Genomic DNA, 68731 nt, shown 5'->3' with positions numbered 1-68731 from the left:
TTCTTTCCACATATAGTACGCTTTGATACCTAGTTGAGTAAGTACTCCCTTAGTTGTTTTATCTTTCAGTTGTTTTATTGACAGCTTTCAGGCATTTCTTTTTCCAGACAAATTTTAGAATCAACTTGTTAAGTTCTTTTAAAGATCCTATTTGTTTTGATTGGGATTTCCTTGAGTTTGTAGATTAATTTGGTGAATTTGTAGATTAATTTTAGTTTGTTACTGACTATACTTTGAATAATGAGTTGGAGAAAGGTAAGACTATGGAGACCTTTAGTCCAGGGGCTGGCATACTGTGTTGGTAAAGGAGCAGATAGTAAATATTTTCACTTTGTGTGTGGCACAATCTCTTTCACAACTAGTTAGCTCTGTTATTGCAGCGTGAAAGCATCTACAGACAGTATATGAACAAATGGACCAGGCTGTGTGCCAGTAAAATTCACTTGCAGAAACAGCTGAAACTGTGGGCATGGCTGAGCTGTCCTTAGAAGTAGAGAGCGAACACAGAAGTGACTGAGGTGCATTCCGGAGGAACCAGTCATGTATATAGAACACGTGATAGGAAAAGATCTGACAAGGAGAGAGCAGAGAGGAGAAAAGAAAAGCGAGAGAGAGAGAGAGAGAGAGAGAGAGAGAGAGAGAGAGAGAGTATGATATCAGAAGAGCCAAGGGAAAAGAGGAATGAAGAATGAGGGATGTTTTTGTGGTGTCATGCTGAGAGGTGAGGTAAGATTAGAACTGAGATGTATTCATTGAGTTTCACAACAAGAATGTGCTGATGGCCTTAATGAGCTGGTTCATGGGGTGCTGAGGACAGAACTGATTGGAGTGGCTAGCACAGCTTAGGAAAGTGGGAAGGTAAAGACAATGAGTGTAGAATGCTCATGTTTATGAAGAGCAGGAGGGAGAGGGTGATGGTTAAATGGAAATGTGAGGTTCTGTGGGAAGTTTTTTAAAAACAGAAGAATCCTGAGATATATAGTTGTCAATGGGAAAAGCATGTGGTGGTGGGGGCGGGGGGAAGAGACTGAACAGACAGAGAAATAAATGCATAGGTGTATGTGAAAGAACTGGGTGACCTGTAGTGTCATGAAAAATTAGTAACTTCTTCTTCCTCCAGAGTCAAGAGGCTCTTTGGTCCAGTGTTATGCACACAGAGGGCACTCAGAGAGTTGTTGAATAGGAAGAAGAGTAGAGCGGATTAGAGGACAGCTACAGCTGCATTCTGTCACTGTCCCTGGGTCTGGGCATGGCACGTGTGCCTCGGGCCACACAAAAGGCCTTATCTCTGGGGGCTTGTGCTTTAGCACTTGTATGTTGATAGAATTATTAACACTGGGATAGGGTATTTCTGCTGTGAAAAACAGCTCACCATGTGAAAAGTATTTTATTGATGTGGTTAATACAAATTTACTTAACCGAATTTTGAATGTGAAGACCAGAAAGTCATTTGGAAATATGTCTCCAGGGAATCCCTCAGAACACACAAAATTTTGAGTTTCTGTGTAATAGTTTGGGGTCAGCTTCTAGTGGGAGCGTATGTTGCAGTGGTTAAAGCACTCAAACCCATCAGCCACTCTGCGGGAGACAGCCGTGGCAGTCTGCTTCTATAAAAATTACAGCTTTGGGAGCCTATGGGGCAGTTCTGCTGTCCTATAGGGTCACTTTGAGTTGGAATTGACTCCGTGGCCTTGGGTTTGGATTTTTTTTCGAGGGAGGAAGGTTTCTAGTCCTTCAAACCCTATACAGGTTCGCTCTGAGTTAGAACTGACTTCACAGCACACAACAACAAGAAGTTAGGAACACCCAGCTCCCCCTGCAGGTTGGTATCTAACAAGGTTCAGTTCTTTGCCAAGCTCTTGCTATGGGGACATAGTTATAAATAAACAAACGCTTCTCTGGAACGTTACGGTCATCCTGCACAGGCAGTCTCCCAACTCTCTGATGACTGTCAGACACTAGCTACAGCTTCACACTATGTCTGCTGATAGTGGGGCTAAACTCTCATTGTGTATTTAGGACTTTTTTTCTCCTGTTCATCCAAGTTAACGATGTCTGAACCAAGAGCTTGATGAAGAAATTGTACATGGAAGGAATTATTATGCAAGTAAAATTTGCCGTGTTAAGGTCACTGGGGCTGGCTTAGCTTTCTGAAAGCTTTAGGGATTGCAAGTTCAGTGGTTCAAGCTCACCAGCCGCTCCTTGGAAACCCTATACAGGGTCGGTGTGTGTTGGAACCGACTGAGTGGCACTTAACAACAACAGCTCTTCTAGCTGAGGCGACCCAGGAGGGAGGTGATAATCCTGACAATTTCTGCATTGTCTTCTGCTTTCCTATTTTGGGTATTTTGCCTGTTGATTTTCAGCACACCATTGTAACTTTTTGACATATTATTTTCAGCTTACTATAATAATTTTTTTTAATATGACAACTTAAAAGATTTCTTCAAGGTTAAATTTCATTCAATGCAAATTATTTTTTTCTTGTGAAATGGATCTCTAATCTTATGATGGTGATGAATAGGTTTTATTAACAGAAATTTTCTACAACTAGTATTTTTCAGAATTCCTCTAGTTAATAGACTTCATCGATTCAAAGCAGTAGAAACTTACTGTGAACCTATTGTGTGCCAGGCCTTGGGTTAGGTGCTGCGTTTATTGTTGTTAAGTGCAGTCAAGTCGATTCCTACTCAGTACCACCCTATATTGGGGTGTATAAGGAGCAACTGATGGGTTTGAACCACTGACCTTGAAGTTAGCAGTCCACAGTGTATATCTTAGAGAAACATGTGAATTCAATACTATCTTTGTCTCCAGGGAGCTAGCTCACCATTCAGGTGGTTGTTAAGTGCTGTCGAGTCGGTTCTGATCCATGGTGACCCTGTATAAGGTTTCCAAGGAGCAACTGGTGAGCTTGAACTGCCAACCTTGCAGTTCAAACCGATTCTGCAGTCCAGCACATTAACCCACAGCGCCGCACCATTCAGGTAGAATCTCCTAAAACTTATTTTGGAAATATTGGTGAGTTACTCAGATGAAGTTGAGATTTTCATCATGTACAAGCATATTGTAGCTCTTAAGAAGTCCTCTGATAAAGAAGGTGCTATAAGGAGCTCTGGTAGCGTAGTGGTTACGAATCGGGCTGCGAACCTTAAGGTCAGCGGTTCGAAACTACCAGCTGCTCCGCGGGAGAAAGATGAGGCTTTCTACTCCCGTAAAGATTTACACCCTCGGAAGCCCTATACAGGGTCGCTATGGGTCGGAACCGACTCGATGGCACATAACAACAACAACAACATAGGAGTCCTGGTGTGGCGCTGTGGGCTAATGCGCCAGACTGCAAAGCCGTTTGAACTGCAAGGTTGGCAGTTCAAGCTCACCAGTTGCCCCTTGGAAACCCTGTACAAGGTCACTATGGGTCAGAACCGAACTCGAGGGCACTTCACAACAAAAACAATGGGGCGAATGGTTAACATGCTTGGCTACCAACCAAAAAGTTGGCAGGTCCAGGTTCATCTAGAGGCAATTGAAAGAAAGGTCTGGTGAACTCATTCTAAAACTCAGCCAGTGAAATTCCTCTGGAGTACAGTTCTACTCTGACACACGTGGAATCTCCATGAGTTGGAATCGGCTTGATGGCAAATGATTTTGGTCTATATAATTAGTCCAGTGTTTCTCATGTTCATTTCCCACAGAAGTTTGGTGTGTGTGTAAAATCTTTTGATATCCTAAGGAAACTTGGAATTTAGAATTTTATGCAGTGATAGAAATGTTCTGAATCTGTGTCGTCCACTTCAGTAGCCATTAGCCACATATGGCCATTTGGGCACTTGAAATGTGGCTAGTATGACTGAGCAAATGGATTTTTTATTTTCTTTCATTTTAATTAAATTAAAGCCATCCACATGTGGTTAATGACTTCCCCATGAGACAGTGTGGCTTTGGAAGATACTTTGGGAAATGTTGATCCAAGGGCATGTTTTATGTATTCTACAAACATTAAGGCGTTTCTGGTGGTCACTGTGCAAGACTCCCTATGGTCAAGAAGCTCCAAATTTAGTGGGGGTGACAGGTCCTATTATAGTGGGGAATGTGATGTGGGTATAAGGGAATTACTTGGAGCAATGACGAAGGATTTCAGCTTTGGCAGGGAGACTGGGGTACAAATTGATCAGGGAAGGTGTCCTGAGAAGGTATACTAAGCCCTAGGGAATGAGTAAGAATTTGTATAAACACATTTGCTGCCTTGAAATATTAGTGCAGGAAATGTTTCTGTCTAGTTCTTACCTAAATACAAATGGGTCGTCTGGAGACTTTGATAGAAGAAGGACTGGGGAGTGATGCCTAGCTAGTGCTCCTGGATCTCCTGCTGAGTGGAGGAAACCCCTTGGGGGGCTTGAGGATACAGAAGAGCTGCAGCAACACTAAGCCTCAGTGTTGGTTCCTTTCTACTATGGGCACTGATTGTCTGAACATGAAGTAAGCCAGTGCTTTTATCTCTTTTCCTTCCCTCCAGATGGTGTCCTACTCCTCTGTCCTCACAGCTATCAGTAAGGTATGACCATAGCCACTCCTGGGCTAGGTGTGGGGAACAGGACAGAAGTGGCAGTGAGGGACAGGACCCTCCTGGACCGCTCTCCTTCTGTTGGAGGGAGGGGGATCCTGGGAAGAGGGGACTGGCAATTAGGAGTCAATTTCTAATGTCTAAAGGATGCTGAATCTGAAACTTGCAGGAAAGATGAGCAGGAATTCTGAACTTTACCATCTGCTTCATGTGTGAGACTTGTGGCTGGTCTGGGACATTCCATAGCATCTCCATTGTTTCTTCTGCAGTTTGATGACTTTTCCCGGGACCTGTGTGTCCAGGCACTGCTGGACATCATGGACATGTTTTGTGACCGTCTGAGGTAAGGGCAGGGGTGAAGAGGCTTACTTGGCATTGTCTTAGCGTAGAGAAGAAGCTTCTAGCACATAGAGAGACCAGTTCTGTGAGTTCCCACAGTCCCACCTACCCAACCCCATCTTTTCTGCTGATTCCTTTAGCATAAAATGCCTCCTTTCTGTTTGAAGTAGAAATCTTGTCCAGTGGAAGCACACTGGACTGGGCTTCCCAACTCTGTCCCCTAGCAGGAGATTGCCAGGGACTCAAGGGGATCTAGGTGTGGCTCAGATTTCAGCCCCTGAGGCAAAGATGGGTTTTGCATCCTTTTCCTGTAGTTGTCATGGCAAAGCGGAAGAGTGCATTGGGCTGTGTCGAGCCCTTCTCAGCGCCCTCCACTGGCTGCTGCGCTGTACTGCAGCTTCTGCAGAACGGGTCCGGGAGGGGCTGGAGGCGGGCACCCCAGCAGCCGGGGAGAAGCAGCTGGGGATGTGTCTGCAGCGGCTGGAGAAGACTCTGAGCAGCACCAAGAACCGGGCGCTGCTCCACATCGCCAAACTCGAGGAGGCCTGTATGTCCCCTGAGCCCCACCTGCCACTGTTCCGTAGCCAGTCCTTTAATTGAGAGGGGAGAGGCACGATGCCATCCCACTTCTTTCCAGGAGGATCTGAAATCATCCCACTTCCTTTTTTTTCTCCCCATAAGCATTGCATACATCCCAGGGACTTGGGCAGGGTGGCACCCGAGCCAATCAACCAACAGGTATTTACTGAGCATTGTTATATGCCCAGCACTGTGCCAGGTGCTGGGGATGGGGGGAGGGGGGTACCAAAGAAGCATGTGGCAGGGTCCCTGCCCTCAACAAGCATACCTGCTAGTTGGGGAGCAAGACTAGCCCATATATATATATATGGAAAAAAATGAGAGGACAGGGCAAGCACATAGGCCCTTCCTATTACTCATCCTTTGAAAGCACATGCCTCTTATTTGTTACCTCAGACATCCCTTTAAACACCATAATGTCTGCTATCAGGCCTGGTGTGCCATACACCTCCTGACTAAAGATCAGAGATTAAATATTGGAACTTTCCAGAGCCTGAGAGTAGACACAATGACTGGTGGGAGGGAAGACTGATACTTCTGGATGGAGGACCATAAGGTCACAATCTTGCCATGGCTTGGGACCACCTAAGAGTCTCTTGCTCTCCAGTTACTAGAATGCCGGAACATACTCAGGCCTTCAGGACCTGGTTGGAGAACTTGTTAACAAGGTTATTGTGTTTATTCCCAAAACACATTTGATTGCTCATGATTTCCAGAAAGATGGTCACTATATAAAAAGGCTGGCAGTTTCTTGCTAAATGTTTATTGGCTGAAAAGAATTTTAATGGCTCTCAGGTCTTGTCTTTTTGTTTTTGTTTTGTTTTTTTCCTGTGCTACATGAAGGTTAGTGGCTTGTTGGTGCCAGTAGTCACCATTTGACTCTCTGGAGTTGTAACTAGGGCCAGTGCCTTATCATTGATAGTTGTGCCACAATGCAAAATACAAGTACAGGCATTTAGAGAGAGGTCAGAGGTCTAGATGAAGTGGGTAAATTGTTAAAGAGCTGAGGCTCCAACAAAGATGGAAAGGATGGTGGCATTTTGAGAACTGAACATGAGTGGGCAAGGCATTTCAAAGAGAAAAGCAGCAAGCAGCAAGGCGCAGATGAGGGTGTGGTCGAGCCCGGGCAGGCCACTCAGGAACACAGCCTGACTAGAGTGGAAAGTGAGGGCTGCTTGCAAGGTTGGCGTTTTGGACTGGTCTGTTTCTGGAGTGGTTTGTGGATATCTGATATCCTCCCTGCTCTAGCCACTGGCTCCTCTTCTCTCCCTCTGCCTCTCCCACTGTTTTGTGTCAGGCCAGGGTCAGTCTCTGACGGGACATGTGGCTGAGTGTGTCCCCTTGCAGTCAGGCCTTTAGAAATCATTTCTCGGGACTTTAGCCATGTATGTTCACCACCCCCTCTAGAAAAAGTGCATGCTGCCCCTTAGGTCCCTGGCCTCCAAGTCATTCTCAGGTGACACCTCCCTGTGTGGTTTCATGGGTCCAGAGGGTGCCAAAGTGGAGGAGTTTGGGGCCAGTCTCTAGCTCTCCTCTGTTTGCCATCATGTTTCTGCATTTCCTTTTCCCACCAGCTTCATGGACTACCATCGAACATTCACTCTTGAAGCTTGGGGAGATCCTGGCCAATCTCAGTAATGCCCAGCTACGGAGCCAGGCTGAGCAGTGTGGCACACTCATTAGGAGGTACCCGCTGAAGGGAGAGGGAGGGGTGTGCTTGCCAAGGTGTGGCTCCAGGTCCCATTGTCCCTTCTGCTCTCACCTTCCCTCCACCTCTCTCAGCTCCCAAACATGTCACTTGTTTTGTTCCCCTCAGCATTCCCACAATGCTGTCTGTACACTCAGAGCAGCTGCACAAGACTGGCTTCCCCACGGTCCATGCGGTGGTCTTGCTTGAGGGAACCATGAACTTGACAGGCGAGACACAGCCCCTGGTGGAGCAGCTGATGATGGTGAAACGCATGCAGGTGGGAGGGGACAGCATCACATGCTGCTTCTTAAGATGGGCTGGTCATTTGCGGGCAAAAGGGGGCATTGTTTTGATCCTTCTTGGGGACAGGGTTTCTTTGATTCCTGTGGAAGGGGCCCTAGTCCTGCATGGTATTGTCCTCCACTGTATATGCCTCATTCTCAGCTGTGCCATATGGGACCCTGATTCTGGGAGCCTTCAGAAGGGTGAAAGAGTTGTGGGCCACCCTCTTATCCTCACCCCTGGGTCTTTCCACAGCACATTCCCACCCCCCTCTTTGTCCTGGAGATCTGGAAAGCTTGCTTTGTGGGGCTCATTGAGTCCCCTGAGGGTACGGAGGAGCTCAAGTGGACGGCCTTCACCTTCCTCAAGGTACCTAGGGGTGAGGGAGCAGAGAGCCAATCCAGGAATGGTTCTCGGGAAAAGCAATGACACGAGGGACCTCTGCCCATGGTTCTCCCTGCTGGCATCATGCCCAGCCTGCCAGGTCCCCCAGCATGAGTTCCTATCCACTCTCCTCTGAGAGACTCGAGCTATGTTTAACCCACTTGACAGGACTCTGTTGTTTCTGACTGTGGAGGTGCTGTTTAGCTCAGTCATCAGCAGCCCTGGTGCAGAGCAGGAAAATGAAGGGAATTGGGGACAGTGGGCCCTGGACCTTCTTGAGCCCAGGGCTCACTTTTAAAGCAACAGAAATGACTGAGTCTGTGACTTGTAGGCTGAGGGGTGTCAGGCACGTGCGTACCTCTCCCCTTCGTGATTCCACTCTAAGAGTGGTTTCCCTTTGAGAAGGAGCGTTCCTGTGTTTCTGCCTAGAACGGGGAGAAAGAGGGGTTGCTTCAATTCTAGGTGAAAGAGAGAAGAAATTGGTCTTCTGTTTGTCCCCCTTCCTCATCCCCCAGATTCCACAGGTTTTGGTGAAGCTGAAGAAATACTCTCACGGGGACAAGGTGAGTTGAAGAAATGAGATGGGCTGCTATGGAGTTTGAGGAGGAACAAAGCCAAGGGAAGGGTTGTTTAGACCCCAAGCCAGGCAGTAGTGTGTGCATTTGCTTAGGGCAAGTCTGGAAGTATGTGTATCCCTGAGCATCTGCATGCGTCCCTGCACTTGCCCCTAATCTCCTAATGCAAGGAGTTGGACCTCTCAGACCATTTCTCCAGGGGCTAAGGTCAAGCCTGAGATGACCTGGGTCAGGGTAGCCACGTAGGCGGTAGTGCTGCCTCGATGTGTCTCCCCACCCAGCTACTCGCCAGTGGTGGCCATGGCCCCCTTGTGGGCCTATATACCCACAAAGCTATGCTTGGGAGTCTGCAGGGCAGGATGTCCTTAAGAGTCGAGGAGCTAGAAGCCAGATGGAAATTTCTGACTCTTTGTAGGACTTCACTGAGGACGTTAATTGTGCGTTTGAGTTCCTGCTGAAGCTCACACCGTTACTCGACAAAGCGGATCAGCGCTGCAAGTATGAACTCCCCTGCTTACCCTGACTCTACTGGCAGGTGTTCTGGGCTCTTCCTCTGTGCCAGATGAAGGCTCAGGAGACTGTGTTTCTTTGTTCACTCTCCTTGGCAGTGGCAGGAGGCAGCAAAGCCCCTCTACCTTCCCTCAGGCACTCAAGGGTTCCCTCATCCTGAAGGGGGTGGATACTAGCAGGACTCATTACACCCATTCCTCAGACTCCCAGCTGTGTACCTTGTTCCCTGATTTTTACCTTCACAGCTGTGATTGTACAAAGTTCCTACTTCAAGAATGCAGCAAGCAGGGGCTTCTGTCAGAAGCCAGTGAGACCAACCTGGTGTCTAAGCGGTAAGTGTGAACTCATGTGGACAGTGGTCCCAGAGACCCCTGGGCTTTCCTCTCGAGTAGCCAGACTTCACTGCTGGGTACCCCTTCCTGCCTGTCTAGAGTTTAGGTTGCAATAACTGGGACCATGCCTAGGGTTACAGGGAACAAGAGGGAAAAGACAGACAACAGTCTTTTCATACCATAGTTTTATACTTTTATTTTTTAATTCATGCCCTCCTTTGTGATCAAAACAAAAACCCTAATCCTCCCTTAAATCTTCAGTGAACTTTCAAAATAGATACAATGACTAATGATGAATTGATGGAAATGCTTCCCACCTTTTCTGTGCCTTTGCTTCTCGGCTTGAACTTGGGAGTGTGTTAAGAATTTATCCCTCTTCGTTTTCCTTCTCTTCACCAACTGGTTATGGCCACAGCACAGCAGACCGGGAGCATGCGCCCCAGTTAAAATCAGCAGAAAATGCCAACATCCAGCCCAATCCTGGGCTGATCCTCCGGGCAGAGCCCACAGTTACCAACATCCTCAAGGTGAGTGTGCCCGTCCCTTACCACCAGGGTCATCTCTCTCCTCTTCCCACATCCAGAGAAAAAAAAAGACCTAGGCTTCTCTCAGCTGCCTTTTATACTTAGTTGCTTAAAAGTGGAAGTAGAGAAAGGGGGAAGGAGGGAGAAGCTACCATTGAAAACTAGCATTGTTGGGCACTCCTCGTATACCAAGCATTGTGATAGGTATATCATCTCTTGTGGAAACGATAAAGAATCTCATAGCAGTGACTTCTGCCCCAGTGTTGTTGACAGAGATGCATCAGAGAGCAAAGTCGATTTTAGGAATGATTTTCTAGATTTGAGTCAGAAAGATGTGGATGAACAGGTCATAATATCTTATTGACTAGAGACCTACAGAGAGAGAAAATGTAGCTGGGTTGTGTCTCGGGGGGAGGGGATCTTCAGTGTGTTCTTCAGGACTTGATTTCCTGTCCTGTTCCCAGACGATGGATGCTGACCACTCCAAGTCCCCAGAGGGGCTATTGGGAGTCCTGGGCCATATGCTGTCTGGGAAGAGTCTGGACTTGTTGCTGGCTGCTGCTGCCGCTACTGGGAAGCTGAAATCCTTTGCCCGGAAATTCATCAAGTAAGGAAGACATGCCCCTGGCCAGAGTGGGGAGGATATCTGAAGGGAAGAGGTAGCAGGATAGGATGAGACACTTGAGTCTGGTTCTGCCTGAGCATCCCAGCTGAGGCCATTGGAGGAAGTCCTCATTTCTCTTCAACTGAGGGTAAAGTAGAGGTGGTTGATAAGGTGACAAGGTATTAAACAGTGGTATGGAGGAGCTCCGCGTATGCCCAGTGTTAATAAAGGGTTCTTAAACGCTGGACTTTTTTTTGGTTGGCCTAAAATTGATGTATAGTACATTGTTTTATTCAGCAAGCCATGTCTAGGTCTTGGAAATCTTTTAAAAAAAGAAGTCTTTTTTTTTTTTTTTTTTTTTCTTTTCTGTTGGCCTGGTGTTCATTTCATGTTGAGCCTCTACCGCAGACTCGTGACCACCTTCAGCCCCTAGCTGTTGCTCATCTCTTGCCCTGGTTGATGTGACTTGTCTTCTTTCCTTCCCCAGCTTGAATGAATTCACGACCCATGGCAGCGAAGAAAGCAGTAAGTTCACTTTGCACATCTCCAGCCCAGTTGGTGTGGACGCTGGGGCCTGGAGGGAGGCACAGTTGTTGTTAGCGGGGAAGTCATGCTGTATCCTCCCCTGAGCGATGACTAAAGGAAGCTTTTGAGGAACCTTAAAGAGGGTGCTATTGGGAAAGTCTTCACCTAAAACCATCCATGTGTCCCTGTCCCCCTACTTTATGATTTGGTTGGGTACTGGAGAAAGGAGGTACTAAGAGTCTTCACTTCAAGGAAGGAATGATGTTCCAATTGAGTCTCAAGAAAAGGATCCTGAGCCTCAGAGCTTTGAAAGAGCCACTTGGTCCCTGACCTTTCTTGAGGCAAACTCTGATACCTTCTCAATCCAGATAAGGCTCTGGAACCTGCTCTAGACCAAGGGGTCAGCTTTTTATCCTTCCCACAGCCAAAGCAGCTTCAGTTCGTGCCTTGCTCTTTGACATCTCCTTCCTCATGCTGTGCCACGTGGCCCAGACTTACGGCTCAGAGGTGAGTGCCAGAAGAGCAGTCAGCTTATTGTGGTGCTGCTGGTTGTTAGGTGCCTCACAGCGGTCCTATATAGAGTTTCTGAGGAGCGCCTGGTGGGTTGGAACTTCAGAGCTGCTGGTTAGTTGCCCAGTGCTTAGCCTACAGCACCACACCAGGACTCCTGTCAGCTCATTAGGGGGGACCCAGTGGGTGGAAGTAAAGGGGAAGGAAGCAACCAGTAACTCTCCCTAGCCTCATTGCCTTCCCCTATACTAGTTACCAAGGCGATTGATTTTGCTGAGTTCAGAAATAGAGGCCCACCTTGGGCAAAGTAAATGGATGCCCCTGGGTCCCACCCAGATTCTTTGAGTGCACATTCAAACTAACCACTAGATGGCAGCATAGCCTCTGTCGTCTTGTAAACCCATCTGTCCCCATTTCTTCAGTCTGGGGAAGGAGAAGCAGCGTGGCAGAAAACTGAGGTACCAGTTGGTAGGTGCTGAGTTCTCCCGACTCGGCTGGTGCCTCTTTGTGTCCCCTTTCCCAGGTGATTCTGTCAGAGTCAAGCACAAGAGCAGAGGTGCCCTTCTTTGAGACCTGGATGCAGACCTGCATGCCTGAGGAAGGCAAAATCCTGAACCCTGACCACCCTTGCTTCCGGCCAGACTCCACCAAAGTGGAATCCTTGGTGGCCCTGCTCAATAACTCCTCAGAGATGAAGCTGGTGTCAGTGACCTGGGCACCCCACTCCAAGGGTGGTTCTGGGAGCAGGGACCCAGACCCTTTCTTCTTAGCTCATCCCCTACTTCCCTGTGGTGATTTTTCTCCCACCCCTCCTTAACTTGTAGGCAGATGAAGTGGCATGAAGCCTGTCTCAGCATCTCAGCGGCCATCTTGGAAATCCTCAATGCTTGGGAGAATGGGGTACTGGCCTTCGAGTCAATCCAGGTAGTCCATTCTCTCAGCACCACCTGTCCAGCTCTTTTGCTCTTGTCTGAGACACAGAGATAATTTTGTAAATAACAGGAAGAGCGAGAGTTCATGTTTTATTATTGATCCTCTCAGGAATCCTAGTCTTAGCCATTCCCTTTGGAAAACCAAAGTCGTGGTGAGAAAGGTGTGGAATGTGGTCTAAGATTCCCCCTGCTACACTTAGCTGCCCACAGAGGTCAGAGAGAATGAAGGCCAGAGAAGGGGAGAGAGTGACAGGGCTACTGTCTCCCTTTCTCTTTCCCCTTCCCCTAGAAAATCACAGATAATATCAAGGGAAAGGTATGCAGCCTGGCAGTGTGTGCGGTGGCTTGGCTTGTGGCCCACGTCCGGATGCTGGGACTGGACGAGCGTGAGAAATCGCTGCAGATGATCCGGCAGCTGGCAGGGCCGCTGTATAGTGAGAACACCCTACAGTTCTACAATGAGAGGTCAGTCCTCTCCCTCTTCGAACCCCGGAGGTCTGCCATGAAAAGTCAGTCAGGCTTGTAACCAGTATCCCTCTCTTCTCTGACCTTCTCAAACACGCTGCTTAATTGCCTCCTTGCTCCCTAGCTCCCTTCCTCTCTCCTTGTTTTATTCACATATTCAGTCTCTGACTCCACAAACATTTAGCATGTGTCATGGTGCCAGAAATGTGGACCTCAGAGAGCTGTGGTTCCTGCTCTCCAAGAGCTCAGGTTCTGGAGAACCAGCTCTCTAGAAGAGCAAAGCAATTCTCTTAGTTGTATCGCTATCTAGGAGCTGTGAACCCAGCTGTAGATTTTATGGGCCTTGGGCCTCTCCCTCCTTCCTAGCTGTCTGAGTGACCTTTTCCTGCCTTGGCTCTGTAGGGGCTTGGAGGACCTCCCTTAGTGAACTCAGCTGTGTTGAGTTCATTGGTGTTGGTTCATTTACCCACCAATAAGTTTTGATTAACTTTTCATAAGGATCTGTGGAAGATGTCTTAAAAAGAAGAAGTTGAAATGTTTAGGTTAAGTGAGATTTGAAGAGGGTCAGTAAAATCATGTTTCCTGTTTTCCGCTTGCCTCCTCCTTTTCTGTTCTCCCTCCATGCAAAAGAATGCTTGGAACGACATCATCCACTGTAGGTACCCTAAGTCCTAACTGAGTGAGGAATAGCGGAAAATCCTCGGCTCTATCATGCAGGTGGAAAAAGTAGCTCTGAAAGTCATAGCAGTTTCCCCAGGGCCTCCCAGCCTACAGCAGGCGTGGTTAGCACGCAGACCCAGGTCTCTATTCATAGTGGGAGGCTTTTCCCTATAAAATTCCTGGACATACACTGAGATTTACCCAGCTACCAAGGAGCGGGAAGAGTCCTGTGGGGCAGCCCTCAGGCCCTTCGCCTGGAAGTTACTGTTTACTTTGGGTAGAGGCCAGGTCTGGGTGGGGACCCCCAGCACTCCGCCCAGGGGGAAGTGATTGGATTTATATGTGTGTCAGAGAGTTGGCAGGGCCCCAGGAAAAGGAGAGTGTCAAGACAATAGAAAGTGTTGGTGTGCTGCTGGCATGACCTGGGGAGGAAGTCCCCCAGCCTCTCTGATGGCAGGTGAGAGTCTTGCCAGGAGCAGGAGGTGGGGTCACGTCGGCTAGGGCTTTGCAACTTCCTCTTGTCCCCTCCCTGGCACAGACCAGGGTAAATTCCTCAGGACTACTTCCGTATGCCAAGCCGAGGGGAAGTCTGGCCTGGTTCTGTACCCTTCCCATGCTGGCATGGTGCTCTCTGCCCCCAGGGTGGTGATCATGAGCTCCATCCTGGAGCATATGTGTGCTGACGTGCTGCAGCAGACGGCCACACAGGTCAAGTTCCCATCCACGGGTGTGGACACCATGCCCTACTGGAACTTGCTGCCCCCCAAGCGACCCATCAAGGAGGTGCTGACAGATATCTTTGCCAAGGTGCTGGAGAAGGGGTGGGTGGACAGCCGTTCTATTCACATCTTTGACACCCTGCTGCACATGGGCGGCGGCTACTGGTTCTGCAACAACCTGATTAAGGTACGTTGATGTGGGTCAGGTAGGCTGGGGGAGCAGGTATCCTCAGTCCCAGGGAGACATCTGAGAAAATACTTGATGGACCAAACCTGGGCTTATCCTCTTCCTTCTTAGCCAGGCTTCTCCTGAGAGGTTGCTGTTAATTAGCCCCTGCTAAAAGCTGTGAGAAGTAACCATGACAGATAGGCTGGGGGAGCTGCTTGCTCCGAGAGAGGTGCCGAAGGGCTGGAGTGACAGGCATCCCCTGCCCTGCCCGTCCAGGAGCTGTTGAAGGAGACCCGGAAGGAGCACACGCTGCGGGCAGTGGAGCTTCTCTACTCCATCTTCTGTCTGGACATGCAGCAGGTGACCCTGGTCCTGCTGGGCCACATCCTGCCAGGCCTGCTCACCGACTCCTCCAAGTGGCACAGCCTCATGGATCCCCCAGGCACTGCTCTTGCCAAGTAGGGGCTGCTTCAGAGCCTGCTCTGCTTCCACCCCCTGGGACCTCCTATCCCTGTCCCATAGACCCAGGCTGCCCTTGCCTGGTATCACCCCAAGAAGCTGGGCTTGATCAGTACAGGCACAGTCGTCCCTGCTAACCTTTTCCCTGGGAACCCTTCTCCAGGCTAGCTGTATGGTGTGCCCTGAGTTCCTACTCATCCCACAAGGGACAGGCATCCTCCCGCCAAAAGAAGAGACACCGTGAAGACATCGAGGTAAGGGACTCTGCTGCTTAGGTGGTCAGGGGTCATATCAGAAGAAGGGGCTGCAGACTGCCATTTCTGGGGTGGGGGGGTCCTGCCATACTTATAGAGGGGCAAAGAGAAGGGAATGAGACAAGAGAGAAGGGGACCCCCGGGTTTGCTGACTAATGGTGTGTGTGTGTGTGTGTGGTGGGGAGGGGGTTGGGTGGCTCTTCCCCATTGGCTCAGGCTGGGTCTGAGTGAGTGCTGCCCTCCAGGATTATATCAGCCTCTTCCCACTGGATGACATGCAGCCGTCTAAGCTGATGCGCCTGCTGAGCTCCAATGAGGAGGATACCAACATCCTCTCCAGCCCCAGTGAGTCTGACAGGGCCTGGCCTGCCTCCTACTGCAGGGCTGCTCCATGACTCCCCAGTCACTGTTGTCTTTGATGACTGGTCAGGGTGGGTGTGGCAGGGGTTAGCCCATTCTTAAGGGGGTGTTCCGTTTCCTACCCCTGGAAAAATGGTTGGTCTTTCCCTAAGGGTTGAAGTTCTTCTCAGACCCCAGAAAAGGAGCCCTCCCCCCCCCCCCAATATGTTACTCCTCCATATTTACTCTGTCACATGGTGGAGAGAAGGACAAGCTACCCAGACGAGCACCTTCCTTCCTCCACACAATCCTGAGCACCTGAAGCAGGCCCAGACCAGCCTTGGGGCTACTCCCGACTCTTCCTGCCTGAAGAACACTCCTCCGGGCCCTGGACTTCCCTAGAAGTCATTGTGTTGTCTTCGTTGTCTTCGCACTTTCCGCCCCCCACACCAGCCCCAGCCCAGACTTCCTGCTGTACTCGTCTCTCTGCCAAGGGCTCTTTCTGTGGCGGTTACTTTTTTTTTTCCCAGAGATTTTTTCTGAGCCTAGAAGTTTCTTTAGTGACTAGAGGACTAACTGTGTGCTTGAGCAGAGGAAAGATGCAGGACTTGCCACTGACAAACTCTGTGATGTTTAGCTAGTTGTTTTGTATTTCTGAGTCTTAATGTCTTCGTTTGTAGAATGTTAAGGATAAGTGATTTAATCCAGTATTGTGCGACCATCTCCACTGTCTGAAGGCACAATTTCCATCACCCTGAACAGAACCCTCTGACTCACAACGTAAGGGTTTTCTCAGGGATCTGCACACACTGTTGACCTCCACCCTCCAGCCCCCAATGGTAGAAGGCTGTCCGGTTTGGTTTTGAGTGTTAGGCTGTTTCCTCAGTGCCCTCTCCACTGTTTCCGCAGCTGACCGATCCATGTGCAGCTCCTTCTCGGCCTCCCAGCTTCACACTGTCAACATGCGAGACCCTCTAAACCGAGTCCTGGGTGAGTCCCTCTTACCCCTCCCCCAAACCCGGGGGCCAAGCTGGGAAGAGCCCCACCCCCTGCTTAGTGGGAAGCATGAGACATCCTCTAGAAGGGGATCCATCTGGTGCCCCTCTGCCTTCATCTACCCATTTCACTGTCTCTTTCTCCCATCTCCCCTAATTGCTAGTGCTCTGCCTCCCTAAGACTTCCCACTTAGGGCCTCTTGCTCTGCCCCAGTTGTCTCATTCGGCTGCCTCTGATACCTCCTTCTTGTGTGTTCGGGGCATTGTTTCTTTCCCCATTTCAGCTCCGCCTTCTCTCAGTGGAACCCTTCTCATGGAATTCTCTTCTTTTCTCCTCCTGCTGCACAGCCAACCTGTTCCTGCTCATTTCCTCCGTGTTGGGATCACGGACGGCGGGCCCCCACACCCAGTTTGTGCAGTGGTTCATGGAGGAGTGTGTGGACTGCTTGGAGCAGGGTGGCCGGGGCAGCATCCTGCAGTTCATGCCCTTTACCACGGTGAGCACCTCTGGATGCTCCTGGATGGGCCTGCCTCTAGCTCAGATGGGCCAGCACCTTAAGCTGGTTGTGGGGTTCAGTGCCAACCTTCAGAGTTGGGAGGGGTCCTCCTTCCCTTCTGGGAGATCACAACTGTCATGAGGTAGCCCCAGTGAGCAGCTTAGTATTTCTGTTTGTGGCAGGTATCGGAACTGGTGAAAGTGTCAGCCATGTCCAGCCCCAAAGTTGTTCTGGCCATCACAGATCTCAGCCTGCCCCTGGGCCGCCAAGTGGCTGCCAAGGCCATTGCAGCCCTCTGAGGACCTTGGAGCAGCCACAGGAGTTGGCTGGGGAGAGTCCCTAGCTCCTGACGCCTCTGAAGGGAACAGTGAGGAAAGATGAGACATCATTGCTCAGATCTCCATGATACAAGAGCCTTCCGTTGGTTTCTAGATCTTTTTCCTGCTTCTCTGCTGCTGACCTCTAGGACATCTCCTGGTGTCTTTGGCATCTTCCTCTCTCCTCTCCTAGTGCCTGGAGTATGAGAGGTTGGGCTTCTTAGCCTCAGGGCAGCCCCCCTCTTGGCTTCTCGCATCCCAAGAGTATGTTTGGAGGAGCTTTATAGATGCTTTGTGTGTACATACATATTTTTATACATGAGGGGATGTTCCCAGCCATCCCTCACTTGTCAATAAAGATCCTTCTGGGCCCCTTTGTAACTGTGAGTGTTGTCAGGGCCTGAGCCTGCCTGGGCTGCTGATCAGTATCCCCCATACTGCTTGCTGCCTGTGGAGGAAGAGGAGGTGCACAGAAGGACTGGGCTCAAGTTTTCATGCTTGTTCCCTCAGCTCAGGGTGGGGCCAGGGGGACTTATCCCTAGAAGGGAGAGGCTTTGGCTAAAGGCCCCTCTGGTGCTGGTTTAGGGTGTCCTGTTCTTCGGTTGTTCCTAACCCAGCCCCACCCTACCCCACCCCACCCCACCCAGAGTCTGACTTGCCCAGAGTCTGTTCTGTCCCCTCTGGAGAAGGTCTGGGGAGATGAGGGGCAGGAACTCTACTTAACCCTACCTTGCCTGCTCCATGCAGGTCCCTGAACAGACAGAGATGGAAGACCCTGAACTGTGCAGCTGGGGGTTCTAGCCTTGCTCTCGGGAACTATGTGGGGAAGGGCAGTGAGAGGTGGCTGAGGATTGAAGGATGGAGAAGGCTTGGGAGGATGGTGAAACCAAGAACTGGCCCTCTTGACCTCCCTGTGTCTCGTGTCGGTGACAAGGACCCCAGTGGGTATGAAGAGCTTGGCCTGGCACCAGTGGTGGGCATGTGTCTCTTCCATGTCTCCCCTCCCTCCTCAGGTTGGACCTTCAGCCATGAGCATAGGACCAATAGGAGAGACAGCTGGGAATGAGCTTGGTCCTCCAGGTCAGAGACAGAATTTGCTAAGGGAGAAGAGTACAGAGCCTAGAAGTCTTACCTTGAACCCTAATCTGTAAAATACTCCCTTTGTGGGTAACTGTGAAGTAGATAGACTCGTGTTTTGTAGAAGACAGTCAGTAAATGAGTCCTGTGTCAGCCCAACCTGTAGGCTGTGGGATGGAGCCCAGCTGTCTCTCCTTCCCCAGTAGCTTCTGTCTTCCCTGCTAGGCTTTGGTGTCATGAGGGCAGGGACCATGTCCATCTTGGCCATTACTGAGTCCCTACACTTAACCTAGTATTTGCATACAGTAAAGACTCAAATAAATACATGGGAAAGGATTGAATGTTCTTGGACCGCCTTTCCCCTCCCTCCAGCCCCTCCCACCACTCACTACCACCGTTAGCCCCTGGCCAGGCACCAGCTGGACTAAGAAGGAGAAAGACGTTTACTAGAAACAAACACTTTATTATCCTGAAGTTTGGCTACACTGGGGAAGTGGGAACAGAGGTGGAGGTGCAGTTGAGATTCCCTTTCAGCCTCTCTTGCATTGTGCCCCTGTCGCCATTTCCCTCCCCCACCTCCCAGCCCCAGCCCAGGAAGGTGGACACGTGACCATTTGTCCTGCCGTAGCAGGAGTTTGAGACCTGATCCTGGTGGGGCAGGGACCAGTGTGGTCAGTCTCTCTAGTCTTTACACGGCATCCGGAAAATGTGAGAAACATCAGTGGTCCTTGAGCTTGTGGGTGTCAAAACATGCCCCAAAACTTGTTAAGAGCAAAGCTCACGTCCCCAGCTGAGTTTCCGAACTCTGCACCTTTGCAGGATTTGGTGCCCACGGGAAGAGGAATGGAGGGTAAGCACAACTGGCAGACCTGGGTGCACAAGGCAAGTGGAGGCCCAAGTGTGGCTGATGGGGACCCCGTTGGGGAACACTGCTGTTTAAATATTAAACAGGGATGTTTTGTCTCCCACGTGGGAGACCTCCTGGTGCTCCCGAGGGCTCCCAGGTGGGGGCCCTCAGGGCAGGGCGTCACAGCGGCTTTTCCCAGCACCCACCACAGCGCGCGCTGGGCACGAAAGCCGTCATGGGAATCAATACTTGGTATTTACCTACATCTGCCCCCGGCCCAGGGGACCGATGACAGGAGCTTTTCTCCCTGCTACAGGGAGATGGAGGGAAAGGCCTAGAAGTCTGGGACTCTTTCCTTTTTAAATATTAGATTTAAATAAAGATAAATATTAAATAATGATAAATACATGACATAGGGAAGGGTTTGCTCAAGGCTGGGCAAGGTAGCGCAGAGCCCGATACGCCAGCTCCAGGAAGCTCTGCAAGTTGGAGCCAACCAGGACACCTCCTGCCCGGCGCTGGAAGGCAGAAATGAAGGTTGGCATGGGGCTCTGGGTGGGCGGTCCTGTGAGGGTCACCCCCAGGTCTTCCAGCTGTGGGGGGAAAGATGAGGTCAGGAATCAGGCCAGCTTTGTGGCCATTACTGCAAATGAAATGCTAAGCTGATAGACTGGAGATCACATAGTGGTCGGACTGGGAATTGAACCCAAGTCTCCAGTTTCCAGGTCCAGGGATCTGGCCTCTGCTGTCAACTAGGCGAAGTGAAGATGGGTCAGGATGCCCCCATCCCAGCCCTAACGAACAGCCGAGACCCGTGAGCTGCATGGGCATGGCCTGCCTCCCAGCTCTGCTGCAGCGAATGCTTACCTGCTGCCAGACGTTGGTGGCAAAGTCAGCCACGTCCAGCTGCAGCAGGTCCAAGGTGGGGGTGATCTCAGGGGAGATTCCGGCCAGGGCCTGTAGGAGGCGCTGGTAGAGGAAGAGGCCACTGTGGAGTTGGCTCAGGCAGTTGGTCTAAGGGGACAGGGTATGAGCATTAGAGGCTGGCTGGCCTCTCTAGTTTGGAACCTGGGAATCTGGGGAGCCCAGGTGTAAGGGGTATGGCACCCGTCTTCTCTTTCCTACCCCCAGACACTCACCAGCTCCAGGGCCTGGCTGGAGCAGCTGCCCAGGGGAGCCTGGGAGATGCCCAGAGAGTGTCCAAGTAGCACAAGCTCTTCAGGGTGGCACAGCTTGTGGGTGGCACACTGGGTGGGGAGAGATGCAGGATGAGGGGCCACTGCCAGGGTGGCTGCCCCTACCTCCTGAGTCCTCACCTCCCTGGGCCTCCCCCATTGCCCTGTATTCCACCAGGCCTCTTGGCCTCTCATTGCCCTGGGCCCTCTCCTGATTCAGTGCCTCCACTTCCACCCCAGCCCCATTCCGGAGCTTCCCCTCTTGATGGGTTCCTGGTTTTCCTCATTGCGCCTCCTCATGTGTGCCTCCCTCTTCACCCCTCCCTGACGCCTCTCCTCTGGTGTCTTCCCTCTTCCGCCCTCCAGTCCCTCCTGTCCCTCCAGTGCCCACTGCCCTCTCACCAGCCTCTCCTGCAGCTGTGCACCATCTGCCTGGATCTTCCTCACTTGCTCTAAGCACTTGAGCAGGAAGCTTGGGGGTAGAGAGCTGGCCAGGCCCAGGGGGGCGGCGTCCTGCATGGTCCAGAGTGTACTATGCCAGAGTAACAGCAGCAGGGCTGAGGGCAAAGGGGGCTCAGAACACAGGTTCCTTCACTCCCACCAGGCCCTCACCCCCAGTCCCACAACCAGAGTGCTCCCCAGCCTCTCTGCCACTGCCTCCTCTGTGCCCGTGGCAGATAGCTCTCCCAATCTGGATGGACACTCACCCATCAGCTTCATGGGGCTCCGGTGGCAGGCTCAGCTGTGGGTCTGGGCTGCAGACTCTGGGTTTTGTCAGGGGTCAGCTCACCAGGCCTTTATACAGAACCCTTTATACAGAACTCTGGGAGGAAATTACCTGGTGCTCCAACTAAGGCTTAGTAATAACTTCCTAGGATTTATGCAAATTTGCTGTTCAGGACAATGCCCCGGGGGTTGGTTCAAAAAGCTGTTTGCGAAAGTTTTGTGAAATTGTGGAATCTCTGATTCCTCTTTGACGTCTGGTCCCCCTCAAACCCTCTTCTCCACACCCCCCAGCCCCACCCAAGCTGAAGTGCCCCAGGATGTTTGAAGAGAACCACTGAGGAAAGCTGAGCCCTGGGTAGAAGTGATGGAGGCTGAAGTCCATCAGACTGATAAGGGGGGAGGCTGGCTTCAAGACTGCCCTTCCCACTCACTACCCCCTCCCTCTCCCTTGGGATTCTCAAAACATCTATTCCCCAAACCCCTAAACTCTGAGAGAGAAGGGAGAAACTAGTTCCCTCCTAATCCCCAAACTCCTAGGAGGCTGCCTTTCTGAGTGCCCTCCTGAGGGGTCAGGAACCTGAGCTGCAGACATTGGAGTCTCACCTTCTGCCCCCTTAACTCTTGACAGGCACCACCCCAAGATCCAGGCTGTCTGGAGCTGGGTAGTTGGGAACTCCCCAGTTCCCCCCGCTTATGACTCATGCCTTTAAGCCCCCGGAATCCTGGCAGAGACCAGAGGAAACCGGATATCTGTCCCAAATGAAGCAAGACCCTTAGTGGCTCTTGGCTCACCTGCCCTTGCCCTTTCATCCCTACACTACCCTGTTTCCTCTGTGATGGTGGCAGAGGCCCCAGCACTTTGAACTGGGTGGCTGGCTCCCCTTGTCAGGTCCACAGTCCCAGGGAGGAAGTTGCCAGCCAGAGTGTGTGCTGCTTGAAGTGTAGAAGAGCTGGGGGTGAGTGAGGACAGGGTGATCCCCTTTCCCTATCTTAGAGTCCTGGTGGGGTCCCTAAGTACAGTCAAGTCACTCAGACTCAGCAGAAGGAAACACTTGTGGGTCCTGCCTCATCCTCAGAATTATCGCTGTTTGAGCTCATTGTTGTAGCCACTGACCACATCAATTCAGATCATTGAAGGTTGTCCTTTTAATCTCCCCTCTACTAAGCTTGATGTCCTTCTCCAGGGACTGCTCTCTTGGTAACATGTCCAGATTATGTGAGAACAAGTCTTGCCACCCTAACTTCCATGGAGCATTCTGGCTGTACTTTTTCCAAGACACATTTGTTTTTTTCTCCTGGCAAGTCCCTGGTATATTCAATATTCTTTGCCAACATCATAATTTAAAGGCATTGATTCTTTCCTTTGTTTTATTCATTGTTCTGTTTCCACGTGAAACAGAACAATGAAAATATGGCTTGAGTCAGGCATACCTTAGTTCTCAAAGTGACATTTTTACTTTTTAACACTTTAAAAAGGTGCTTTGTAGCAGCTCTGCCCAATACAGTATGTCGTTTGAGTTCTTGACTGCTTCCATGGGCATTGATTGTGGGTCCAAGTAAAATGAAATCCTTGACAACTTCAGTATTTTCTCTGTTGCAGTGTTGTTGGACCACAAATTGGTCCAGTTGTGAGGATTTCTGTTTTCTTGATGTTGAGAAGTAATCCATACTGAAGGCTGTGGTCTTTGATCTTCAGCAGTGTTTCAAGCCTTCTCCACTCTCCGGAGGCAAAGTTGTATCATCTGTAGATCACAGATGACAATCCTGATGCCTCGTTCTTCTTCATATATTCTGCTTCAAGGATTGTTTGCTCAGCATACAGGTTGAATAAGTATGATGAAAGAATACAACCCTGATGCACAACTTTCCTGATTTTAAACCCAAAATTATCCCCTTGTTCTGCTCAAACAATTGCTTCTTGGTCTCTGTACAGGTTCTGCATGAGCACAATGAAGTGTTCCAGAACTCCCATCCTTCACAATGTCATAATTTGTTATGATTTACAAAGTCAAATGCATTTGCATAGTCAATAAAACACAAGCAAATATCATTTTGGTATTCTCTGCTTTTGTCTTAGATCTGAAGCCTTGTTATCACCAATGCCTTCAGTGCCATGCCCCTTGGACTTCTTCCTGCAATACCATTGGTTCTGGATTATATGCTCCCTCTAGAAAGTTGACCAACCCTTTTTGGTACAGTATTCCTTCCATCTTCTTTTTTTAAAGTTTTTATTGTGAGTTGAGTGATAGTTTGCATGGGAGAACATCGGTTTTGCACTCATTGTTTCATTGCAATGATTACATTCTCCTTCCTGCATCATTCAACAGTATTTGCTTCTATTCCCTCTTGTTTCTTTTTTCTTGGGGTGGGGGCAGGAAGGGGATGTACACAAAAACACTCAGAAATATATATCATTTAAACAACCAAAGGGCACATTCTGCAAGCCTGCCTCCTGGCTGCCAGCACACAGCCTTTCACTTTCCATGAGTCTAGAGTCCTCAGCTGCTTCCTCTCTCCATGTCGTCATCTCTGCCTCCATCTCTGGTGTCGCTGCTTCTCTGGATAGGGTCCCACATTCTGCTTGTGCTCTTCTCCCTTGATGGTCTTAGGGTCCTCTGTTCCTGGACTGTAACATTAGTTAACTACTCCCTCCTTTTAGTTACAGAACTTCTACCTTTACAGTTGTGACAGTTGCAATTAGTCATGATAACAATTATTTACTACTGATCATATGGATCTTATCACCATCTCCTTTCCTCAGACCCGTCAAGACAAGATGAAAACTTTTCAGTGGGGATTCTGCCTGCCCCCGCACACTTTAAAACTAAACTCCCTTTTAAAAACTTGTAAGCCAATCACTTCATGCCCTTATTACCACCACCACCCCGCCCCCATTTTAGGTAGCCAATGTCTAAGTTGCCCTTCTCTCTATCAACCCTGTATACAGAGGGGATATGATTGATACTTGATGTGAAGACTCCTTCCCTCTCTGTTGGTATTTTGAGCTACTACCTCTATGAGTATACGTCAAGTTCATCAAATTGTAGCAATGAACATGTTTCCTTTATCAAAAATTGCTTTTTTATCTTCTTCTAGTTGAGTTCTGATCATCAAGCCATCGAGGCTAGGTAGAATGGGTACTATGCAAGTTTGGGTGTTCTTATGCGTCTCCCCTCACTTCATATTAGCTGAATGCTTCACTCAGCTCTAGCCCTCTGTGATTATGTCCTTGTCCAACCAGCCCTTCTCTCTCTCATCTCCAGGTCGATGGTAGTCTATGGAACATGGTCGAAGTCAGCCCATATCTTTATTGCTGCCTTTTTACCTGTTTCACTCACCAGCTGACCAACGTGGTCACCAGCAATCTTACATGCCTGCTCATGTGTTCCCTTTGGGTTTCAGTCTTGGAGTCCTTCCATCTTCTTTCGATGGATTTCTGCATCATTCACTGTTTCATCCATAAAAGCCTTCAGTATCGCAACTGAAGACTTGAATTTGCAAGTTTCAGAGTCTCTTCTGACATCTATTTTCTCTCTTTTCTTTTTAATGACTTGGTTTTCTTCATGTGTGTTGTCCTTAATGTCATTTCACAACTACTCTGGTCTTCAGTTACTGGTTTTCAATACATCAAATCTGAGGATCTTGAGATGGTCTCTAAATTCAGGTTGGGTATACTCAAGGAATCTTGGTGTGGCATTGTAGGATGAGCACTTATGCTAACCATAAGGTCAGCGGTTCAAACCTACCAGTCACTCCTCAGAAGCCCTATACAGGGTTGCTATGGACCAGGACCAACACAACAGCACGTAACAATTTGTTGTTAGGTGCCATCAAGTCAGTACTAACTCATAGCAACCCTATGCACAACAGAACAAAACACTGCTTGGTCCTGGGCTAACCTCACAATTATAGCCATGTTTGAGCCCACTGATGCTGCCACTTTGCCAATCCATCTTGTTGGGGGTCTTCCTCTTTTTTTTTTTCTGATCCTCCACCTTTCCAAACTTGATATCCCTTGCCAGTGACTGGTCCCTCCTGACAATATGTCCTAATTTTGAGAGATGAAGTCTGGCCATCCTGGTCTCCAAGGAGCACTCTGGCTGTACTTCTTCCAACACAAATCAGTTTGTTCTTTTGGCAGCACACGGTACTTTCAATATTCTCCTCTAACACCATAACACAAATGCATCAATTCTTCTACGATCTTCCTTATTCGCTCTCCAAATTTTGCATGCATATGAGCTTATTAAAAACATCATGACTTGGATCAGGCACACCTTAGTTCTCAAGCTGATTTCTTTGCTCTTCAACACTTTGAAACTTTTTTTGCAGCAGATTTGCCTAATGCAATACGTCGTTTGGTTTCTTGACTGCTACTTCCATGAGTGTTGATGGTTGGCCCAAGAAAAATGAAGTCTTTGACAACTTCAATCTTTTCTCCATTGATAAGAAGGTTGTTTATTACTCAAGGTCAATCTTTAGTTATTAACTTGTTTTAATTTTCTTCAGCTTAAACTTGAACTTGTATATGAGAAGTTGATGGTTTGTTCTGCAATTGACCTTTGGCCTTGTTCTTACTGATGATAGGAATTTCTCCATTATCTCTTTCCACAGATGTAGTCAATTTAATGCTTGTATGTTCCATCTGGTGAGGTCCTCATGTATAGTCACCGTTTATGTTGAAAAAAAGGGTATTTGAAATGAGTAAGTCACTGGTCTTGCAAAATTCTATCATGTGCTCTCCAGAATAATTTCTATCACTAAGACCACGTTTTCAAACTAGAGTTCCTTTTTGTTTCCAACTTTTGTATTTCAATGTGCAGTTTATCAGTGCATTTTGATTACAGATTAGATCAGTTTCAGATTACAGAAGTTTATATCAATCTTCAGTTTCTCCAATTTTGGTATTAGTGATTGGTGTGCAAATTTAAATGATAGTCCTATTAACTGATCAACTAGATAATATTAACTCTACAGTGCTCTGTCACTGACAGCATTATACTTCAGGAGAGATCTTGAAATGTTCTTTTTGATGATAAATGCAAATTCCTCAATTTGTTATTCCTGGCACAGTAGACCAGATGATTATACAATTCAAAATGGTCAGTACAAGTTCATTTCAGCTCATTGTTGTTAAATGCCATCGAGACAACTCCAACTCACAGTACCCTGAGTAGGGTTTCCGAGGAGCAGCTAGTGGGTTTGAACTACTGACCTTGTGGCTCGCAGTCCAGTGCTAAACCTACAGCACCACACCAGGAGTGGAGGACTAGGATATTGATCTTTAAGCATTCCGTTTCATTTTGGATGCCTTCCAGTTTTCTTAGATTCATACTTTGTATATTCCATGTCTATTAATGGGTATTTACTGCTGTTTATTCTCATTTTGAGTCGTGCCTTGTCAGCAGATGAGGCTTGCTTGGAAAGCTTTACTCCGTCCAGGTTATTAAGGTAGATTCTGAGGCTGCAGCTCTTCCCCAGTCGTAGTCTGAATGCCTTCCAACCTGAGGGGCTCATCGTCCAGCAATCTATCAGACAGTGTTCTGCTGCTATTCATAAGGTTTTAACTGGCCAATATTTTTACTAGATTGCCAGGTTCTTCTTCCTGTCTTAGTCTGGGAGCTCCACTGAAACCTGTCCACCAGGGGTGACCTTGCTGGTGTTTGAAATACTGGCAGCATAGCTTCCAGCATCACAACACACAAGTCACCACAGTATGACAAACTAATAAAGAAGTGGTGGCTTAGAATCCTAGGATCTTGGAAAGCCAGTACTAGAAGTGTGATCCAGCCCTGTGAAGTGGGCCAGAAGGGCATGCCTTGCCCAAGGTCGTTGTAGTAGTCAGGACTTGAACCCAAGTCTTCTCCAGGGTCCTGTGAATTTTCCACAGCCATGGGGCCTGTTTGGGACAGTCTGACTGAAGACACCCAAGACTCATTCTTGCCCTAGTTTATCTTCCAGTATTCCAAAGAACAGAGATTTCCCTGGATGAAGTTATGTCCTACTGGGCTGGGACCATCTCTGGTGCTGGGGTGCCCCCTAGTGGCCACAGCAGGTAGGGACCTCACCAGTTGCTTGGTTGCTATGCTGCCACCTAGTCCTCATGCCTGTCAACACTGGTCAGTACACACAGTCCTCACTCAACCTCAGGCTAGGGGATTTATGGCCATACTGATTGAGCACAGCCTAGCATCTTGAGGGGGGAGAGGCATAGCAATTGTGGAAGGCAGGAAAGCCAATTTTAAACATGTTGCTTTCCCCTCCTCAACAGGTACCTAACAAGCACATATTTTGTGCTAAGCACTTTCTATACGTTATCTAATTCATTCTTCAACAAGCCAATAAGGTATGTACTTAGAATCATCTCCTTTTCTGCAGAAATCCAATCTGACCTCAGAGGAATTAAATGACTAGCCAAAGTGTTAGAATGAAGGTTGGTCCTGTGCCAAAGTCTGCCAAAAGGTATGGCTTTCCTTGCATGTGACCAGGCCTGCTCTGAACTCAAACTTTTGTCTTCAATGAAAGTGTGTTGGAATTTTATTTTAGAAAATGTTAAGCCATTTCAGAATGGTGAAGGTATTCAAAATCATGATCTAAAGAAAACAAGGTCTTCTGCCTGGGGGGATTGCTGCTTGGTCTCAGGGATGGAGACGGGAGTGAAAGCCATTAGCTGTTTTCAGCTCAAAGGAAGGAAGGAAAGAGCTGTTTGTTGGTCAGAGATGTCAGAAGGTGGGGAGGGCTGCTTCCAGAGGGAGTGAATTCACTGCCTGTCCCAGGAAGTGTTCCAGCATCCATCCAGTAGGAAGATCTGGCACCTGTTACTTGTCAGGCACCTTCATCCACTTTTAGGGTGTGTATATAATTCCCCCTCACAGAAGAAGGAAGCCTCAGAGTAAAAGCACCATACCTAAGACCACAGAACTAGTTAGGGGCAGAGCCCGCTAGGGTTTTTGGTCATGTCAGCCTGTTGTTCTCATTGTACTATTTCTGGTCCAGATAGTTAGGTGTAAGTGTCAGGGAAGAGGTCAACCCAGTCTTCAGCCCCCCTCCTCCTGCCCAGGTAGAATGAAGAGCAAGTGGAGAGAGCAATGGGCTTGTGACGGTCATATCACACAGGGACTGAGCTCAGTGACCAAAATGATCTGGCAGGGGACCTGGTTCCAGAGATTCATTATTCATCCTCCCAAGTTCCTAAAGGGTTTTCCAGGATTTTCTCAATGGCTGGAACTGATAGGTGGCTTTCCTTTATACTTCCTGTTTGTACCTGGCTCCAGGCTTGGAGCATTATCTAATTGCATAAAAGATCTGGAGTAACTCTCACTTGTTGTTGGAGGGAGTATAGATTGTAAAACCTCTGTGGAGGGCAACTTGGTAGTATCTAGTCAAGGTGGAAGTAGGCATCTTTTATGACCAAGTAGCGTAGTGGTTACAAATTGGGCTGCTAATCATAGTCAGCAGTTCGGAACTACCAACTGTTCCGCGGGAGAAAGGTGAGGCTTTTTGCTCCCTTAAAGATTTACAGCCTCGGAAACCCCATACAGGGTCGCTGTGAGTCAGACTCCACAGCACATAAAAATTCTAATTCACAAGTGCCTTAGAACAGGGGTCAACAGACTTGACTGGTGGCCAAATCAGGCCTACTGCCTTTTTTTAAAAAAATGTTTTATTGTGAATTATGTGATAGTTTACATGGGAGAACATTAGCTTTACATCCATCCTATCGTATATCACTTCATTGCCATGATTACAATCCCCTCCATACATCATCAAACAACCGAAGGGTATAAGCCTGCCTCTTGGTCTCTAGCACACAGCCCCTCTCCCTCTCTGGGTCTACAGTCCCCAGCCGCTTCATCTCTCCATGTCATGGTCTCTGCCTCCATCTCTGTTGTCACTTCTCTGGGTAGGGTCCCGCACTCCGCTCTTCTTCCTTGATGGTCCCAGGGACCTCCACTCCTGGACTGCAAAGTCAACCACCCCCCTCCTTTTGCTACAAAACATCTACCTTTACACTTTCAACCCTCACAGTCAGTCCTGATAACAATTATTCACTATTGTACCACAAGAGTGCTATCCCCATCTTTCATCAGCCCTGCCCAGACAGATTGGATACTGCTCAGTGGAGATTCTACTTTCCTCCACACCCTCTGGATCTAGGCTTGTAAGCCAGTCACTTCTTGCCTTTGTAGCCCCTTCCCGCCACCCCCCCCCCTTGTTTTGCGTAGCCAATGTCCAAGTTGCCCATCCCTGTCTACTCTGTATATTGAATATTGAGGGGGTGGAAATAATCCTTGTTGTAAAGATTTATTCCCTTTTGAGCTACTGCATCCATAGGTGTAGGTCAAGTTCATCAAATTGCATCAGACTACTCTTTTTTTCCTCTTCTTTTTTCTTCTAGTTGAGTTCTGATCATCCAGCCATTGAATCCAGGTCAAGTGGCTATTATCTGCAAGTGTGGGTATTCTTGTGCATATGCCCTCTCTTCTTATCAGCTGGACGCTTCACTCTCCACTCTAGTCCTCTGTGGCTAGGTCACTGACTCTGGGCCCAGGAATCCCCAGGTCTTGCCATACTGCTGACCAACCAGGTCTCCACCTGGGTTCATAGGAATCTATTGAACATTGTAGGGCTTAGCTCACAGCTTCATTGCTGTTTTTCCCTCACTTCCCCTTATCGGTGACCAATGTGGTCATCACTCAGACTGCATGGAGGGGATTGTATGTAACTTGCTTGTTCTTGTAGTAATCAGTCAGACTGCCATTATTGTTTTGTATTTTTCCTGTCAGTCTTTCTTTCAAGAAGTATCTTTTGTTCTTCTAGCCGTTCCAGACTGGTCTGCTTGTACTTCCAAGTGGAGATTTCCCACCTCAGAAGATTCTGGATGGGGTTCAGGATTCCACCTACGGTCTTACGTAATGCAGAGGTTCCGCAGGAAGCCTCCTTCACTGGGCAAATTGTAGCCCCATTTTAGGTATTCCAATCAGTTATAGGCCCTGCTGCCTGCTTTTGTAGCTCAGAATTAATAATGATTTTGACAGTTTAATCGCTGGGGGGAAAAAATCAAAACCATGTTCCACAACACTCAAAAATAGTATGAAAAGGATGGGAAGGAGGGTGGAATGGGATTAACCACAGGGAGGAAGTGGGATAACTATTGTTACAAGAAAGGGATCGCAGTCACTGAGATGAAACAAAGTATATGATTTGTTGAATGTAAAAAGGATGATCTGCTCAAGTCACAATAAAAAGTCTTTATCACATTCTAACATGTAAAAATTATTAACAGTATTGTCTGTTATCACTTTTTGTGCTAAAAAGACAGATTTGCGCAAGAGACTGTATGGCTCTTAAGCTTTAAGTATTATTTGGCCCTTTAAAAACAAAGTTTGCAAACTAGGCACATATGTACATGAAGACACACCCAGAGACCTTCTTTGCTGCATTGCTTGTGATGGTAAACAAATGGAAACACATTTCAAAGCCCCATCAAGAGGTATAGTGGACAAATAAATTGTGGTCCATTCACACACCATATCTCTCCCCTTGCCGCAAAATGCAGAGTCCATAAGGTAAGGGGCTTTGTTGTATTCTGTCGCATTCCCAGTCCTAAAACAGTGCTGGGCACACGTATCAAAGTAGATCTCAAAAAGAATATCGAGTGGAAAGAGGACGTTACATTCATGTGATATACCATGCATAAAAATGTGAAAAATCAATACTATATATGATAATGAAAGGATCAGTGTGGCTGCTTCTAGGAGAAAGGCCTGGGAAGAAAAACAAGGTAAACTTTTATCTATAACACTGAATTTCTAATTTGATTAAAATACTTGACAGTAATATAGTATTAACGGTTACTAAACTTGGACAGAAGTATATGGGTTTTATGTGACTTTTTTGTACTTTTGAGTTGTTTATAAATTAAGAAAAATGGTAGGGTAGGGAGTACAGACCACTACCCAAGCATGAAAATAACATTGTTTTAAAATCCAAGTCAACGGGGATGAATTGTAAGACGTTTCCACAGTGAGCAGACAGAAAAATGGCCCCTAGATTCAATGTGGGCAAGAAGCAGGAAATGATGGCAAAAAACCTCACTTGTAACAGGGCGATAAACTCTCTCCAATCCATTACCAGCCACACAGGGCTGAGCAGTAGTTACCAGGGATGAAGCAGGGACATGAGCTTCTATTAGGGTGATGGTAAAATTTGGGATTGGATACGGTGGTATGGTTGAACAGTAAGATCAATATGTCAGTGAACCGTTCATGTGAAGATTGGCGAAATAACAAATGTTTTCTTACAGAAATGTTTTCAGGTCAAGTGATGACTTTACGACTCAGCATCTCCTGTGAGGCTGGGCATTGTAAGGAAGAATATAAATTATAATCCAAAATGGCAAGCAGGTTAGGAAGGACAGCAGCCTGTTGTGTACACATCTGTGTCATACAGTCACAGATTTAAAGGTCACATAAAGTGGTCTAGGGGTAGCAGGACAGCCACATGGAGTCCAAAAAATGAGATAAAAACAGAAGCACAGAAGGGCTGAAGAAAGCAACGCAGACAGACAGACTGTGACCTGAATGTGGTGCCAAATCATCTGGGTTCACTTCCCAGCTTGTCACGAAGACTACTGTGGTGGTGGGGGTGGTTATGTGCTGTGGAGTTGGTTCCGACTCATAGTGTCCCTGTACAGGATTTCCAAGGCTGTGAATCTTTACAGGAGCAGAAAGCCTATCTTTTTCCTTTGGAATAGCCGGTAGTTTCAAACTGCTGACCTTGCGGTTCGCAGCCCAATTCATAACCACTATGCTATCAGAGCTCCCAAGTCAACCAAAATATGTCCTTGTACCTAAAACAGACACCCGGGAGGGTTCAGTATTAAATTCCTGGAAGGGACTTGTAAAGATCTTCTATTAATTTGGATTGGTCAGTAAAGTCAAAGGATAAAATGGGCTAACATTGGAATTCTTAAAATAATGACGAGTTTGGACTCTAGAGTGAAGTATCTTCTACAAAAGATGGAGGGGTGGGTTTGGGGAGAGTAAGGGGAAGTGTTGCATCATAAAGCAAATTTTGAATTCCATGATACCAAGAGAGGTAGTTTAAGGGAAGTGGGTGATGCCAAATCACTGTGACCAAGGCTGAGTCAGGGTCAGGAAAAGCAACGTCTGCTCAAAACACGTTTAACAGGAACTAGGAACACTGGAGAGGAAGACCTGAGGAGCACACCCATACCTTCCCCAACACACAAGACTCAGGCACCTGGCAATGACTGGAAGGATACGAAGAAGTTACGGAAATGCCTCATGCTTTGTAAAAGCTTACAAACCAGTTGGGAATATATGACTTTCACACCAACTCCCTCCTAAGAGGATTTATCTCCCTCAGAAACCAGAGAGCTGTACCACTGTGAGCCAGGGGAGTCTGGAGGCCCCGGGTCGTCTGAACCTGGAAGGATGTGTAAGCTCCAGTGAGCGCAAGCGGACAGCGAACAGGCAAGTCCAAGATAGAAACCTACAGGGTAATTTTCAGATAACAAAGCTTGGCAGGAACAAAGAGTACACACAATGTCCCAGATGCTAGACAGAACACATGAATAATTCAGATAAGGTGGACACTAGTCAGTGGACACTTGGAAACTTGGGCAGGCATATTTCTGCTGCCATATGCAGTTGGATTAAATGGCCTGAGTCAAAAGAGAGGCCCCGCCTGCTGACCCACCAACGCTGCTCCCGTGAAGAGTCCAACCCTTGCTACACAAGGTTCAATGGGTGAAACAGGTTTCCTATTTCATTGGCAGCCTCCTCAGACCCTTCTCTTCCCTCAGTGTACCTCACCAGACGCCCAGAGACTTCCCTTTCTCAAGACTGTAGCTTCTCTGAGTCTCTATATCCCTAATTTTAAAGCTAGGAGGCCAGAGTCTAACGCTTTATCTTACTTTGGGGTCAGTACCCCAAGACCAAGAAAAACGTGTGGTCTTGTCAATACTCAAGTTGTATGGTTTAAGAATAATAACGACTGGATGCATAATGAACTGTGGAGAACATTTTATTGTTTAAAAATCATAATTGAAGCTTCAAAAAACATACAACCCAACACATCCCAATTTCAGTCCCCTACCCCCTAGAGGAAAGTGCAGGTCTGTTCCCTCCCATCCTGCTGGCCACATCACTAGCCAGGACCCTGTCCTGGGAGGCCACCTGCTACCAGGCATTAGAGGTCACCGGCGCAGGGGCCCTGGGTGAGGTGGAGGTGGCGGGCTCCCTACACCCCAAACCCTCTGCAAATATGCAGTCTGTGAGCTGTGTGTAGGAAGAGGGGCCAGCTCCTGGGCAGGGACCCCAAGGGGGAAATAAAAAGAGCCAGCCCCCACATACCCACCCTGCCCCAGCCCCCCAGCTCAAGGGAAGCTATCATCGTCATCTTCAGCCATCTCCTTGGCAAACTCCAGGTCTTGCTGCTCTCGCTCCCGCCGCTCCTAGGGAGAGGAGGTGGGGTGAAGGCAGGCGGCTGAGGACCAGCCAGACTCGCCCTTTCACCAATCAACCTACAGCTTTAAACTGCTCCCAGCCCTTCGGGAAACTTCCTCTTGTCCCCTCTGCAGGGAAGCTGGATCTTTCTGTCTTACACTAAACAGAAGGATGCTTACCTCTGCAGATTCCAAGTCCTTGTTGTATGATTTGGGAGGAAACCTCATGGCCTAAAGCACAGGAAACAGGAACAAGGTGAAGGAGGGAGAGAAGCAGAGGAGGAGTTAACATACATTTATTGTGTCCCTTTTGATTGCCAGCCATCAAGAGAAATCAGATTGGCTAGTGTCCCATTTAGTGTAGTGTATGAGCTAGGCATGGAAAGGAATTACTACATACCAAAAACCCCAGAACATTACAACAGCAGCAGTAATATACAAAACAGCCCAGTGCTTATCCAGAAACTGCTGCTGCTGAGTCCAACTTCCAGCGAGTCTACAGGACAAGAGCAGAACTGCCCCACTGGGGTACCAAGACTGTGATCTGTACTGAAGAAGATCTCCACCTTTTCCCTGAGGAGCTGCTGGTAGGCTCGAACCACCAACCTTTCTGTTAGCTGCCGAATGCTTAACTGCTGTGCCACCAGGGCTCATTAATAATTACAATACCAAAACCAAGCCCGCTGGCCCTGAATAGATTCTGACTCACAGTGACCCTAGAGGTCAGAGGAGACCTGCTCCTTAGGGTTTCTGAGACTGGAAATCTTACAGGAGCAGACAGCCTCAGCTTTCTCTCTCAGAGCGGCTGCTAGGTCCAAATTGCTGACCCAATGGTCAGCAGCCCAGTGCTTATCCTTTAACACCACCTGAGCTCCTTAGTTATAATGTTAAGTGCTGATGAATCAGTTCTGACTCAACAACCCTGTATAAGGTTTCCAAGGAGCAACTGGTGGGTTTGAACCACCAACCTTGTAGTCAGCAGTCTAGTGCTTATCCTATGGCGTCACATCAGGACTCCAAAATATTATAATAGCCTGTGGCAAATTCTTTAAACAACAACAACAAATAGGTAAGAGAATGAGATGAGGAGGAGAAGGAGGGCTATGTGCCTAGTCTTATTGCTTGGGGGCTTGGTGGTGAGGAGGAGGCGAAGGAAGACTGGACCGGATGTAGAATGGAGGAAAGGTATGGCAGCAGGAAGTAAGATGAGACACCTGGGAAGGGACCATAGACAAAGAACTGTATGTGTCATGCCGAGTAAAGCATTTGCCAGCTGTTAAGCAAGACAGTAATAACCCAGATCCCGAGGGGAAGGAGGCCTGGACAAACAGTAACATAACTCAGTGACTGACACAGAACAGGGCTTAATACATTAAGCACTGGACTGGGAACCACAAGGTCTATGGTTGAAGCCCACCAGCTGCTCTGAGGGAGAAAGATGCTCTCTGTTTCCATGAAGATTTAAAGGGTCACTATGAGTCAGTGACACTTAACAACAACAAAAACAATCTCTTCTGGAACCAGCTACCAGCCCTGCATCTTATCCAATCTAGACTTCAACAGGAGTCCCTGGATGGCCAAGGATTGGACCTCAAACCAAAAGGTTGGCAGTTCAAATCCACCCAGAAGTACCTTGGAAGTAAGGCTTGGAGATCTGCTTCAGAAAGGTTATAGTCCTGAAAGTCTTAATGCAGCAATTTAATTTAATCCCATCAACTCTCAGACGCAAGCTAACACTTCACTGTCATGGTCACAGATGGAGAAAAAGAGGCCCAGAGACATTCAATGACCCAAATCTTCCACCTGCTACTCTTAGTCTATGATTCGTCCTCCCCACCAACGGGACCCCTTTAAGAGCACAGAAATGGTTGTCTCCCACATGCAATTAGCTGTGGAATTGGAGCAAAGTCACTTGCCAACCCTGGGCCCTGCCTTCCAGTCAGTGACTTTTCAGACAAGGGTTGGGAATTGGGTCACAGTGAAGTTCCTCTGAGGAATCTCGGGGTGTGGAGGGAGGGGCTCTCACCTTGACGGACATGTTGTGGATGTCGAGGCAGAAGGAGATGCGCTGGTGGAAGGCTAGCTGGGGCTCTCGGGTAGAGTAGACATCAATCATCTCCTTGGACTGGACGTAGCCCTTCTCGTGGTTGATGCTGGCCTCAATGACACCATCCCGGATGGCCTGGATGCCCCAAAGGGAGGGAAACTCACCAGGATGTCTATCCTCTAAGTCCTAGGACACCAGCCCCATCCCAGTCCTGTGTCTTCCTGACACCTAGTACATTCATGCACACTCACTCTCTGGCTTCACTGCCAAACCCTGGCACTCCTGGGAAAGATGATGCCATGCTGCTTATTCCACCCCTGGGTCTACACACACACACACACACAGAGACACACACACACCCTGAAATAAGGCAGGAAGGTGGCAACCTGGGCCACGGTGGTTCCGGAACTAGCCCCACCCACCTTGGCAACAATGAACTCTGCATCCTCTGGGCTATCCAGCTGCAGCTTCTGGGCGATGTCGGCCAAAGAGATTCGCGAATAGGAGAGGCTGATCATGCGAACACCTGGGAGGAAGCAGCAGCAGGCCACATGGTGGTCCCTGTCCCCTGGAGGAGCCGACCCTGCTCTTCCAGTGGCCCCCCAAACCCTGGTGCACACCTGTCTTAATCACATTGTGCCGAAGTCGGATGATGAGGGTATAGGTCCCATCTGCCTGAAACTTCTCTCCAAACTGATCCAGAACCTGGTTGAACTTGGCAAGGTTTCCGGTCCTGACAGCTGTGGGCAGAGAAGCAGATGTGAAGATGCGAATGGACACAGGCGTCCCAGGCCCAGCGGGTGGGGAGCGTGGCTGGCTCTAACAGGGAGCAGCCTCACCTTGGGTCAGAAGGAAGTAGGGCATCAGTGAGCGCTTGAGGGAGTGTTGACGGAACTGCAGCCGGTCCGGGATCTCCCCCAGTAACAGCTCCACCACAATTAGAAGTTTGTGTACCTGGGCAGTGTCACATAAGAGCACAGTGAGCAGGGAGCCACACTGGGTGGCAAAAGAGAACATGACAGGGTTTTCATTCAGTCTAACAAGTGGGCAATGGGGAAATGTGGTACAGTAGGCCCACAGAGCTGGGGAACCACCCCAAACCCGCGCTGGGTATGGAGCTGCGTACTGGGACAATCTGATCCTCTGATCCCACCTAGCCTGAAATGTCATCTGGCCAATCAGTGAACACAGCCCTCTGCAACACGGCAGTGGCAATTTTTATGGCTCAGAAATGGGGTGGTGGGGTGAGAAGGAACAAGAGGTTTAAGAAATGGAATCTATCAGTCAATGACAGGAGAAGAGTTGTTACTGGAGGACAGGAGGCGAACAATGTGCTGAAATGGCACAGGAAAGGTCTGGGTGAACCTTAGGGAATGACCAGAGGTGTATGGCTGGAAAACTGGGCCTTTTCTCTCCTATTTGACTGCAAGTCTTTCTGAACAGCCCCACTGTGGATTCGGCACTGTCCAACAATGGAGGTGACAATGCCTTTTAATCATGGAGGACGTGAAACACAAGCTGGCTAAATGCTGAGACAGCAGTATTGGGGAAGAGGTGGGTGATACTGCCACTGAGTCAATTCACGAGCAGGTTTTCAAGGCTGTGACTTTCGGAAGGAGATCACTAGGCCTTACTTCTGAGATGCCTCTGGGTGGATACCAACCTATCAGGCAGCAGCCAAGTGCATAGCCACCCACACCACCCAGGACTCCCAGTGGGAGGTATGGGGGTTAAGTGGGTTGCTTGTGATCATGTCCACACCTTTCACAAATGCACACAAGACTGTCCCTGTCCCTTGGGGTAATCAACATGTGCAGGGCGATGAAGCCAATGGTGGCATTTACTATGTTATGTGCCTCAGTGATTCTGACAAAGCATTAAAGGAGGGAGAACATTTCAGTCAAGGAAGCAGCAAGATGTGGGAACACTTGGTGAAGAAGGACCAGCCAGTCAAGTAGAGGGGTATGGGGTGCTATTAGCGGAGAGATGGTTGGGACCACAGCCCAGGGACAGAGTGTTTTAACAGCAGGCTGAGTCGTTCAGCATGAGCTCTGCTCACTAGTTCGGAAATGCTGTGCAACTGAGTCCTTGGTTTTCCAAAGAGCCACTAGTGAGATTCAACTGCAGGATTGGACTATACAAGGGAGCTTCAAAAACTTCGTAGAATAATTCCATTATCTTTTCATTCCAATTTCCATGAACTTCTTCCCCCTCGTAAACATCACAAGACTGTTTAAGAAAAGTGAAAAGCAACAATTAGATGTTAGGTATTAGGCTGCTTTACTGGGTAGGCAACGAAAGCTCCCGGGCTGGTAAGCACAGGCTGAGAGCTGCTGAGTCAGGCAGCTGACAGGTGTGAGCTGTGCTGGTCGAGGGAAGATGACAGCCGGCTAGCAGACTGTGTCCTCGTGTTAGCGGCTCCAGTGAAGACACGCGCAAGTCAGAACAGACAAATCTGATCCTGAGGCTAGTCTGGGACCGAGGAGGATCAAGTATTACTGCAGTTAAGGGGAACGGGAGAAAGGATGAGCAAGTATGGCAAAGAGAGCCTCACGGGGACCAGCTGACTTTGAGGAGTCAGGGAGCAGTGACAGGGTCAGAGTCATTAAGGATCCTGGATAGTAAACATCGTGAAGGTGGGAGGTAAAGCAGACACAATCACTCGAGGAGAGAATGTGGGCTGAGTAAACAGTTGAAGGCTGCTGGGGACGCCTACAAATAGGAGATGCAGAAAAAAGTATCAGCTAAGGAAACAAGGAATGTTCTCTGGAAGGCAGTGTGGTGACAACTGGGCCCTGAAGCAAAGGGAAGAAAGCTGCAAGAAAGAGGGAGCTGTCACTAGCATCAAGAGCAGGGAAGAAGGGTGAGGACAGAAACCAAGAGCTTGGGGCAGGGATGCAGTAGCTGGGACAGAATTCAGGCTGTTAGGGGGTAAGGAGAGGGAATATAGAAAATGGAGAGTTGGAGCCACAGCCCCTAACTTCAGCAAATCAGTGATGGGACAAGGCCTTGGAGGAGTTTGGAGGGAATGGGAATAAGAGCAGCAGCCGAGACCAGTGTTAAGTAAACAGTGGGGACAGTAAGTCTGGGTGGAGAGACATCCAGTTTAGATAGACAGGTGGCATGACCTTCACCTGCCGCTGAAGTAGATGAGCTAGAGCGTCAAAGCTCAGCAGGGGGACCCTCACCAGCATCACCTGGGAGCCTGGTAGGGATGCTGACTCTCAGAATCAGAGTCTTTAAAAAGATGCTCAGGTGATTCACATGCCCACTCAAGGATGTAAGTGTTAAGCTGGAGAAAGGGTGGGGTGGGGTAAGGGCAGAGGGAAACAGAGTGTCTGTCTGAGAGGTAAAGGCTCTCTTGCCAACAGTCGACTGGCCAGCGCCTTCCCAGCTCCCTCGCTGCTCCTTCCTGTCATGTGGCTCCACAACAGAGAACTGTGAAAACTTATTCATCCATGGTTTGAAAACACTGCTTTTCTCCACAAAGGCTCTTCCACAAACACCCTATGTTACGGTTTTTCTTTAAGATTTAATATTTGATCCAAAACAAAGTTGTATTTCTCTCAATTTCTGAGCAAAAATAAGTGGACTCTCCCATGACACTGCCTTACATCTCACTCTTCTCATCAAGGGCAAAAGAAGTAGGGCCTCTGTGTTGAGGAGGGAGCAGATGTTCGTCGTCGGAAATTTAGGTCTAAATTTTGGTTGACAGGCTCTCTGACTTTCCACTAGCCCACAAACCTTTCTGAGTTAAGGTTCTTTTTGAAATGGGGAGCAACAATCCTAATTACAGACTGTTGTTTTAAGACCCAGATGATGTGGTCTATATGACTAGGTCTTTGTTAAGTGGAAAGAGCAATGCAGGCAGTCCCCAAGTTACAAAAGGATCCATTCCTGAGAGTATTTTTAAGTTGAATTTGTACGAACAAGTCAGAATAGGTACACAAGATTCTTCTTTAGAGCAAGAAAAGGCCGAAAACCTCTTCAATGATTTAAAAGCTGCTCCTGCCACAAGTGAAGTGAGTTTGTTGCTAGTGAAGGTTGGTTCAACTCTTTCAAAGTGACAGCAAATTTACATAACACCATAGGACGCCTGTAACCCAGACACTGTTTGTAAATGCATCATCGTGTTGGCAAATACCACTCATTAGTTTCCTTTTCTATTCCTCTAATACCAAGGTCAGAGTCTTGGTGTGGCAATGTAGGATAAGCACTGAATGCCCACTGCAAGGTTGGCAGTTCAAACCTACCAGCTGCTCCTTGGAAACTCTATAAAGGGGTGCTCTGAATTCGAACTGAGTTGATAGCACTCAACACCAGGATCAGCACTCAGAACACATACTTGGTGACTGACAACTTAGGTGTAAGACTGCTCCCCACTGGAGCAAGTCAACCTCAAGGAGATTTTCGGGGCTTCCTGGTGACTTAAGACACGGCTCCCAAGGGACCAGGTTCAGCAACACAACCCAGGCTCACAATTGATATGAATACAAGGAGAGCTGGAACTAAGAATATTCTAAACCTAGCTACCATGGAGAAGCTCTGGTAGCGTAGTGGTTACGAATCGGGCTGCGAACCGCAAGGTCAGCAGTTCTAAACTACCAACTGTTCCACGGGAGAAAGATGAGGCTTTCTGCTCCTATAAAGATTTACAGCCTTGGAAACCCTGTACAGGGTCGCTATGAGTCGGAACTGACTCCATGGCACATAACAACAACAAAAACAGCTACCATGGAGGGAGCCCTGGTGGCACAGTGATTAAAGCACTTGACTACTAAAAGAAAGGTTGGCAGTCTGCTTCGTGAAGATTACAGCCTTGAAAATACTCTGGGGCAGTTCTCCTCTGTCTTACAGAGCTGCTGTGAGACCGAACTGACCCACAGTTCAGTCAGGAAAAGACTGAGTATGAGCTGCCAGAGGTCTGAGTGTGTCCAATGACACCTTTGGGATGATGGAGATGAAGGCTGTCTTCTCTGATCCCCTGTGCTGGGAACAGAATTAAAGTGTTCTAAGACCAAGAAGGGAAGCCTGAGGGTGACTGCTCTCACCGTCTGCTTGAAGCCAACAGCTGTGTGCTGAGGGGCCTTGCGGAGGGCATTGGTCATTGTTCTCCTGGCCTCTGAGTATTCCAACTGGATGGCCTTGATGCGCCCTGGGAGTGGATGAGAGGAGAGTGGGCCAAAAGAGAATGGCATCATACAATGATCCCCAGACCCCCAAACCAGAGTGCCACCGTGTCTCTCATACGCCACTGGTGGGAGGCCCCTCTGCTCACCTGTGTAGTAGAGGTACCGTGCCCACTCATTGTTGTTGGCCTGCTCCGGGAACACAGACTTGGACACCAACTTCTCCGCCTGGTCGTATAAGCTGTAGTGTAGGTAGTTACGCAGCAGGAGGTTTAGCAGGGTAGCCTGTCCATCAGCGTCATGCCGAAGGGTGGCTGTACGGAGTCGAGCGTGCAGGAAGCTGTAAGAGATATAAAAGCCGTCAAAAGAGAAACACGCTGCTTGTCTGTGAATTCATGTGGGCCGTGTCTACTGTGAGGCATCTTCTAAGTGCACAAAAAGGACCAGACCCTGGGTTTCAGGGAGCTTACATTCTAGGGAGACAGACAGTAATCATGCTAAGAAGTCTCTCAGGTAGCATGACAGAAGGACTAGGACTACGAAGAGGAAGCTGCATTTTTAATCAGATGATGTCAGGAGGCAGTTCTAAGGCGGACTTGTAAGCTAGCTACCAGGAAGATAGGTGGCTTTTACTTGAAGGGAATGGACTGCCACTACAGGTTATGAACAGAGGGATGACATGTGACATGTTCTCTAGCTTGTCTCTCCACCCTAACTCACCCATCAGCCCCCTCCCCACCCCCAACATGGGTTAAAGGGAAGCGACTGGGAATAGTTCTTAGCAGCAAGATGCAGTCTCCTGCAAGCCCTCCCTTGGCAGCTCGGAGCATGCTAACCTCAGGCCCCACTGGGAACTAAGAACTAATCTCCTGCTATGATCTCACAGCTTTCCGGTAGTGACTGACCAAGTCTTTGACCCAAGGGCTGCAAACGAGACTCAGGGGCCCAGTATCGGGGCCCAGTACCTGCGCACCACGTCCAGCTTGTCCAGGAACTCATAGACCCGGGCGTGGTAATAGTAACACTTTGCGGCCACAAGGTCCAGGGCCCGGCGGTTCTGGGTACTGACCTTCTGCATGAGGTCATCGGAGATTTTCTGTGCCTGGAGAGGCCAAAAGGAAATCAAGCAGCAGTTCCTCAAAATTCTAAACATGCCACCAACATAGGACTCAGCCATTTTATTCCTCGGGGCAGACCCAAGATCACTGAAAATCTACGTTCACATATAAACTTGTACACAAATGGTCATATCAGCATAATAAAAAAGGGGAAAACAACCCAAATGTCCCTCAGTGAATGATAAACAAAATGTAGTGGACTCATACAGTGGAGTATCATTCAGCCATAAAAAGGAGTAACGTAATTTCATGCCACAACATATAAAAATGGCGGTTGCTGTTGTTAAGCCTCCCCAAGTTGGTTCTGACTCATAGCAATACAATATATGGTTTCCAAGGAGCGGCTGTTGGGTTTGAACCATTGACCTTTGAAAACACTGTGCTACGCAAAAGAATGCAGACATAAAAAAGGCCATCATCTATATGATCCCACTTACATAAAATGTCTAGAACACGCAAGTCCATAGAGACAGAATGCAGATGGGATTGCCGGGGCTGAGGGGAGGAGCAAGGGGGAGAGCCTGCCTGCCTGTGGGGTGGGGCTGCTTTGGGAAGTGATGAAATGTTTAGAATTACAGAGGTGATAGCTGCACGACCTTTTGAATACACCAAAGCCCAGAGAATTAAACACTTTATTTGGTGTGTAAACTATAACTAAACGAAAACAATGAAAAAAACCCTAAAACACGGAAGTGAGGATGGGCTGGAATTTCAGCCTGGGGCCCGGCCCACCATTTCTTGAGCATGCTCCTGGAACAGTGGAGATGTAGCTACAAGAGGGGAGAGAGGACCATTCAGTGTTGCCAACGTGTTGATGCTGCCTTACAGTGACCCTGTAGGGCTGAGTAGACATGCTCTGTAGGGTTTCCATGGCTATAATCTTTACAGACGCATACTGTCACATCTTTCTCTCACAGAGCAGCTGACAGACTTGAACTGCCAGCAGCGGAGTGCTTAACCTCTGGCATCACCAGGACTCCTAGTAGCTGCCATTTAAGATCTTATGGACTTGTGTTGTGCACTGTACGATCAGCACTGGCTTGCAAATCATGAGGTCGGCAGTTCAAACCCATCAGCTGCTCTCCGGAAACCCCTACAGGGTCGCTTGAGTCGAAATCGACTTGACAGCACTTAACAAGATACTGTGAAAGTTTATTATGAGCAGATTATTGGGCTAAATATCTTTAAGTGTATTGTTCTAGTTAATAGTAACAAGCCTTATAAGGTGGGCCACTGGTATACCCATTTTACTTACAGCCACGGAGTCTTGGTGTGGTGTTGTAGGATAAGCACTTGGCAGTTAACCATGATGTTGGTAGTTCAACCCCACCAGCCACTCCTTGTAAACCTTATACAAAGTCACTAAGACAGAACTGACCTGACAGCACTTAGCAACAGGAGAAATGAATTGCCTGAAGTATAGTTGGGTTATGAACCCAGGTCTGTCTCTAACTTCTCTACATTCCCCAAAAGAATCTATACTACACTAGGATCACACCATAAACAGGTATGGAAAGACGACTGCCAGCCCTCTGCCTTGCCCCTGGTGCCCATGGGTGCAGGAGCTGAGGGGGCCACTCTGGCTGTGGGCGAAATGCAGGCCCACCTGGGGAAAAGTCATGGGAAAGGTTCCTGACTACGCAGTGATTACCTCCACGCCTTCACCAGAAACAGCCTCCCAGATACACCCCTTGCACCGTGCAGCCCAGATACCTCTTTGTAGCGTTTGCTGTTCATCAGGAAGATGATCAGGAGGAGCTGCAGATAGGCTTCTACTTCTGGCAGGAGGGGTGCTGACGCAGCCTTCCCTGTCCGGGGACGGAACTGTAAATCAGCTTCTGTGTCCATGGGCTACGAGAGAACAGGGGTTGTTACCTCGGAAAAGCTGTCAGATCAACTGACCAAGAAGCTACTGACCACCTATGCATTTCAATAAATACTTCCTGAATGGCTACTAAGTGCCAAGATTTTAGGTGATGTTGTTGCTAAGTACTGTCCAGTCAGTTCCAACTCACAGTGACCCTGTATAGGATTTCCAAGGAGAGAATGCCAAGCTTGTAGTTAGCTGTCCAGGGCTTATCCTACAGCCCCATACCAGAACTCCTTACTGGGTGAAGGGAAAACACAAATAAAGATGACAAAGTTGCTTTCCCAAGGGTCAAGGAGACCAACAATACAATAGATACACTAGTATTCTGTAAAGACATTACTATGCTCTGTTGGGGGGGGCGGGGCAGGTCATCTTCATGTCCGTATCCTTCTACCATCCACCATACCTGTAACCAGTCCATTTATCAGACAGAATTCAATTAAATGAGATAATTCTAGAGATGAACTCGAGATGAAACAAAAATTTGCATTAATAAAAGCTGTTTAGTGAATTTACAGAAAAAAAAAAAAAATCAGGGTGAAGAGCTGGGGAGGATACATTTCCTCCCTTTCCCAGGCAATAACTCTGCATCCTTCTACCCCAAGGGATTTTCTGAGTTTTCACATCTATGGAGCAGACTGCAAGGAAATGAAGCTGGCTCAAAGAGTCACTGGAGTCTGATGGTCAGAAAGGTTAAGGGAGGGTCTTTCTGGGATGGAGATGGATACGGACATGAAGATGACCTGCCCCCGCCCCCCAACCCCATATCTGATTTCATCAGTATTCACTATGTGCCAGGCACATTCCTCAAATCGATTATTCTCCCCATTTTAACCGTGAAGAAAATAAGTTACGGAGGCTAAGTCACTTGGCCAAGGCCCACAGGATTCATATTCAACTCCATCTCCATCTCCAATGCCTGTGTCCTTAAGCTCCATTCTTTACTACCTCTGCTGTGAAATGTCAGAGACACAGAGGTGCTGGCGTCTTCTCTAGGGCCATGGGGATGCCACTTGACAAGATGACAGGGTACTTGTTGGAGGATGATTTGACTGGGAGGGTCCTGATTACTAGCTCCTTTTTCTGACTAGGAAGGGTCCTAGGTCCCTTGGGTGGTGGTAGTGAGCAAGTAAGTACTGAAATGGGCTTTCCTTTTCATGAGTTAGCAGATAGTCAGAGAGGTCTGTTGGTGTTGCTGTTAAACGCTGTTGAGTCGGTTCCGACTCATTGTGACCCTATATAGGGTTTCTGAGGAGCGACTGGTGGGTTTGAACTGCCTTGTGGTTTGCAGTCCAGTGCTGCTCCACAGCACCACACCAGAAGTCCTTAGACAGGTCTAGGAGACAGGAAATAACAACTGCATCCTGGGGGTTTGAGGCCAAGCCCACACCCTTGAAGCTGGTTGGATCCACTCACCTCTTCTAGGAAGGATAGCAAAAAGTCTCGAGTGGCATTATTTGAAGTGAAGAAGCCGTGCACAGCCTTGTACAGAACATAGTGGTTGAGGCGACGTGATGTGGAAGGCAACATTCGCAGGGCCCTCAGCACAAATCTTGGCTCTTTGCCTGATACAGCCTTCTCCAGCTGTTTTACATGCTCCTTTATGTCTGTGAAGGGCCAGAGGGGAAAGTAACTTGTCATCTCCCATTCTATTCCCTCACTTCTCTGGGGTAGGTATGGCCAATCACCTCTTTCCTCTCACAGGGTTAAGCGAAACCTAAGGGTTCAACACACTGATTTTAAGATACAAACAAGATACAAAGAAGAAATAAAGCTGGGGTAGGGGGTAAGGTAGAAGGTACTGAAAAAAGAGGAAGACAGAAAAAGGATGAGAAGGAAAAAAGAAACACATGGGGACTGATCAGATTGGACTGGTAACTGCAAGGACAGCAGTTCAAACCTAGCAGCTGCTCTTAACCCTATAGAGGGTCGCTATGAGTCGGAACTAACTCGGCAGCACACAACTAAAAAAAAGACGTTCAAAACTGAAAAAGAAGACATCACACACATACACACACAAAACTCAAGAAATGTGATTCATTAAAAAACAAGAATACACTTATGGATAAATGAGTAAACATAGGAATACTATAGCAAATGTGATCAAAGACAAATAGTCTATGTAAAGAATATATTTATTCTCTTCTCACACGTCACTCTGAGGACTAAGGTGTGTCTGACCCAACCCAACTGATACATCTGAATTGTGGTACTGCCAAATAATGTTGACCATGCCATGGATGCTGAAAGAATGAACAAATCTGTCTTGGAAGAAATACAGCCACAATGCTTCTTGGAAGTGAGAATGGCAAGACATTGCCTCGCACACTTTGGGCATGTTATCAGGAGGGAGCAGTCCCTGGAGAAGGAAAACAAGCTTGGTAAAGTAGGGGGTCAGCAACAGAGAAGACACTCAACAAGGAGGATTGATACAGTGGCTGCAACAATGTGTCCAACCACAGCAGAGACTGTGAGGCGCAGGCCCGGGCAGTATTTTCTTCTCTTGTACACAGAATCACTGTAAGTCATGACAGGCTCAATGGCATCTAACAATACGTTCTATATAATCCTATAGTATATATTGTCTACTAAAGGCTTGTATAAATGACTAAGAGAACTAGATTACCAGAATTTCAAAATAAAAACAAACATAAACAGATACTACACAAAAGAGGAAAGGCAAAGTTAGTAGGCATAAAACACATATTTCACTGTTAAGTGCCGTTGAGTGGATTCTGATTCATAGATACCCTGTATATGATTTCTGAGGAGTGACTGGTGGGTTTGAATCACCAACCTTGTGGTTGGTAGTCCAGTGCTTATCTTAACAGTGCCATACCACTAAGTCCTTGAATAACTGCAAATGGAAACATTTTTAACTACAAAATGAGCAATATTTTAAAAAACGTTAAGATACAGTTGTTGCTAAGTGCTGCTGAGTCAATTCCAACTTGCAGCGACACCATGCACCACAGAGTGGAACACAGCTGGGTCCTGCACTAGCCTCACAGTGGTTACACTGGAGCCCACTGCTGCCGCCACGGCCACTCCATCCCGCTGGCATTCTTCCTCCTTTCTGCTGACCCTCCACTTTACCAAGTGTGTTTGTTGTACTCCAGGGATTGCACCCTCCTGACAACATGTCCAAAGTGTGTGAGACAAAGTCTTGCCAAACCTCACTTCCAAGGAGCATTCTGGCTGTGTTTCTTCCAAGACAGATTTATTCTTTCCTCCAGCATCTATGGCATAGTCGATATTCTTTGCCAACATTGTACATTTCTGCTGGTGTAAAATCAGTAGTTTCTCTGGACAATCTCTATTACTAATTAGCTTTTTGACTTAGGCATCAAATCTGGGAATCAAAGAATCAAAAACTTGGGCACAAAGATGATAGTTGCAAAGCTATTTATAATTTGTAACAACCTATATGTCTAGTAATAAAAGAGAAAGCAAACAATTAGTTTAGCTTTTTAGTTACCTTTGTGCACCCACCACTTAACATGGGGGTTCCTGGGCCACATTAATACTATCAGAAGGAGACCTGGTAGCACAGTGAGTTACGCATTGGGCTGCTAACTTCAAAGTCGGTGGTTCTAATCCACCAGTCGCTCCAAGAGACAATGATGAAGCTATTTGTTCCCATAAAGATTTACAGTCTCGGAAATCTATCAGGTCAGTGGTAGTGGCAAAATATAACAGCAGTTAAAATCTATCAAAAGCTTGCAGTGTGTTCACCACGTGCCAGGCATAGTCCGAAGCATTTTAATCTTGACAACAACCCAGTGCATTGTGTACATGGATATATTGTTGTTGCCATAGAGTCAGTTCCAACCCATAGTGACCCTAATAGGGTTTCTAAGGAGCTACTGGTGAGCTTGAACCGCCAACCTTGTAGTTCAAATGGCTTTGTAGTCTGGTGCATTAACCCACAGTGCCACACACCAGGACTCCACATAGATATATAGATACACATATAATGTGGATTGCCCGCCCCCCTCCACTGGCTTCAGTATTTCAGGCAAAAAGGGTCTTTATTAGATACTGATCCTGCTTAACAGGTGCTGAGACAGCCAACACTATCATATCCTCAAAAGCATCCTCAAGGGGTATAACTTTGCTTATCTCAGTATTTCTTAAGACAAGTAACTCATCCAGTTACAAGTAGAGGAAAACCCAACCAGTGATCCTACTTGATGCAGAACCAGGGTCACAGTGGAAAGTTCTTCTACCCACGCCAAATGTGGACAGGATGCTCTAAGTGGGAGACAGAAAACATGGCGGAAAGGTGATGTTGGTAGGAAATTAGACATAGGAACCTAGACATGAAGAAATGGGGGTAGGCTTGGGTGGGACTGGTATATAGGAGTTTAGGCTGAGGGTATCAAGAAATCAAGAGAAGAGTAGAAAGCGTGTGTGTGTTTAAACCCTTGAAAAACTGAATGGGAATAAGGGTTTAGCTTGAAGAAGGAGGAAAAGACCAGTGGAGCAGTTTGGGTACTTGAGTGAGAGAAAGAAGTTGTTAGATATGGCGGTTTCTGTAGGCAGTTTGTTAAAGGTAGCCAAGTGAACAGAAACTTTTTGTACATAGTTAAAACTCGGATGAAACATCTCAATCCTGTCTCCCCACACATAAATGTAAACATTGGTTTCTAGAGGGATCAATCATATACGGGGTCGCTAAAATCAATGTGTGATTAAAGTGGCAAGTTAGAAGGCATTACAAGGAGCAAGGGGGAGTCTGCAAGCCCAGTGAGATCCGTTTCTAGATGCAAATGACGAAGGGGAGATGTTAGGAAAGGCGTCCAGAGCTTGGGAGACTGTGTGTCATTGGACCTGGGGTCGGGAGTGTCAGGTTAGTGGGAACGGGCACTGACTGGTGTGTGATCCTAAGGAACCAAGGTTGGTTGGAGGCTGCACGGGGGTCCTAGAGAGAGGCCCAAGCCCGAGGGCGCTGTCACCCGTGATCGTGGCAAGTCCCCGGTCCGAGCTTCCGTACCCTCCAAGGTGACAGTGTCCAACTCTCGCTGGGAGTGCTCTGCGGCCGTCTTGCCGTCCGTCTCCGCAGCTGACCCGCCACCCGCTGCTGCCTCCTCTTTCATCTCTACATCTTGGGGGGCCGCTGGCGGTGGTGGTTCTTGTTCTCCTCCGCCGGGCGGCGGCTTCGTTTTGTCTGCTCCGCGGCGCCGTGCCGAACCCTCCTGCTTCATGGCGCCCGGGGTCGCGGCCTAGTCCGGGGACCGAGGCCGGGGCCTCGCGTGAACCCTCGCACCGGGAACCAGGAACCGGGCTGGGCCTGCACACGAGCGAGGGATCGCGATGGGCCGCACGATGACGGAGCAGCTGCAAACCCCTTCCCAGCGCTGGGCCTTCTGGGAAGTGCCAGGCCTAGTGGGTCGATGGCGGAATCAACGAAGGGGAAAAAAATCAAGAGCCGAAGAGCAGGATGGAGGCGGGTCTTCGAGGAGAGAGAGGGGAGGAGCCTGTACGGGCTGTGGAACTGTGGCGTGCATAAGAGTATGTCTGTTTCCTCTCGAGTGCATTTCTGTGTACGTCCACTAGAGGTTCCCTAAGGCTACACCACCTGACTTGTAAGAGTTCCGTAAACGGCGTGAAGAGAGTCGGGCCTATTAGAGCGCAGGACGTAATGACGCCAGAGTTGCCGGGCAGGTTTCTCAATCAAGCTCTGCTTGCCCCTTCCTGGCCGGGGGTCGCATTCAACTTTTGCGAGATTGGTCCTTAACGGCCGTCGGTGTATACGACGCGAAGGAATAAATGAAGGCTGTGAAGGAGGAGCTAGGCAATTGGACTTAGAATAAAACCGCATGGGAGAGTAGGAAGATCTTTCTGGAATCTAGTTTCCGTCTTAGATTTTAGTTTAGTGCTGAAAATGAGGCTTACAGTTGCTGCCGCTGGGAAGTGTGGGTAGGGAGGAGGGTGTATTTGTGTAAAATCACTCAAGATTAATAAAACGGGTCCACTCTGTACGGTCCAGGGCTAGCCACGTGAGGGATGAAAAACAGTCTAAGATCTTAGTCTACAAGAACGTCAGACGAAGATCAGCCTTGGGCTGTATTCTGAGCAGAGAGAGAGCCCCCCTATTGACTAAGGTTTCAGGGAGTCATTGTGCTTCGAGACAGACATCCTTGGGGAAATGGGAACAGGAATAATGGTGTACCTAAGGACATTCCCAAAGGGACGGAAATTGGACCAGAACCCTTTCACTTCTTTTTAAAGTCAGGAAGAAGCTAAAGGTCTCATTTACTTAATATACAGCTTTCTCCCTACCTTGGAACTTTTCTCCACAGAAAGAAGTCCTGACCTGACATTTAGACCTAGGACAGACACTACACGACAATCTAGCCCTGTCTTAGAGGGCAGACTATACGTTTGAACCTTCGAATCTTCCTTAACCTTCTACTGCAGCAAATAGTTCCTTGTACTAAATGCCACTTGCTAAATAGAAAAATATATGCTCCAGTTTTAAGGAACATGCTTTACCCAGTTGCCCCTATGTGTCCACATTCCCCAAGGCTGGGAGATGGTTGGCAGGACCTTTGAATCATCCGTGGAATAAACTCATTAAAGCTGCTTCTTCATAAACCATATCTTAACTGAAGCTGGGCGAGAGTGGTAAAGGAAGAAAAGAAAGGAGCTTTGTTGTTCATCCTTATAATCAAAGAAGTTACCCTTCTGGATTTTTAGGATGTTAGGTCACCACTCTATTAAGTTTACATCACAAGGGAAAAACAATCAAGTCAGCAGATAGCAACCTAGTATGTCCATGAGCAAGAGTCTTGGACCATGCCCCAGAATGGGGGAGGATGGCTCAACACAAAGCAATTGGCAGTTGGTGAGCGAGAGAACGAGCTGGGGGTAGCCAAGAAGACAGAAGAGTTTGGCTCCAATAGCCAAAAACTACTTAAAACGAGATTGGTGAAAGATGTTAAAACCCAGCTTTAGGCAGAGGCGGATGGTATGAATCCAGCAGTTTTATGAGACTGCAGTAATTGCATGCACATTACCAGGTCCATATGCTAGGCTACCCACAAACCTTCCTCCTACAACCACTCTGAATTGAGGCTGTTGATGGTGGTGTGCTGTGGAGTTGGTTCCGACTCAGAGCTATTCTGTATAGGGGTTTTGAGGCTGTAAATCTTTACAGGAGCAGAAAGCCTCATCTTTCACCTGCAGAACAGCTGGTAGAGTTGAACTTCTGACCTTACAGTGAGCATCCCAACATGTAACCCATTATGCTACCAGGGCCCCTTTGAGGATAGATGACAGAAAGGTAAAGTAAGAAGACAGTATCATAATTTATTTTGAAAGTTTAAAATTTTATTTTTGGACTCCATTTTTTTTTAAAAGACCCCTCTGTATTTTCTATTCATTGTAAAACAAACTTGAAAGTGGTCTTACTCTTGTTTGGGTATGTACTATGTATTTCTTGGCCCTGCCCTTTCCTAAAACCTCAACTTAGGTCCAGAGGACCTCAAAGGATCCTTTTTGAAGACAAGTTCTTTAATGATCTTCTCATTTTAGAATTTAAGTCTACATTCTATACCTTCGTAGTTCAACTAGCATGTCCCAGGTGATGTGAGGATAGTATAGTAGTATTCATGTACTTAGGATCTTTATATAGTGTTACAATGTCTGTTTTTTTCCTTATGATAGATTATTTCAAAGAAAACACCAGAGACATTCAAAGTGACATTTTCCCATTAAATCGAGTAAAGCTTGTTTTTTTGAGTTACAAGTGGGAGGGTTTAAGGATGGAAATTAATCTTTTCCTTGTTGTTCTTGCTGAAATGGTTTAACTTTTAAAAGTTAAAGAACTCCTAAGAGATTGAAGCATCAGGAGGAATTGCAGAGCTGGGGGTATATATGTTGAACTGGTAGGAATTGTTTATCTTAGGTGATCAGTTCCACCATCCTCAGCTTGGTGATTCTGAAACACTGCTTGGATGTTGCAGACATAGCATATTGAGGTAAGAAGGCATTAGGGAAGCAGGAACCAAGAGGCCAAAGGCAAGTTAGGAGGTTCTGGTCAGCAGTTGCAGGAGGGAGAGGCCAGCATAAAGGGCACAAAGTCGTGGGAGGGTGTCTGGGTCCCAGGTGTACTGGGGGCCTGATCGCTGCACTTCCAGGCCACTCAGCCCTACTAGGGCCTCCGTTAGGGTCACTTCCTCTTCCCCAAGGGAGGAGAGCAGGTTAGGTTGCAGGGGGAAGACACCTTCTTTATCCTGCAGGAAATTCTGTTCCATTGTGCTCTCCACCTGCAAAGAACCAGACCAGCATGAAAAGACAGAACGGGCAACCTCTCTTCCTATTGCCCAACTCATAAAAACTACATTCTCCCCTTATTATAATTGTGGTTGGTTAAGTGCCATCGAGTCAATTCCAACCCATAGCAACCCTGTACAGGGTTTCCAAGGAGCAGCTCGTGAGCTTGAACCACCAACCTTGCAGTTCAAATGACTTTACAGTCTGATGCATTAGCCCACAGCACCACATGAGGCCTCCATTTATTATTATTATAACGCCTTATATCTGCTTTACAGCCATTCCTTCATCTGGGCTTTTTAACAGTCCTGTACAGTAGGTTGTTGTTGTTGTGTGCCATTGGGTCAGTTTCGACTCACAGCGACCCTGTATAGAGTTTCTGAGAGCAGCTGGTGGATTTGAACTGCCGACCTTGCAGTTAGCATGGTTAGTGGTCCAGTGTTTATCCTACAGCACCACACCAGTAGGTAGCACAATTATTTTTAGTCCCATTTTACCCAGGAATACATTGAGGTAGACACAGAGTTATTAATAGTTTTGTTAAATATCAAAGCTGAGTCAGATATTTCTGTTTCTTCCACAATAAGCTTACAAGCCAAGATCACTGCCTTAAAATTCACTTTTCTCCTCTTGTTGAGAAAATGACAAAAAAAAAAAAAAAAGAAAGAGAAGAAAGATGGAGACAAATGAGAAGTAGGCTGGCATAAGATGGGACCCTTTAGGACTGTAATGTTATTAGCCGAAATCTGTATCTTTCCATTCATTTTAGCTGCTTCTCTCTAAACTCTCCAGGGCATCTACATTTTCTCTCACCAGCTTTAGCTGTACAGGCAGGATCTTCTTCTCCATGGATTTTACCAGTAGCTTCTGTTGGGCTTCACTTAGCTCTGGAGAGAAAAAAGAGGTGTGTATTGCTGGTTTATAGAGGAGTACAGATTCCAAATTGTTGTTATGTGCCGTGGAGTCGGTTCCGACTCATAGCGACCCTGAGTAGGGTTTCCGAGGCTGCAAATCTTTACGGGAGCAGAAAACCTCATCTTTCTCCCGCGGAGCACCTGGTAGTTTCGAACTGCTGACCTTGTGGTTCACAGCCCGATTCGTAACCACTGGTAGCATAGTGGTAGCTCCGCGGGAGAAAGATGAGGCTTTCTACTCCCGTAAAGATTTACACCCTCGGAAACCCTGTACAGGGTCGCTATGGGTCGGAACCGACTCGACGGCACTTAACAACAACAACAACAACAACAGATTCCAAATAGGTTACTCCTGGAATTTCATCATGCATCCATTCATGGTTAAATGTCTACCTTGCTGGGTATTAGGTAAAATGAATACTCTCTTCACCCAAGGACCTTGAAGTCTAGTGTGATTACAATTCAACGTGCTAAAGGAGACCATAGCTGAAGGATTTAGTCTTGGCATTCAAGGGCAGGCTTCCTAAGTGAGCAAACATGTCAACTTACACCTGAATTTAGCAGGAAGATTAGAAGATATTACCCTATGAAATTAAAGCTATTTACCAATATGAAAGTAACAAATTTAGCTATGTAGAGAAGTTTGACATATGTAATTGATAAAACTAGGGTGATTTCTCAATCTCTCCTAGCAAGATTAGGCTGTCTCCTCACACCCTCCAAGGTTTTAAAAATATAAATGTAAATTCGTTAACTGGTATAATTTGCTTGGCATATTCATTCATTCATTTGTGATCCCTGAAAAGTTATGGACATGAAGACATTATTCTCTACTCACCTGTTAGGGCTCCAAGGAAATAGAGGACTGCTCCCATAGCCTCCTTTGATAGCAGGACATCTTTTGGGAGTGCCTCCAGGGTCACTTCATGTCCTTTGTCTAGAGCCCCTTCAAGCTGTGGGAAAAGGTAGATTACTATTGAAGATAGCATGGGGAAAGGACCCAGTATGGTGCCAGGCACGCAATAAGCCCTCAACATGTATTAACTCTCTCCTATTTCCCCATTTCTCTTTCAAGGCAACAAGTTCTAAAAAGTATTGGACAATGACTATTTGTCATTGAGTCTTGGACTCTGAAAAGGTTCTAGTCCTCTTCCAACAGAGGGTCCTTCTGGCCTGCTTTCTCCCCTCTGTCCATCAGGACGGAGCATGAATCTGTGGGAATTTGCACTGTTGGATCTTCTCCAAGAGGACAAAGGGCTCAGTAGTGGCCTGGCAGCCTGGGGAGGTACTTGACTAGCACTGAGGAAGGCATCCACTGTTGACTCCCCCAGACCAGTATCAGATGCCCCTACTGCCTGTGATACCCATGCACACCTTTACTGAACACTTCCTTCCCCCACCTCTCTCATCCTTCCAGAGGGCCTCACCGTAAGCTCAAGATCTTGAAGCTCCTTTTTCTTCCCTAAAAGTTTGCTGAGAGAGCTAAGCAGGGAGCTTTGCCCTGCTTGGCTTAGCTTCTCTACTTCTTGGGCCTCTCTTTGAACCTCTTCCTTTAGTGTCTTGAAGTTCTGGTGTTCCTCTCCTATGGAACAGTAAATATGGTAAATAAACAAGCTGCCATCTGGTACCTCACCTCCCATTCAGTAAGCATTCTCCCTGAAGGCGTCCTTCACTGAGCCCTCAACAGGCCCTTGTGCTTTGCTTCCAGTCTTGAGCCTGCCCTGCCTTCTTTCCTTACCAAGTGACCCATCAGCCCTAAGATGCTTTGGGAGAAGGATCGGGACAAGGAGGTGGGTCAGGATCCATATTATCATATAACCTAACAGTTAATTCTCTTAATGCAATCCCAAGCCCATCCTGTATCATTAGATACTTGGCTCTCATTTTTCTAAGACTCCATCTAAAAGTTGAGAGGAAAGATTTGTATTCGCCATGAGTTAATTGACAAAAAGGAATGAGTGAAGACCAGAGTGGGACTGCTCCAAGGCCAATGGCTCTGTATCCAAGATGTAGCTGGATTCAAGGATAACCTGAACCTCTAGGGGCCTGGAATCCTAGAATATGTCCAGCCTGCTTTGGAAAGAGTGGCTCCCTGAAAATGGCTCCGATTTCTAGGGTCTGTGACTCAGCACTAGTCTTCTCCTCCCTCTACCCCAACATGCCTCCCACTGCCTTCATGCCAAAGCCTTGGAAGAAAATCACAAAATTTCTTACCAACATCAGATGCTTGGATCACTGACAGAAAGAAAGAGGGGGGGAAAATTGATTAAGAATGGAGTCCTTCGGAATGTTAGCCATAACCAGAGGATGTGACACTAATGAGGGTCAGGAAATATGGCCTGTATGTCTCCTGGGAGAGTTCAAGCAGTCATCTTAAAGATACTCCCGCTCCATTCCTGGGAGGCAGGAAGGGGTCAGGAGAAATGTAATGCATGTGAAAAGGGGGTACCTGGAATAAGTTGACATTCCTGATGCTGCACTACAGGTATAGCTACAAAGCCTTTGAGGACAAGGTTTCTGATCACACCACCTGGGCATCTTATCCAAAGACTTTCTACTACCCCTACTATTTCTTTTCCTAAGCTTTTGGGAGTTCTGCCATGCTTTAGAGAGATGCTCTGTCATGTTCCCTGTTGGTCCCATGGAGAAGGAAGAAAAAGATTGGGATTTTAAAATTCAGAGTCAAGAAAGTTGCAGTGGAATGAAAGGAAACACTTACGGATGAACTTCTCTTCAGATTTTCCTGGAGACAGAAATAATGCACACATGTCAGCATAAAGTTCAGTTCTGCCTTTTCCCTAGAGCAGTTGTCGAGGCAGACTTCGATCGGGGATCATTATAAACACACATGGAGATTCTGTTAGCTCATCCACCACCACCGTTTGGGAACACACACTGTCTCCAAGTCTTTTTGTATGTTTCTCAGTCTGCCTTCTGGTCTTTCTGTTTCTTTGTCTCTCTTGTTGTTAATGTCATTGAGTTGGTTCTGACTAATATCAGCCATGTATAGCATTTCCAAGGAACGACTGGTGACTTTGAACCACCAACCTTGTGGTTCAAACCAACCTTGCAGTCCAGTGCTTTATCCCACAGTGCCACACCAGGGCAATACTTATATGCCTTTCTCTGTTTTTCCTAAAGTTGAAGATAAATATTTTTAGGGACTTGGAAAAGAAGACTAGGGGCTCTCTGGAGGATTGTTGTTATGTGCTGTTGAGTTGGTTTCTACTCATAGTGACTCTGTATAGGGTTTCTGAGGCTTTTAAATCTTTGAGGGAACAGAAAGCCTCATCTTTCTCCAGTGGAATGGCTGGTGGGCTCAAACCTCAAGCCTTGTGGTTCCCAGTCCATCTTATGGAGGATAACAGTATATTAATAACAGTACACTGTAACACAATTTTATAATATTAGAGGATAGAGAGTTTAAGTGGATAAAGCAGGGCTTTGAACTGCTTCATTCCAGCATGAACCCTCCACTGTGAATTCACTTTTCAACCCCACAGAATTATTTGTTAAAATGTAAATTCAGATTCAGTATATCAGGGTGAAAAGGAAAATTCTCAGCAGGGCTAGTAGAGCTGGAATGAACCGGTTTGAAGCCCTGGGATAAAGACCGGGGTAGGGCAGAAGTTGTGGAGAGCCAGTAAGGAATTTTACTCACCTCCAGGTGGGAAGGTCTGCATGTTATCATTGAAGATGTGTGGAATATCTGTAAAGAGGGAAAGAGTGGGGAGTAGAGGGACCATTACAATTGTAAAGTCGCAAGCCCATGGGTTCTATTAGTGACAGGATCCTTCCCTGAAGATGCCTCCCCCAAGCCTCTGCTCTACCTCCACTTCTGGAAGTAATCTTTTATTTTTTTTCCTGCTCTGCAAATGTTCTTCTGTGTTAATATTTCATTCCATCATGTGACACTGCAGGATAATGCACTGGGCCACAAGGTCAGTTTGAGCTGCACTTCTAACCCACCAACCACTTCTTGGAAATGCTACACAGGGTCACCATGAGTCGGGACCAAATTGACAACACTGAACAACACTCTTGCATTATAGTACCGGTGTCTCTGTTTTCATCGTTGGCTATATATTCTTAAAAGGAGAAGTTGTGCTTGTACATCTCTGTATTCCCTTCCCCCGTACTCCCCCCCCACACACACACCCAAAAAACACAGGCCCAGTACACAGGAGATGCTCAGAACCCAGGAGTGCCATCATCCCTCCCTTCAGAGCAGCCCCTGTAACTGTCCAGGCAGGTGGACCACATACACTCATTCCCTAACATCACCCAGGAGGGGGCCAAGCTGCTGGTATTGTGAGGGTCATTTTCATCTTGCAGGGAGAAGATGTTAGTCTTTGCTCACCCCACTTATCTTTGCCTTTGACCACCAGCTGTCTCACTCGGAAGGCCAGGACACAGCCCTTTGGGATGGTGACAGCCTCCTTGTGGTTTAGAGAGCCCTAGGATTAGACAAGGAGGAGTCGTGAATCTGCAGAGAACCTAAGTATGAGAAACTGGGAGCATAGAACGGGGAGCAGGTGAAGGGCTAGGCCTGAGAGCCTTTGGGGAGATTAGAAGTTGGGAACCCTTTAGTGGTATTTCTGATCATCATTCCTCACCAGTCAGACTCTGTGATATGGGCTTCAAAACCCTTGCTTTCCGTTCTAGTGAAAATTCCTCCAAAGACCTGTATCTCTCCTCCTGGTTCAGTCATGAGATGGGAACTGAGCAGATCTGCTCAAGCACCTGGCTGTGCATCACCGTGTTCAACTGTAGAGCTCCTGCCCAGGTCTTGGTTGCTTCTTCCTTTTAGAATCTGTCTAATCCTCTGCTCTTTCAGGGAGCTTTCCATGACTAACTCCAACGAGGCTCCAGTTCATCCCTCAACTATTTATACAAATAGATACAGGTATGTTTAGCATTACTTAAGGAGCCCTAGTGGTGCCATGGTTAACATTCAACTGCTGACTGAAAGGTTGGTGAATGCACTGAACTACTGTATGGGAATAAGACTCAAGGACCTGTTCCTGTAAATATGACAACCTAGAAAACTCCACAGGGCAGTTCTACTCAGTTATATGGGGTCACTATGAGTCAAATATTCACTCACTGGTACCTAACAACAACATAGCATTACTTATTTACAGACTATTTTCCAAGACTGTGTTCTCTGGATTTTAGCCTACATGCCAACTCCATGAGACTGAGAACTCCCTGAAAGCAGAGAAGTCTCCCTTTAGATTGGGTGAGCCATGAGGGAAAAGCCAAGGCTCTGAGTTTCCCATTTCCTGTGGCATCTGACCCAGGAATCTGCCCATATTAGGCATCATTGACCAAAGGAGGAGGAAGTATGTCTGGCCCATTGGGGTCTGGATTTTGAGGAGCAGGGAGAAAGACTGGATCCTATTCAGTAACCTGAGTGTTAATCCTCCCAAGGAGGAGTGGTTGAATCAGAATGTGTGTGTGTGTGTGTGTTTGAACCAAACCTGTAGCCCCAGTGGGGCGAAGAATGGGAGGGAGAAGCATCCCTGTGCCTTGCCAGCTCTTTCCAGAGTAACCTCCTGCATGGTTTCCACCACCTCCATTACTACATACAAGTTCTCGCCTCGATCTCGCATCTCCTTCAAGAATGGATGCTCTTCTTCCAGCTTCCTGTGGCAAGAGAAACATATGGAAACTGTTCCGAACTCCTCTCTGCACTGGGTCAGGCCATTCTCTCTTGTTTTTCATTCCTAGGAGTTAGACTTTGTGGTGTCAGGACAAGAGTAAGACTCGGGAGACTCAAGATTATGGTTGGAAACCCAGCTCTACTGTCTAGAGGCAAAGCAACTTCTCTGAGTCTTAGTTGCCTCATCTATAAAATGAGAATATTGACACTTACCTCCAGAGTTGTTGAGAGATAAAATGTGTCATCAGTTGGCACAGCACCTGGCCTGGAACAGGGCCTCGTGCTTGCTTCCTTCTACCCAGAGTAGATTCCCCCTCATCTTTCCCCAGTTCTTAGCCCTGCTCATCTCTTTCAGGATCTTTGCTCTTCACCTCTTAGCTTTCTTTTACTAGTCCCTCCTCTTCATTTGCGCCTCTAGTTTTATTACAAATATAAACACGTCCTTGATCCTGAAAATATACTTTCTTTGATCTTGCTACTCCCTCAAATTACTGTTCTATTTCTTTCCTTCATTTCATTGGCAAATTTCTCAAAAGACATGCCCATACTCACTGTGTTTACTTCCTCACTGCCCACTCCCAAATTATTTATAATCCGGCTTCTATTTCCATTGCTCCGCTGAAATCACAATGCCCTCCTACCCACAAAACTCAAAGACCTTCTCTGATTCCTCCCTAATGGCACAGGGCCCTGCTCCCCACACCTTCCTTGTGTCCCTTTGTTTCTGATAACATGGTATCACCCTGTTTCTATCCCTGTCTTTCTGGCTTCCTCCCTATCTCTTCTGTCTTCGTCCCATTTTCCAGTTTCTTTGGTTCCTAAAATTTTGTATTTTCTAAGATTCTGTTCTTATTCCTCTGTTCTCTGAACTCCTTCTAACAGTTCCCCTGCCCCCTATTTCTATAGTTTTAATTTTTGTGCTACTGAACTGACTTCTCTCCTGAGATCCACACCCTTATTTCCAACCTCCTCCGTTGAATATTCCCAGCTGATGTCTCAGTGGCACCACAAACTGAAAATATCCAAAGAGAACTCATAGTCTTTTTCCCCAAATACACTTCTAGCCTCTGTCTTCCCAGTTCTGTTAATGGTACCACCTGGGTAAAATCTCACAGCCATTGTTGACAAAACCCTCGCCCTCACCCTAGTATCAGTTGCCAAGGCCAGTCTGTTCTAGCTCCCCATTGGTCTTACATCCATTCTTCTCTCTTCATTTCCACTGCTTGTCTCAAGTTTCTGTCTTCATGATACCTCCGCCTGCTTCAGACCCCTATTCCACTTCCTCCATCTGGTCAGATTAATCATGAGGTACACCAGAGCATTGTTAGGGGCTCCCTTGTGCCTATGGCATAGTCCAATGTCTTTGGCCTGTGTCCAGCTACATCCTCTATTTGTCCCAGCCATACCTTTTCTCTACCTACCAAACTAGCTATTTATGTTCCCTTATAGGTTTCAAAGGAGCTCTGGTAGCACAGTGGTTGGTGTACCAAAGGCCAGTGGTTCGAACCTACTCACCACTCCATGGGAGAAAGATGTGGTAGTGTGCTTCCATAACGCTTTATGCTTTGGAATCCCTATGGGGCTGTTTGTTCTAGCTTGTCCTGTGGGGTTGCTATGAGTCAAAATAGACTTGGTGGCAGTGGGTATAGGTTTCAAGATTTCTCATCCATGTGCCTTTGTAATGCCCTTCTCCTAGCCCCATGTGTTCAATCGCTACTCATGTTGCAAGGCCTAGATCATAGGCCACTTCCCCAGCTAGAAGTCCCTCAGACCCACCACAAAACTTGGCGGAACCCCACCTATGGCACTTACTGCTTCTTGCCTGGATTATAGTTACTGATATATGCCTGTTTTTTCCTCCTATACTCCTAGATTTCAGGGTTCTTGGGCAAAGAAGTTCTAGGTATACCCCAGAGTCTAGCATGGTGCTTTCTAGTCAGAGCTATATAAATATCTACTGGATGAATTCCAAGCACCTCATCCCTCCTTACCAGCTAGTTCCCCAGCCCTCACTTCTTCCTTTCGATCACAGCTATTTGCCTACTTAAAATTCAGTTACCCTGTTAAGCTAAACATCTGAGGGATCTAGCATCAAAATCTCACCTGTCTAATCCTTATGCTGCTGAGGGTGGCACCCCCAAATTTGGGCCTGGTGTGTGTATCTGGGCCAGACAGAAGGCTTCATTTATGGGAGCCACAGCGAGGAACAGATAAGATCTCTTCCCTGTCTAGTTTCTTTCTTAGAGTTGGAAGGAAACTCAGAGATTATCATCCAACCCTATCATTTGACAAGAAAGAAAACAGGTCCTGAGAGGAGAAATGACTTTTCCAAGGAATGTGGTGCCTCACAGCTGGTTCATGTGAATGCACTCAGCCTCGTGTGTTTGTGGTGGGTGGGGAATAGTGAGGAAGTGGGTTGGAGGTAGAGGAAGAATGGAGAAGAATGGGCTAGGACCTGGCCAGAAGGGTCATCTTCCAAGAGCTCCCCAGTGGTGGTCACATGGGCGAACCTCAGTGTGAGGGTCCTGCGGCATCCTTTCATTGTGTGCTTCGGCCCCCCACCCTACCGCACCCTGGGACCTCCACCCCAGCCCTGGCCACTGTCACCTGTCTTCTTGCAAGCTCTCCAGGGCCCTGGGTGACACACTGAGTGTCTGAACCTCCAGGGTGCTGTTCCGGGACAGTCCTGCAGTCCCCGTCACCTTCACTGTCTTTGGCATATCCACGTTTCCCCCCACACTGGCATCCAGCATATTCTTAAAGCCAAAGTTCCCGCTATCTGTTGGCTCTGCAGAAGAGAGAAGACAGAAGCAGTTGGTCTGAGTGGCGTTCCCCCGCTACTGCCACCTCACCTCCTAATGAAGACTTTGGACTAGGTGACACCTTCCCAAAGGATAGAGGAAGGCTGAGAGCCTGGCCCCCACCCCACCCTGAGGCTGACCTGCAGGTGAACTGCCGGGCTCAAGCACGTCCAGGAGGGTGTAGTCGGTGCGGACATAGCGGGCACCCCAGAAGAGTGTGCTCTTCCTCTTCCTCAGCACCAGGCAGAAGGGATGGAAGCGCTTGAAGTCAATAAGACTGTCAAGGGGTACCAGGTCCCCTCGAGGGTTTAGCTGTCTGGCCAGGGCCCGGGTAACATTTTCAAACATGGTCATTGTATCTGCAGAGGAAACGGGAGAGTGTCAGGGTGGACACCGGGGCCTGGTATAATCCCCAACAGAGAGAGGCCACCTGGCTCAGGGCAGGAGGTGAGAGGGAAGTTCTCAAAGATGACTGGATTCACAGAATGTCAGAGCTGAAGGGAACCGAAGGAGTTCTCATTTATGATGAAGCAGCTAGGCCTGGAGAGATGAAACAGCTCATCTGAAATTCCATAGTTGACTAGAGAGACCAGACACTTCCTTCTTAAGTGTCTCTTTTCGCACTCCACATTCACTTTTTTCCACAGACACAAACCCTGTTGGAGGATTTTATTAAGCATGGAAATGAAGCTTCTCACACAGATGGGCCAACCTTGTCTTCCTCAGGGGAGGGGAGCAGCCCGCACTGTGCTAAAGGACAGAGGAGGCAGATGCTGCTCATCTGCCCACTGGCCCCTTCCTTGGATGAGGTACACGACAGTGTCCTACATCCTGGACTTCTCTCGTGCTTCCTCATGGCTCATAGGTGTGAGTAGACCCACCTCCCTCCTAGGTCTTCTACTCACTCTGCCTGGATTACCCCCTCCCAATCTGAAGAATCCATTTATCCTTGAACACTCAATTCAGTGTTGCTTCCGCTGTGAATGCTGTCTTCACTTCTTCAGGTGGTTAATGTTCCCAAAGCCCTTTGTTCATCCCTTCTGAAACACCTGCAGCTTGATGTTGTTGTAATCTGTTCACCTGACTCTCTTGCCTACTTAACTGTGACCTCCCAGGATGCAGGAAATGAGTCTTAGTCATCTCTATAATATCAGCACCAAACACAGTGCCCGGCACAGAGTTGGAGCTTGGCAAATGAATGTGGAAAGAATGAATGAACAAATGAACAAATAAATGGATGAATGTGAGTGACAGCACCTTGGAGAATGCTGGGCCTCTAAGACTCTGGGGTCTCTGTTTTTGAGGCTCCAATCTAGGTGCTCAGACTGGATGACCAGCCAGCACAGCTAGATTATCCCTAAGAGTGGAAGAGAACACATCATTTGCCTGTGGTGCCTCACAGGGCCAGGGAAGCAGGAGGCATGTGCAGTCGCCAGGACCATTCTGCCAATCACCTGAGCTCCCAAGAGCACTTTTCATCTCTTATTCCTGCGAGGGCCAGGGTGGGATGGACAGCCTCCCAGGGACAGCTGGGTGCATGTGGGAAGGATTTAGGTGACCGTAGTCCCCTCACCAGAGAGGGCTTATCACGATGTCACCCCAGTGGTCTGCGGGTCTCACCCATTTCCATACAGCCCTGGGATGCCCCCTACCTCCTGTGCTGTCATCGAGTTCTTACCAGGGAGTAGAGCTGGGGTCTGGCTGGCAGCTGGGTGTAGGTGCACGGGTGCAGATGGTCAGGTTGAGGGTCCAACGCTCCCTCAGTCTGTAGGTTGAGAGTGGCTGTCCCTCGTCAGGGCAGGCTGCTTTATGCCTCAGTGAAGACAGGGATGTAGCTTCCAGGGACCCCGCCTGCCCAGTGACCCCACCCCCTCCTGTTCCACTTCTGGGAGAACAGCATCAACCTGTTCCACATATGCCCTGCCTGGGGCCCCAACCTCCTGCAGGGCTGAGGGGGTGGGCAGGAAGCTGCCAGGCAGGTGTCAGCGTGGGTGGCGGGATCCAGAGCCCAAAGATACCTGGCAACCAAGATGGGCTTGATGACTGAGGTGGGGAAGGGAGCCTTGGGGGAAGGGAAGAGGGTTGGCAGTGGGAAGGAAGCATGTGTGTGTGATGAGGGATGGCACCTCTGTTCTGGTACCCCCATGGTCATCAGGAAGCATCTAGGATGATGAGGTCTTGTGGATGTGATGAAGGGGATAAGAAACCCTGTGTGTCCAGATTCCCACATAGAGCAGAGCAGCTGGAAAGTTGTCTCCATCTTTCTGCTTTTCAATCTATGAATCAGTACCTCACTCTATTTGTATAACCTACATATAGGATAAGCACTGGACTACTAACCACAGGTAGGTGGTTCAAACGTACCAGCTGCTCTTCAGAAACCCTGACTCGATGACACTTAACAGCAACATCTATGTATGGTGCTGCTAAATGGATAGGTCTGTGTAGGCAGAGATGGAGACACCCCATGGGTTTTCTGTTTTCGTCTTCAGTGACTCTACTCCTATGGAATATTGTATATGCACATGCATACATATACAGAGGCAGAACCAGAACCGGTTGCCATTGAGTTGACTCCAACCCATGGTGACTTCATGAGTGTCAGAGTTGAACATTCCATAATGTTTATAATTGGCTGTTTTCTTGGAAGTAGATCACCAGACATTTTCTTCCAAGGTGTCTCTGGGTAGACTTGAACATCCAACGTTTTAGTTGGCAACTGATCGTGTTGACCATCTGTACCACTCAGGGATTTGGGGCATCATGAAGCTCCTGGAAAAGCTGAACTCAGATGCCTCACCACAGGGCACTGCGGTCCTGCTCTCATTTTCCGTGCCTGTTTGTTGCTGTTGTTGTTATGTGCCGTGGAGTGGGTTCCGACTCATAGCGACCCTGTACAGGGTTTCCGAGGCTGTAAATCTTTACAGGAGCAGAAAGCCTCATCTTTCTCCCGTGGTCCCTACTTAGAGGATTTTTAAAGGGAACTCTTTAGAACATCTGGATCAGGTCTCTACAAGCAACGCTCTTGACGGATATGTGGGCTCTGACCTGGATAGAACTGAGCCACCTACACTTACCTGAGGCTCTTCTCAGCATTATGACTCATCCAAAAGGAGTGTAAACCGACCCCAAAAGTCATGATCTTTCCTGTTATACTCAACAAGGCTCCATAGAATTGTCATTACCCACATTTATCCCCAAAGTTCCATGCATTATGGAAGCTGCTCTCAAATAGCTCTTTTCTGATTAAAAAAAAAAAAAAAAATTAGAAAGCAAACCCTGTTCTTGCTGAATTTCTGATCTTCTTGTTCACTGTCCTCCTCATCTGCTCCATGGCCTTCTGGGTGACAATCTACTACTACTTTCTTCCTCAGTTCAGCAGCTCTTAACCATCAGCTTAATCAAACAGCCCTCCTCCTTAGAAGGGGCAGAGGCAGGGCTCTGGTGTGCAGGAAGTTATCATTAGACATTTAGGCCCAGTCACATGCATATATCTCTGTCTGTTTTCCTGGGTGTCTTGTCCTCTGTATCTCTTAATTAAAAATCCATTGCTGTCCAGTTCCTTCTGACTCTTAGCAGCCCTGGTGACACTATGGTTAAGCACTCAGTTGCTAGTTGAAAGATTGACCGTTCAAACCCACCCAGCGGCTCCATGGAAGAAAAACCCTGGCAATCTGCCCCGTGAAGATTACAACCTAAGAAACTCTATAGGGCAGTTCTACTGTCACATGGGGTCACATGAGTCGGAGTTGGCTTGGTGGCACCTAACAACACGGCAACCAATTAGTACATTGATGTGATATAACTGTAGTTCAGCGCATGGTCCTGGGGCTGTGCAGTCTCCCATCCCTCAGGCAGCTTCACTACAGAAGGCAGCCCACTCACTGTTCTGCTCACTAGCTCACTGTTTCCTCTGTCAGATGTCTACCCTCTTCCGACTGACTGCAGACCAATAGGAAGCTATTTCCCAAAGATCTGGAGAAGAGTGGTTTTGAGAAGCCAGACATTTATCTTCTCTCCTTGACATCCTTCAAAGTCTATCTAGCCATCATTCTCTACTCTGTCCCTGCATCTTCTCCAATGACTTTAAATCAGAGCCCTCCACTAGACCTGTCCTCATCTCTCTGTCTCTGCCCTCAACTCACTTCCACCTCATTTGGCACCATTCCCCAAAGCTGCTTAATGGTGCTCTGAACAAGAAGCTTTGAGGGTTCAAGGCAGAGCGAAGACACAGGGCTTGGGGGGTTCAGAAAACTTGAAAGCCTTGTCTCATTCCTTTTGTGATTTTGAAATGGAAATAAGTGTGTCCAGTCTTTTCCCCGGGCTTCTCCTCTCTCCTGAGATCCAGGATGCTTTGTCTTTTTATCCCTCTTCCTCTCGTACTGTTAGGGGCAGGTGGGCCACAGAACCCCGTTGGAGTCCAGAGATGCCTCACGATTCTAGTTAATGCTCAGAGGAATCTGGAATAGAATTCAAATTGTGCCTGAACAGGTTTAAGTTAGACTAACATGTAAAAACACTTTGGTGGTGGTGGTGGTGTGCCGTGGAGTCGCTTCCGACTCATAGTGACCCTGTATAGGGTTTCTGTGGCTGTAAATCTTTATGGGAGCAGAAAGCCTCATCTTTCTCCCACAGAACTGCTGGTAGTTTCGAACTGCTGACCTTGCGGTTTGCATTCCTATTCGTAACCACTACACTACGAGGTCAATTAAAAGCTACTTCAGATTGAAAGAAGAGGCTGAGGGTGTGTGGTGTTGATGCCAGGGATGGGGAATAAGCGCTTTATTACGAATCGGGCTGTGAACCGCAAGGTCAGCAGTTCAAAACTACCAGCGGTTCCGCGGGAGAAAGATGAGGAGTTCTGCTCCCGTAAAGATTTACAGCCTCGGAAACCCTGTGCAGGGTCACTATGAGTTGGAACCAACTCCACGGCACTTAACAACAACAACAACAACAGGCAGGTGGCAGGGCTTTGCTCTCTATTGCTCTCTGGTGGTCACTCAAGGTAGGTCATGGATGATGATCATTCCTGAATGCAGACCGTGCTAGAGATTTGTGTGTGGTTGATCTGGAGGTGGTGGTGGTTATGTGCCGTGGAGTCGGTTCCGACTCATAGTGACCCTGTACAGGGTTTCTGAGGGAGGTAGGGTCCAGGGAATGGAATCAAGTAAGAGGAGGAAACCTCTGGGCATCTTAACGTCTCTCTGGCCCGAAGGGCACTGCAGACAGACACAGAGATTAGGACAAGGAATTCTTTTCTTACCCATTTTCCTTTTTTATTATTGCTGTTTTTTTCCCATTGGGAAGAGGTCAAAGAGAAAAGAGAGGATGGGTAGGCTACTGTAATTGAAAGGCCAGAAGGCATTGACCTTGGCAAGAATGGGAAGAAGCTGGCACAGGGGCACTCTGGGAGTTGTACGGTTGCTGTTGGGTTCATTCCAACTCATAGTGACCTTGTATAGAGTTTCTGAGAGTTTAAATGTTTGTGGGAGCAGATACCCTCATCTTTCTGTCTTTTTACCCCTCTAGTCCCAGTACTGGTGTGTCGCTGTGGACTAATGCGTCAGACTGCAAAGTCATTTGAATTGCAAGGTCGGTGGTTCAAGTTCGCCAGCTGCTTCTTGGAAACCCTATACAGGGTCGCTATGGGTCAGAATTGACTCGAAGGCACTTAACAACAACAACAACAACAAGTCCCAGTACTGGTGTGTCGCTGTGGACTAATGCGTCAGACTGCAAAGTCATTTGAATTGCAAGGTTGGTGGTTCAAGTTCGTCAGCTGCTTCTTGGAAACCCTATACAGGGTCGCTATGGGTCAGAATTGACTCGAAGGCACTTAACAACAACAACAACCCCAGTACTAGTGTGGTGCTGTAAGGTAAGCACTGGACTACTAACCACTAACTGAAGGTCAGGAGTTCAAACCCACCAGCCACTCTCAGAAACATTTGCTATACAGGGTCTCTGGGAATGGCACAGGCTCGATGGCATGCAACAACAACAACTTCCAGTACTGTGAGGGGCAGAATACCCTTATAAGGGCAAGGAAGGAGGGACATGGGTACAAAGCCTACTCTGTAGGATGTGGGATGGCTGGAGCATCTGGGGGAAGTGGCCATTTGCAGAGGCCTGCGCCCAGGCATTCTCTGAGTAAAAGGAGTGGAATGGTTAGGGATGAAGACAAGCTGCAATGGGGTGTCACTGCTGGATGGGGCAAGAAGAATGCTCTCTAGAGCTTCATGCTTTACATCTCACTCGGGAGTTTGGAAGTTTGGGGGTAAAGGATGTAGATTATGAGTTCTACTTCCACAAGTTCTTCTTTCTGAACAGAGCAAGACTTCTTTCTTACTCCCTAAAAAATTTTGAGGTTTCTCCCCAAATTCCCAAATCAGCTTTGGAACCCAAGATATCCTCAAACTCCTGGTTGAGCAGACGTTGATGTTCAGCTTGGATTATATCAAACTCAGCATCAAAATTCAATGCGTTAGCCCTCCTTACCCCTAGCCTTCCACTGCCCATCTCCCTACCCATCAGGCTGCTGTGAGTCAGGAGGCTACTACCAGACCCCAGCCCAAACCCAGAGAAGCTGCCTCTGTCAGCTGAGGCTGGTGCCCGAAGGCCAGCTCTTCCCAGCACTCCAGTTCTTCCGGAGACCCTGCTGAAGGGGCTAGAGCAGTCATTGGAGCTCCTGCCCACTTCATGGTTGATGGAAGAGACGTTCTCCTCTTTGTCTGTGATCACTAAGCCCTCTCCATGGGATAGAGCCTCCAGCTTCTGACTAACAAAACTGGGCTCCAGATGGAGCTTTTGAAGCTCTGTCTCTAAGGGGAGCTTGGAACCAAAGCTCCTCTTCATTTTCACCTGTTCCCCCAGACCCATCCCCAGATCCCACTCAGTTTGCCCCAATCCAGGTCGGGCCAGGGCTGGAGATCCTTGATGGACAAAGTGGCTGGACATCCAGGTGCTGTTGGCCAGCACCCGAAAGATGGAGAGAGCAGCATAGAGGGCACAGAGCAGTGGTAGGGCATTAGGCTCCCAGGTGTAGAGGGGTCCGTCCCCTTGTATGTTAAGGTGGCAGAGTCCCACCAGAGCCTGGGTCACCTTCAGTTCCTCACCCCAGAAGCCCCCCAGCAGCTCACAGTGAAGACGGAAGGGTCCTGCCTCCTCACGGAGGAAGTTCTGTTCCAGGATGGTTTCCATCTGCATAGCAGAGCATAAACATCATGAATGCTTTGCATTTCAGGAGCCACCAAGTTCAGAATTGGTCTGCAGTAAAATGTAAATGTCAGCCCTGCCCCTATCCTGAAATGGTTCTGCCTGTTGATGCTAGAGTCAGCAGGAAAGGAGACCTGAGAGCTCTCAGCCTCAATGTATTCATCCAAGAAG

General features: G+C 47.9%; 4 protein-coding genes across 10 annotated transcripts in view; 1 reads left to right on the top strand and 3 right to left on the bottom strand.

The window, feature by feature from the left end:
* The window catches only part of MED24 (mediator complex subunit 24), a 29086-nt gene extending 11654 nt beyond the window's left edge, over positions 1-17432 (top strand). For 2 of the 4 annotated variants that reach the window (XM_006832573.1, XM_006832572.1), the window contains exons 4-25: positions 4834-4907; positions 5218-5450; positions 7057-7168; positions 7299-7449; positions 7710-7823; positions 8354-8401; positions 8829-8911; positions 9169-9255; positions 9671-9782; positions 10244-10386; positions 10871-10908; positions 11333-11415; positions 11942-12120; positions 12243-12342; positions 12640-12815; positions 14117-14381; positions 14640-14821; positions 14986-15076; positions 15322-15421; positions 16325-16405; positions 16759-16907; positions 17090-17432. In XM_006832573.1, the coding sequence (XP_006832636.1) occupies positions 4834-4907; positions 5218-5450; positions 7057-7168; positions 7299-7449; positions 7710-7823; positions 8354-8401; positions 8829-8911; positions 9169-9255; positions 9671-9782; positions 10244-10386; positions 10871-10908; positions 11333-11415; positions 11942-12120; positions 12243-12342; positions 12640-12815; positions 14117-14381; positions 14640-14821; positions 14986-15076; positions 15322-15421; positions 16325-16405; positions 16759-16907; positions 17090-17206 (2718 nt within the window). In that variant the 3' untranslated portion in view covers positions 17207-17432. Of the gene's footprint in view, positions 1-4516; positions 4556-4833; positions 4908-5217; positions 5451-7056; positions 7169-7298; positions 7450-7709; positions 7824-8353; positions 8402-8828; positions 8912-9168; positions 9256-9670; positions 9783-10243; positions 10387-10870; positions 10909-11332; positions 11416-11941; positions 12121-12242; positions 12343-12639; positions 12816-14116; positions 14382-14639; positions 14822-14985; positions 15077-15321; positions 15422-16324; positions 16406-16758; positions 16908-17089 lie in introns of all 4 variants that reach the window. The other 2 variants (XM_006832571.1, XM_006832574.1) reach the window with 2 other exon arrangements.
* Positions 17433-19576: 2144 nt separating this feature from the next.
* On the bottom strand, positions 19577-21043 carry CSF3 (colony stimulating factor 3 (granulocyte)). Its single transcript, XM_006832570.1, has 5 exons — positions 21031-21043; positions 20726-20880; positions 20288-20395; positions 20016-20162; positions 19577-19741 (listed from the first exon to the last, which is right to left on the bottom strand). Exons 1-5 carry the CDS (start codon positions 21041-21043, stop codon positions 19577-19579), a joined length of 588 nt encoding a protein of 195 aa, XP_006832633.1.
* A 12042-nt stretch (positions 21044-33085) lies between these two features.
* Positions 33086-49095, bottom strand: PSMD3 (proteasome (prosome, macropain) 26S subunit, non-ATPase, 3). 4 transcript variants are annotated; one of them, XM_006832569.1, is made up of 13 exons: positions 48880-49056; positions 48682-48844; positions 45102-45292; positions 43529-43666; positions 41663-41799; positions 40847-41037; positions 40620-40723; positions 36408-36522; positions 36189-36308; positions 35991-36094; positions 35548-35703; positions 33702-33752; positions 33086-33530 (listed from the first exon to the last, which is right to left on the bottom strand). In XM_006832569.1, exons 2-13 carry the CDS (start codon positions 48782-48784, stop codon positions 33453-33455), a joined length of 1488 nt encoding a protein of 495 aa, XP_006832632.1. In that variant the 5' UTR covers positions 48785-48844; positions 48880-49056; the 3' UTR covers positions 33086-33452. The 4 variants fall into 4 exon arrangements, with proteins under 4 accessions (XP_006832632.1, XP_006832631.1, XP_006832630.1 ...); XM_006832568.1 differs by having other exon boundaries at positions 48682-48804; XM_006832567.1 differs by having other exon boundaries at positions 48682-48720; positions 48763-49027.
* A 2620-nt stretch (positions 49096-51715) lies between these two features.
* Positions 51716-61699, bottom strand: GSDMA (gasdermin A). Its single transcript, XM_006833669.1, has 11 exons — positions 61486-61699; positions 61152-61332; positions 58363-58528; positions 57240-57336; positions 56541-56588; positions 55599-55622; positions 55094-55114; positions 54307-54461; positions 53718-53832; positions 52779-52852; positions 51716-51958 (listed from the first exon to the last, which is right to left on the bottom strand). The coding sequence occupies exons 1-11, from the start codon at positions 61697-61699 to the stop codon at positions 51716-51718; spliced, it is 1338 nt and encodes a 445-aa protein (XP_006833732.1).
* Between the last annotated feature and the right edge of the window lie 7032 nt (positions 61700-68731).

Source organism: Chrysochloris asiatica, unplaced genomic scaffold (assembly GCF_000296735.1).
Source record: "Chrysochloris asiatica unplaced genomic scaffold, ChrAsi1.0 scaffold00007, whole genome shotgun sequence".
In the NCBI taxonomy this organism is placed as follows: domain Eukaryota; kingdom Metazoa; phylum Chordata; class Mammalia; order Afrosoricida; family Chrysochloridae; genus Chrysochloris; species Chrysochloris asiatica.
Note: the sequence above shows the minus strand (reverse complement) of the source record. Positions and strands in the feature narration are given on the sequence as shown.

Bases quoted from the DNA above. Each gene is read 5' to 3' on its own strand.
- CSF3 (XM_006832570.1), bottom strand. The intron at 20,396-20,725 runs GTGAGAGGGCAG...CTCCCCACCCAG, and splicing joins CACAGCTGCAGGAGAGGCTG to TGTGCCACCCACAAGCTGTG. The intron at 19,742-20,015 runs GTAAGCATTCGC...TTCCCCCCACAG, and splicing joins CCACCAACGTCTGGCAGCAG to CTGGAAGACCTGGGGGTGAC.
- PSMD3 (XM_006832566.1), bottom strand. From the start codon at position 48,892: ATGAAGCAGGAGGGTTCGGCACGGCGCCGCGGAGCAGACAAAACGAAG. The intron at 41,038-41,662 runs GTACTGGGCCCC...TATCTCTTACAG, and splicing joins AAGCTGGACGTGGTGCGCAG to CTTCCTGCACGCTCGACTCC. The intron at 36,523-40,619 runs GTGAGAGCAGTC...GACACTGCCCAG, and splicing joins CTGTTGGCTTCAAGCAGACG to GTACACAAACTTCTAATTGT.
- GSDMA (XM_006833669.1), bottom strand. From the start codon at position 61,699: ATGACCATGTTTGAAAATGTTACCCGGGCCCTGGCCAGACAGCTAAAC. The intron at 58,529-61,151 runs GTGACAGTGGCC...CTCTTGCCACAG, and splicing joins GAGAGCTTGCAAGAAGACAG to GAAGCTGGAAGAAGAGCATC. The intron at 53,833-54,306 runs GTGAGGCCCTCT...CTTTTCCCACAG, and splicing joins TTCAAGATCTTGAGCTTACG to CTTGAAGGGGCTCTAGACAA.